Source organism: Cynocephalus volans, chromosome 7 (assembly GCF_027409185.1).
Source record: "Cynocephalus volans isolate mCynVol1 chromosome 7, mCynVol1.pri, whole genome shotgun sequence".
Taxonomy (NCBI): domain Eukaryota; kingdom Metazoa; phylum Chordata; class Mammalia; order Dermoptera; family Cynocephalidae; genus Cynocephalus; species Cynocephalus volans.
The window spans coordinates 67,832,179-67,904,267 of NC_084466.1; positions in this window are offsets into that span (position 1 = coordinate 67,832,179).

Sequence of the window (72,089 nt, forward strand, 5' to 3'; positions counted from 1 at the left end):
ATCACTTAGTGCTATGCACAGATAGATATGTGCTGCGGGTGAAATTGGGGAAGTGATTAGAGCCCCTGCAGCCAGGTGTAGTTCATCTGGGGAGCTTAACAGGAAAGGTGAGCTTTGAACAAAATTCTTAGAGAATAGAAGAATGTGTGAGGTGAGCGTTCAAATTTTTTTAAAAAAAATTAAGGTGTTCTCCAAATCATACTTTCTTTAAGAAATTTACTTTGATGAAATAAGAAATTTGCGTCTTGTTCTTACTACTGTGTGGACTCTCAATAGATGAAATGGATGTAGAAGTGTATTATCCCATGTAGCAGTTGGTTGCTGGTCCCCACCTCTTCCACATCCCTTTTACCTCTTCTTCCATAATAACATGAATTTCTAAGTGAGATCAGCTAACAAGTACATTTCTTAGCCACCCTTGCTAATTTTCTTGACCAAGGTATGGCCAATTGGATGTGATCAGAAGTAACAGTGTAACTCCTTGTCTTCCTTGCCTTCCCTCCTCCTCCCTGCTGCCTGGAATGCAGAGTAGTAATGGTGCATCATCTCAGACCATGACATTGAGAGCAATGTCCTAGGGATGGTAGAACAACAGTATAAGTGGAGTTTGGGTTCCTAACACTGAGGGGCTACCATACATAAGCCAGTGCTAATTTGAATTTATGTCAAGTGCTTGAGCCATATACTCATTGCTAGTAATAAGACTAACATAAAATTGCTTATTTTTTTTTTCAGGATTCATGTGCTTTATCAGTATTGTACTGATGTCTGAATTCTTTACCTCATTCAGTCCTATTTTAAAGACTTCCAGAGAAGTCTTCCCTGTGTATTTAAATTCCTTGACCTGAAACCTTGCTCAGAGTCACATCTAGGTACAAAAATACCAACCAGGAAGGGTGAGGCAGGCTCATCTCTGATCATCCTTGTCTACCATCTTTATTATTGGTTATGTGCAATACATATACATACATATTTTCTTCTTTACTTAGCTCATTTTTTTAGAAACCTGCTAAGGAACTGGTTTATCAATTAGCACTGCATTTAGCTGTGAATAACAGAAAACTTGACTAGATGGTGGCTTAAACAATTTAGGGTTTTATTTTTTTTTTGGTGGAAACAGAAGGCTGGAGGTAGGCAGTACAGACCCCCTAGACTACCTCTGTTTTTCTGCTCGTAATCTTTAGCACATGTTTCTTTTTCTCATGCTTGTCACCTCATGGTTCTACTACAGGCATCACATCTGTGTTCCAGGCAGAAAAAGGGTGAAGGGTGAAGGAAAAAGTGCAGCCAACTGAGTTGGCTCCCTCATTTTTATAAAAAATTTATAGTGATATATAATATAAGTACAGAAAAGTTCATAAATCATAAGTATACAGCTTGATGAATTTTTACAAAGTGAATACACCAATGTTATTGGCACCCAGAACAAACACCAGAACATTTTCAGCACCCAGAATACTCCTTATTCCTGCAGAAGTTCCTCTTATACACCCAAAGGAACACCATAGGTTAATTAATTTTGCCTGATTTTGAACTTTGTGAACTCATATGAGTACAACAGCTACCCTTTTGTGTCTGGCTACTTTTGCTTAATATAATGATTGTGAGATTCTCCCATATTATTGTATGTAATTGTAGAACATTTATTCTCACTGCTATATTTCTCCAATGTGTGAATATAAGTTTTTAAAAAATTCATTCCAATATTGGTGAGCATTCAGGTTGCTTGCAGGTTTTAGCTATTATAAATAGTGCTGCAATGACTACTCCAGTACAAGTTTTTTGGTGAACATATGTCCACATTTCTGTGGATATATATCTAGATAAAGAACCTCTGAGTTATAGATTGTGCTTCTGGTTAGCTGTAATATTGCCAAACAGTTTTCCAGAATATTTGTACCAATTATCATTCCATTAGTAGTGTATAAAAGTTTCAGTTGCTCCACATTCTTGGCAAAACTAGGTATTATCTGTCTCTTCAATTTTAACCATTCTGATGGATGTGTAGTAGTATAATATTGTGTTTTTAATTTTCATTTCCTTGATAACTAATAAATCAACAAAAGTTGAGTAACTTTTTATATTCATATGTTCATTAGCTATTTGGATATCCTCTTTTGTGAAGTACTTGCTTATATTTTTTGTACTGTCTCGTTGTGTTGTCTTTTTTTCATATTGTTTTGTAAAAGCTCTCTAAATCTTTTGGATGAGTCTTGTATTAGTTTATTAGGGCTGCCATAACAAAATACAACAGACTGGGTGGCTTAAACAACAGAAATTAATTTTCTTACAGTTATGGAGTCTGGAAGTTCAAGATCAACATGCCAACAGGGTTAGTTTCTCCCAAGGCCTCTCTCCTTGGATTGCAGATGCCTCCCTCTTGCCATGTCCTGACATGGCTGTCCCTTTGTGCATTCACACCCCTGCTGTCTCTGTGTATCCTAATCTTCCCTTCTTATGAGGACACCAGTTATGTTGGATTAGGGCCCATCCTAATGGCTTTATTTTAACTTAATTGCATCTTTAAAGGTACAGTCTCCAAGTACAGTCAAGTTCTTAGGTCTGGGCTTAAGGGCTTTGACATATAGATTTTAGGGGAACATAATTCAGTCTATAACAAGTCCTTTGTTGGAAGGATATATTGTAAACATCTTCCCCACTTTGTCAGTTGCATCATCCTCTTAATGATGGCTTTTGATGAACAGAAGTTCTTAATATTGTTTAATTTATTATTATTTTTCTTATGATTAGCACTTTTGGGGGTCTATTTAAAACTTTTGCCCACTCCAAAGTAATGAAGATATTTATTCTATTGTTTTCTTCTGAAAGCTTCACTGTTTTTCCTTTTTCATTTGGATATACAATATATCTGGAATTTTTTGTATATGGTGTGAGGTAGGGGTTAAGATTTATTTTTTTCCATGTGGACCCAACACAGTTTATTGAAAAGAACATTCTTTTTCTATAGCACTGCAGTATTACCTTTGTTGTAAATCAGGCATCATATTTGTGTGAATCTATTTTGGGACTCTATTCTGTTCCATCTGTCTATTTGTATATCCTTGAGACAATACTGCACCATCTTGTTTAATAAAATAGGTCTTGATAGCTAGTGGCTTAAGCCCTTCAGTTTTCTGCTCCTTTCCAAGATTGCCTTGGCTACACTTGGTCCTTTGCATTGCTATCTACATTTTATAATCAGTTTATTGTTTTCCATGTGCAAAAAACCCCTTTGACTCTGTTTCAAAGAGCTTTCCAGGAAGCTGGAAATAATGACTTCCTATTACATCTCATTGGCTAGAGCCATTTCACAAGACCATCCCTAGCTGGAAGAGTGACTGGAAAATGTAGTATTTTTAGCTAGACGTATTGCCACCGTGAACAAAATTGAAATTTTCTTAGTAAAAAATAAAGAGGGGAGAATGGACATTGAGTAGACAATTAGCAAGGTCTGGTTCAGTTTCTAATTCTTCCGAAACTAGTAGGGATGAAGGAAGAAGAGAGGAAACGGTACCCTCCCTTCTTATCAGATGAGCGGAATTCCGGGGCTTTGCTGTAACAGCTGAAATCACACAGGTGCAACTCAGGGGAATCAATGGCTCATGTTATTTATTTTCTGGCCTGCTAGGATGGGGCTGAGCAGGAATGGAGGTCCCAGCAACTCTTCTAGTAAGCCTATGGGGGGGTCCGTGATGGTTCCCATTGAAAGTGGATAGTCCAGGGCGGAGCCCGTGGTGCACTCGGGAGAGTGCGGTGCTGGGAGAGCAGCGACGCTCCCGCCGCGGGTTCGGATCCTATATAGGAATGGCCAGTGTGCTCACTGGCTGAGTGCCGGTCACAATAAAGACAAAAAAAAAAAAAAAAAAAAGTGGATAGTCCAGAGAAGGTTTCCCTCCTACAACCTCTCTTATGGTTTGCTGGACCTGGGAGTCCCAGAAAAGCATTCCATGACATTCCAGCTCAACGTATCCACTGGTAAGAGGAAGTTCTTATATTAGTTTTAGAACAAAGGATTGTAAAAATACTTCAGGAAGCGAGACCTGGTTCACATTGTCACATATAACCACATAAAATGCCTTAAAGCATTGAACTAACTAACTTATATTTTTAGTGGGATAATTTTTAGTAACCTTCATCAACCCTTCCCTTTCCCCTCAAACAGCATTAAGGCTGTTCGAAATTAGTGAACTTAGGAGCAAAGACTAGTATACAGAATAATCTGTACTGAAATAAAGCAGTCGTAACATCACCTGTTCTCTACTACATTGGTTTCATGTTTCCTCCAAACTGTGACCCAATCTAGCAGAAAGTAAGAAGCCTATGTTTGTAAACTAAGACCCCCCCACCCTCCCATATTTACTGAAAAGGACCAAGAATGAAAAATCAATTTGAGAAGCAGACACCAGAATGGTATTAAATGTGCAAGGATTTTGTTAGGGGAAATGCCCGTGTGAGAGAAAATGGGGAGGGAGCTGGGAGAGTCATTAGACTCTGAAACGAGTCTAACCACAGGGGAAGGAGAGAGGGAAGCAAGGTTGGGTGGAAGTGTCGAAGATCATTGTGTAGCCTAAGATAGGTTCAGCAAGGTTGTTGGGGAGTTCTTGAGCCAAAGTTGGCCAGCAGTGGAGTCCCCTGTTTTCCAGGAATAGGCCTGCCGGCCACACCTAGTCCTTGACAGGGAGCATCCTGTGGCAAGTGTGGACTTGATGCAAATATGCTGGTGGATATCAGATTGCAGCAGCTGGAGACCTTGGTCAATTACATTTCCCATAGTTGGAGATCTATAAGGCACAGTCTCATGGCAACCTCCAAAGCTTAGTTAGCTTTTGCTAGAAATAAAAGAGAATGATGGAATGCTCTTTACTTTTGTGAAATATGAAAATCCCACTTAGTTGACACCAGTTGACATGAATGACTTTAGAAAGGGAGTGTAATATAGTGAATCAGAAGAGAAGGGATACAGTAATTGGATGTCCCCAAAGTCTATAATATTAGAACTGAGTGAATTGTTTTTCTTTTTTAAGTTCTGTTGGCTCTTCTTGATTAGGTGCCATGAATAGTTTTCTTAAAAGTTTAAACAAATGCTTTTCAAATAGGTTGACTTTTCAGATCTGAAAACATCTGCATTGAACATTTGGTGTGTAGTGACATAGCAAAGCAAATGAAGGTCAGGATCTCTGACCTATGACTTGTTGACAGGTTCACAGATGAGGGTGTTCATGTTTTAAAATCAAGCAGCATAGGCATGAAAGCAAGATATCAGATATCCAGGAATCAACATTATGCTACTACTTTTATTTTTATATTTCATACTATCAAGTCCTAGAATGGGCAGACACAAGAAGGCACCAAAACTAAATTCTGAATCTGGCTCATGGACAATGTCACACTGACAGGCATGTATCATCCACAGTAGCTGGCCTACAAACCTGATTTATTCACTTATCATCTCTCCAAATCACAGCTCATGCTGATAAGGTGACCTAATTTGTTTAAAAGTGAAATGGAGAAGCTCAATGAAAATTGAGTGAATTCCAGGTTTGTGTGTTGAACACCTCCTTTAGCAGCAAGGCCATAGGCAAAAAGGGTGGGAGAAATACAGCCAGAAACAGGTTTCCACTAGAAGGCTCATGAGATAATCTCACTGAACTCCCTGTTTTGCTGCCTGAAAGGCTTGGGTGGGGAGGGGCATGTTCTGAGTAATCTATTTTCTGATTCTTTCTCCTTTAGCTGATGGCTTTCCAGCTAGTTTCCTCAGGGAGATAGGTCCTCAAAAAGAAAGAAAAAAAAAAAAAAAAAGAAAAGAAAAGAAAAGAAAAAAATGTCATCAGTATCAGGAAGTTTTGTTAGATGATTTTCATTTTTTTCAGAGGATTTAATTACATTAATCTTCTTTGAACAACCCTGAAATTCTTATCCTCGGGTTTCTCTCCTGAGAGACTCTGGATATTTACTTTATATTTTAGCCTTCCAGTCACCTGGTTAGGGCTCTTCTTTGTTTTCTGACATGTGGGCAGGTTGATTGTTGAGAGGATTTGCCACACGCACGATTTCATCAGAGGCTGTTGGTCTCCTCTGTTTTTCACTTAGCTTTTGAGGAGTCTCACAGCCTGTGACCAAATGACCCATTTTAGTGATCTCTTCCCAAAGGAACTTTTTCAAAAGCAACAGAATTTCCCTGCCTATTTGAATCTGTTTCTGCAGAAATTTGAAGCTGTGAGCCCTCATTCTGTGAAATGGAAGTTTAGATGTCACCATAGCCTACAAGGCTCAGAAATGTTGCAAAATATTGGTAAATAGGAAAGCAGCCTTGGGTGAACCTTCAGCATATGGGGGAAATTCTATTACATTTCACAAGAGGGAAAAGTCATGCAAGGAAAGGTAATTTCAGGCTTCTCTGTTGATTACTGCTCTCCCTGTCCTCCCTACAAGAAGGTTAGCAAGGGCAGCTGGTTGCGAGGCTGCAGCTGTTCTTAATTGTTGGTCCCTTGTGGGAGGAGATGCCATATTTGCACCCTGGAATGGACTTACAGGTGTTTGAAAAATGTTTTTTTTTTTTTTCCCTACGGGTTACATGAAACTAACAGACAAGCTATTATGACATACCAGGCTGATGGCCGGAGACATAGGCTAAAATAGCCCCCATCCTCCCCTTTTCCCCATTCTTCTCACATATAGACCTGCTGAAAAAGATCTGCTTTCTGCTAAACCAAAGAAGTGTGCATTTCCTAGACATTCTCTCTCCATGCTCTCTGAGAATGGGCTGGATACAGCAACAGCAAAAAGTAGTTGAACATCAGGTTCAACTACATTATGAATCTGCTCAAAGTAGGCCCAGATTAAAATGGGTCCCAAGTTGAAATGCCATATTGCCAGAGCAATCAGGCAGGAGGAAGAAATAAAAGGCACCCAGGTTGGAAAAGATAAAGTCAAACTGTCCCTTCTTGCAGATGACATGATCCTATATAAAGAAAAACCTAAAGACTCTACCAAAAAATTCTTAGAGCTGATAAACAATTTCAGCAAAGTTGCAGGATATGAAATCAACACACAAAAATCCAGTGGCGTTTTTATACTCTAATAACAAACTAGCAGAAAAAGAAATCAAGAAAGCAAGCCTATTTAAAATAGTCTCCAAAAAATAAAATACCTAGGAATCAGTTTAACTAAGGAGATGAAAGAGCTCTACAACAAGAACTATAAATCATTGCTGAAAGAAACTGAAGAGGACACAAGAAGATGGAGCATTCCATGCTCTTGGATTGGAAGAATAAACATTGTGAAAATGTCCATATTACCCAAAACGTGCTACAGGTTCAATGCAATCCCCATCAAAATACCAATGACATTCTTCACAGAAATAGAAAAACAATATTGACATTCATATGGAAGGACAAAAGACCCCAAATAACCAAAGCAATCTTGAGCAAAAAAAAAAAAAAAAAAAAAAAAAAAAAAAAAAGCCAGAGGCATAGTACTCCTTGACTACAAACTATACTAACCAAAACAACATGGTACTGGCATAAAAACAGACACTCAGACTAATGGAACAGAATAGAGAACCGAGAAATCAACCCACATACTTACAGCCAACTGATCTTTGACAAAGACAACAAGAACATACATTGGGGAAAAGACTGTCTCTTCAATAAATGGTGCTGGGAAAACTGGACATCCATATGCAGAAGAATGAAACTGCACCTGTACCTCTCACCATATACAAAAATCAACTCAAAATGGATTAAAGACTTAAATATTAGACCAGAAACTATGAAACTCCTAAAAGAAGACATAGGGGAAACACTTCAGGATACAGGACTGGGCAAAGACTTTATGGATACGACCACAAAGGCACAGGCAACAAAAGAAAAATAAACAAATGGGATTATATCAAACTAAAAAGCTTCTGCACAGCAAAAGAAACAATTACCAGACTGAAAAGACAACCTACAGAATGGGAAAAAATATTTGCAAACTATGCATCTGACAAGGGATTAATGTCTAGAATATACAAAGAACTGAAACAACTCAACAGTAAGAGAACAAGTAACCCAGTTAAAAAGTGGGCAAAGGAGCTGAATAGACATTTCTCATATTAAGACATACAGATGGCCGACAGACACATGAAAAAATGCTCAAGGAAATGCAAATCAAATCTACACTAAGATATCATCTCACCCCAGTTAGACTGGCTGGTATCAAAAGACAGAGAATAACAAATGCTGGTGAGGATGTGGAGAAAGGGGAACTCTTCTACACTGTTGGCAGGACTGTAAATTAGTGCAGCCATTATGGAAAAAGGTACGGAGATTCCTCAAACAACTACAGAAAGAACTGCCATACAACCCAGCAATCCCATTGCTGGGCATGTACCCAAAGGAATGGAAATCACCGTGTTGAAAGAATACCTGAACTCCCATGTTTACTGCAGCTCTATTTACAATAGCCAAGAGTAGGAAGCAACCAAATGTCCATTGGCAGATGACTGGATAAGGAACATGTGGTATATATACGCAATGGAAAACTACTCTGCCATAAGAAAGAATGAAATTCCGCCATTCACAGCAGCATGGATGGACTTAGAGAAAATTATGTTACGTGAAATAAGCCAGGCACAGAAAGATAAATACTGCATGTTCTCACTCATAAGTGGGAGCTACAATGAAGGAAGGAAGGAAGGAAGGAAGGTAGGAAGGAAGGAAGGAAGGAAGAGAAAGAATCACAATATTACATTAAACTTTCAAAAAAAAGAAAAGGGAGAACAGAACTGTGGTTATTTAGAGATAGGAAAGGGGGAGATGGAGGGTGGTTGGCGAAAAACTAGGTAAGGGTCACATAGATTACGTTTTGTAAACATAAATATACTAATTATCCTGATTTGATCACCACATATTGTGCACATGTAATGATATGTGATTCTGTACCCCACAAATATATATAATCAATAAAAAAAGAAATGCCATGTTAAAAACATGAATATATGAGACATATTAGCTTTTTCTTTAAAAAAAATAAAGAGGCTTCTTGAGTAAAAACAATGAGATCTGGTGTTATTTTTGTTTTGTTTTCTAAGAATGAAAATGCTAAAACTTGGGTTCTCTAATTAGGGTTGCGTATGCATTCTAGTTTGTTCTGTTGATGTAATGATTGGTATCTTTAGCTGGCTGTGGGTGTCACGTGTGCAGTTAGCAGCACATTGAATGCATTAATTTGAATGGATTAATGCTAGCACAGTACTCACCCCTCCCATCCCCCTCAGGCTTTAGGCAACTGTGGCTTCTTCCCTGGACACCATGCCTTCTCTGGCCCACCTCTGACCATGTGTCGCTCCTGCCCCGATAACTCATTTGTAGACTATTCTCTGAGACTAGTACCCAGACTTCCTGGCCTTGGGTTTACCCTGATGTGCACACACCCTGGTCTGAGGAGGGTGGGATGGGAGGGGAGACAGAATCTGGACACTGCATCTGCTGGCTGGAGTGTCCACATACATGTAATCAATGCTCCTTGAGGTGCAGCTCAGAGCTGGGTGAGAAGAGAAAGGGGTGGCCTGGGCCTCACCTCCAAATATTAGAGATGGTTCTGCACCAGCATGCTACGTCTTCTGCTGGCTAGTGCCGATACTTCAAATAAGGCAACTGAGCATGAGTTTTAATAAAAAAATTACAGGAAAATTTCTCACTCATTTTAGATCCTAAAGGCTGGTGCATAGGACATTAGCTTCAATGGGAACAGAAAGTGAAATGGCCAGTTTGGTTTCTCCCTTTTAAAGTTAAATGAATTGCCTGCCTCAGCAGACAACGCACTTATTCCAATGTTAATCTGAATGTTTGAAAGTTATTGATGTTTTAGTAAAGGACATCTAATGGATTAACAATGACATTTTGTGGCAGTACAACAAATGACGAGCAACATTATAAAAACTCACGAGATGTGCCAGGATCTTGAAGACCGTTCAGGTTCAAGTTTATGATAATAAGCATAACCACAATTCTGAATTCTACTAGTTCAATCAAACACCTGGACGATTTAGTTGAGTAAAAGGCTTGGCAAATTTATTACAGTGTACAAGTTAGTAAGGGCTTAGTAAATATTTGCTATATTTAAAAAATCAACCCAGCGTTTGGACAGGCTTGGTCACAGTAAATGATCCAATAGCCCAAGATAGAGTCAACCTCGATCTCTTGGTGCTTCGATGGCACTGAAAGCCAGCCCTAGCTTCCAAAGCCAACGTCTTTGATGATTTATCGTAGATACATGACATATGATAAAGTGGGGCTAATTTTCCATTTAATGTGTAAATAAATGCAAGAGTGCACTCACATCAATGTGATTTGACTCATAACCAGAAAACTGGTCCACTTCAGTCTCAGTATGCCTAGTGACTTCTGTCCATTCATTGGCCATTGTCCCTTTGATCTTTTGTTCGCTGCCTTCAGCTTAAGAATGCAGAATGGTTTTGTTAGGTTCTATCCAGGAGGGTATACTATCTTTCTGTGATTGTGAATGAGTTTGGGAAAGGGTGACTAGAGGAGGAGTTACGTAGTCAGAAGATTGATGGGCTCTGATGAGGGTCTCCAATGGCAGCCCAAGGTAATTCATGAAGTAGTGGAAGCTGATCTTTGCTCCCCCCAGCCTCCCACTTCCTAGCCTTAAAGAGTTGGGGGCTCCCCCCCCTCAGGATCCTATTCCCTCCCATGAAGGCCATAATTTGTATTTTTTCTGCTCTGTTCCTAAATGGTCTTAATTCTCAGTGGTTTTCAAATTGTTAAACTTGACCCATTAGTGGTTGTCAAATTAAATTAATGGGTTAAACCAGTAGTAGAAAATGAAATCACATGAGAGTAGAAAGTATCAGAGCACATCTTAGGCAGTAGGGAAAGTACTGGTTTTGCAAATCTCTTGTTTCAGTTATGCGTGCATGAGAGAGTACGGAATGGTGCTGTGACATGTATCCTTTACGTGGGCGTGATGAGACCAATTTGAAAAGCACTGACCTCAGGCACATTATTTGAGGTGGATTTCTAAGTGTGTGACAGGCATTAGGAGAGAAGTTCAGGGGCAAGAGACCTTCCCTGCCTACCTCCCACCACTCCACGTCGGCAGCCAGCCTCCCACTTTGCCTACTCATTAAGGTCATACCTGTTGATGTTGCTGCTTTATCCTTGCTTTGGAGAGGACCACCACGAAATCAAAATAATCTTCAATGAATAATACTCTCTAGCTTGTAAGGTGCTTTTATCCACATTATGCTTGATTGTGGATTCTAGATGCCAGGTGCTAGGCTCATCCCAGAGGAGAGGCTAGGTTCAACTCCCTGCCTTTAAGAATACTGGAGCCTTTTTATGATTCAGTGTTAATATGGCCACTGCCTATAAGGGGATGCATTTATCTGAAAGTATTTCCTATGTACAATTAACTTTTAACTTTTGAAGTTATGTTGCTCTTACTTGGCCTAGGGAAGGTGTGACATCTCCAGTAGCTAAGGACCGATATTACAGGGGGTGAAATAAGCAAGTGGCAATGGCTCTGAAGAACTGGTGACAAGTAGAAGATGGCTCCTTACTGCTGAGCAGCTCCTTGGAGCTAGGGAAAGCCAGCACCTATTGCTCACTGGTTCATGGAGTACTCCATTGAGAATCACAGACAGACCCAGGCAGCCAGCTGCTTTCAAGAGGACTGTTTTTTGTAGTGTTATTCCACCACCACTCTGTGGGATCAACTCTGGGGCTCTGCTACTGCTAACTGAATTCCATTCACTTCAATTCAATTGCTGTTTATTAAAAGCCTACTAGTACTATTCTCCTGAGAATCTATAGAGACAGGGTTGAACTCTTGGATGAAAAGGTAGGGGCTTACATCTTGGGCATTTAGTGAGTGGAACCTATTTATTTTCAGACCTCTTCAATTGAGTAGCACCAGTTTATGCCAAGGAGAGTGGGAGTTGTGCTGGCTTTGTTGTCCCCCGTTAAAAGCTCCTCGTATTCACCAAAAAATGCTTCTGAGAAATCCTAAACCCAGAAGGAGTTAAGCTGTGTGTCTGCACAGCGTGGCTTTGTTCTGGCAACGTCCCACCAGTTTAGGTCATTTCTGATGATTTCACTCTCCTGGTGACATCAGCCTCTAATCTCCTGAAGGTGAATTCATGTGCAATTGCTTCAAAGTACTGCCTGAGTTCCAAGCCGTTCCCGTTGATATATAGACAGAGCTGTCTTTCCCAGGCCACAGTCTGGTCTGTGCAGTGCATTTGTGCTGACCCTATCATATTACCATGAGGACATTATGTCACTCACTGGCACGGCACAGCTCCAAAATGAAATATGCTCGCTGCAAGCAAAAAGCCCAAAGCTAACATCAACTCTCTCCGCCCCCTACCCGAGGTAGAAAATAGAAGGGTTAGAGGGATGATGGCTGGACTATATTTTGGTTTGATATGTTTCTAACTGTTCTCTCCCTCCTCTTCTTTTCTGTGGCCTCAGGGTTGACAGTGTCTTTATCATAGTTTTCAGTCCATTATACCCACTAACTCCTGAAAATGTTTGGTCTCCGATGGTACAAATTAAACCTAAGACCTTGAAATAATTTAGTTTAGCCTTGTTCTAAAATATCAATCCTGTGAACTAAAGTAACCTGTTTACCTTCTAAAACCATTTATTTCTCTTTGCCTTTCAAATTTTATAAAAGAACAGAGAGTGGACATGAAAGCAGCCCAGGTTTATTGGGGGGGTGCCAGGAGTTGGCTTTGACAAAGATGGCATTGCTGTCTACTTGCCCAGGGCTGACGGGCATGCAGGTGCCTCTAGAAATTATGCGATATGAACTGGAAGGGTCCCCAGATTTGTCTAGTCTTAGGCCCATGTAAGTACATTTTATGCTCCTTATTGCGCTGCTCCTGTTCCCTGACATGCAGTAATGTCACCAGAGATTCAGAATAACACAGTGCCTCCTTGATCCCAACTGTCCTCCTGCAGGGGGAGGGTCCTGTGTCCTCAGCTGGGACCTGGCCAAAATGGGACAGAGGAGGGGCCACTGTCTGCAGAAAGCAGAGTCCCCAAACCACCTCCAGGACCCTGAGCATCCATTTCTTCTGACTCATGGCTCTTGGCACCCACAGAAACTTCTGATGTACAGAACTGGCTGGGCACACACTTGAGGTTTAAAATCACGTCAGGGATATTTCACACTAACGCAATGTTGTTAAGAGGAGAGACTGGTATTTAAACAAGCCAACAAAATAGTATTTTCACTGTTCATCTTCATTTCATATTGAAGGAAAGAAAGAAATGAATAGAGCTGTTCACCATTACAAGGGTATCAGCCCAGTTATCTGTCGTGACCGAGTACACTCAGTTTTGGGGTCAGCCTATAGACTATGGGGGTACTGAAAATATACTCTATTCTTTTCTCTGCCTCTTTACAAAATAAATGTTGAGGCTCTTGTTTTTCATTTTTTTTTTTTTTAGGAAGAAAATTAAGTCCCTAGATGACTTGCAAATATATTCTTAAATTCAAGGATGGCAAGGCTTTCTGAATTTCAGATCTGTTTTAGCTGGGGTTAGGGTGTAGGTCTGGCTACATCAGAGGAAACTGGTGGAATCTCAGTCCAGGATGCTGGCACTATTACAATTCACATCTGCTCAGGATATACAAAGATATCAGACTTTTATTTTTAAAGGTCTAGTATGAGGTAAACCAGCTTCCTTTTTCCTCCTGCTGCATCTCCAAGGAGGTGGAAATGTTAGAGAAGTCTCTTTACAAACACTTTCTCAATGCCATTCTCTTTCTTGGTTCAGGAAGATAAAAAAATAGAAGAACAAAGAAAAACTCCAAAAACCTAATTAAAATAAATGAAATAAAAAAATTCTTCTCTGATGCCCAAATTTTTAACGTCTGCTCTTGCTCAGTGTGGCTGCTGCACACACACACTCACTCCCTTCCCCCAACACAGAAACAGCCCTTACTTATTCCTGAGGAATTGGGATTCCCCACTTCCCTGTTCCCCACAAGGGTAGAACCTTCTTCTTTGGCTGGGAAGACAGGAGAACCCCACCTACCTAGCAATGAAATGCCTCATGTGGCCAGCTGGGCCATCATCACCTGTGGGGATGCAGGCAGTGATGGATTCTGCCTTCCAGGGGGGAGCTGACCACTGGATGAGCCCTGCATCTTTCCCACATGCCCTATTGAGATGGTCCCTGGAGAGGAAGTGCTTCCTTTCCATTTCTGCAATGGGAGTGCTGTTTGCTTTTGCAGCTGGATTGGAAAGGCTGGCAGCGTCTGCAACAAGCTAGGTAGTTTGGGCATAACATCATTACTTTGATGATGGCATAAATCACTTTCCTTAAATTGATTCCTGTTTTCTCCATACTGGGGGGCTCTTTGTTGAACATGCCTCACCCTCAATTTGCTGAGCACTTTTCCTCAGGGAGGGGTTGCTAAGCCACCCACGAGGCACACTTCCCTCCAATTTGGGGTCTGAGGTTGACTTCATAGTGTCCACTGTCACACCAACACTCCCTGGCCCCTAGCCTAACCTTCAAGGGCAGCACAGCCGTGAGAACTCCAGGTGGGGAAGGCGTCCCAGGCCCAACTCTACTGGAGTCCCCTGCTTATATTAAGCTCACACTAGGCTCAGGACCAGCAGTGCCATCAAGCCTGATGCAGCTTCGGGAAGGGCTCAGGGGCTGGAGGTGCAGGGGAGAGCAAGGCTGTCCTGTAAAGGCTGATGTGCACAGTACACCCAGCAAGGATGTGACAGGAGTGCTCGCAGCGGCAGATCTTTCATCCCAGCTCCGAGACCTCCTGCTGTGACCCTGAGTAAGGACTCTAACCCCACACAAGGTGGATATCATTTGTCCTGGTATACCAGCTTGGAGGGGAAACAGTTCTTGCTGGGGCCACCAGCTTCTGTAGCCACTGGGATGATAAACACTGATATAGTCACTGCTCAATTAATTGATGAAGGAACCGATGTGGCCAAAAAATTGTTTGAGGCATCTGTCCTCTCTAGAAGGCCAGCCAGGGGGCCCCTAAAATATGCTCACAGGCCTGTCCAGATCTGCCCTACCCTACCAAGTTTCTTTGAGTTTGTGATCTGGTCTGAGACCAGAGACATCATCTGATGTGATATTTCCACCCAGGGACAGTTGCTTCAAGAGGAGCTCATGTTAGCGCTGGTGGTCAGCCAAAGCCTGCAGGCTCCTGGAGTGCTGGGACAATCATGTCTCAGTAGGACACTGTCACCCTTGTGTCTCAGTGCCTAGAACAGAGCCTGGCATAGGCTGGCACTCAGGAACTACCTGATGAGTTGAATTGAGGAAGCCAACTAAAAGCATTCTGTCCAGAATAAACCCTGAGCATGAAAACAGAAGCTACGGATAAAACATTAAGTTTCAGTGATCCCAAGGATGTAAAACATATAGTTCTTTGAAAGGACTCATCTTGGTATACATTCACAAGTACACCTACTTTTCTTCCATTCAATGTGTTTTAATAGTGTGGTCATGGAGTGGGCTTCCAAAAAGGGCAAAATCTAAGGGAGGGGACACACAACGTTCTCCAAAATTGGGTGATCTTCATATAGCATGTGATCTATCTGCTATTTAACCTGTTGAGCAACTCAAGGAGTTACCTTCCATAGAGGTGGCTTCTCAGATGATTTTTTTCCTGTAATATCATCATCCAGCTGCTACTTGACAAAGAAGTAGTAGCACTTGTTCATTCACTCCACCCAAGTAAACACATTTGCTTGTTTACTGTCTCTCTCTAGACCCCCTCTCCTCTCCCGTACTACACTGGGAGAGCTCCCTGGGTGCAGTGGTTGTGCCTGACTTGTTCACCATTGAAACCTCAGCACCTTGCCCAGTGCCTGGAACATGAAAGATGCCTGACATTGGTGTGCTTAACCAGCTAATTGGTAGGAGTGAATAATGACTAGTGAAAACACAGAGGTTCCTGCCCTGGCTTGGTTTACTGCACGGAATCCTGACTACCATCAGCACATGTGAAAAAACCATTTAAAATCAATTCTCCAGTGAATCTAGTTTTGGCAATGGATTATGGGTGTTTGGCCAACTGCCTCTCCTTACAGATGTTACTCACACATGAGGCATAGAAGCCTGGCCAGAGAAGTCTGTTTTTGTTTTTATTTTTTAAAATTTGTTATTGCAAAAATTGTGAAATATTACATATATAAAAACTGTGCATAAAAATATGTACAGCTTGTTAATTTATCATAAAGCAAATAATTGTAGAATCAACCAAGATAAGAAATAGAGCATCATCAGACCCATCCCACCTTGTGGCACTGGGTCTCAGTGTAAGGCTCGGATGGAAGCTCACACAGCCCAGCAACCACTGAGGTGAGCCAAGACCAGACCCTTGCAGCACTGGGGCCCAGTCTAAGGCCCAGAGGGAAGTGCCCATACCCCAGCAGCTGCCAAGGTGAGCCAAGACCTGTGTGGCACCAGCAGCTGCCGAGGTGAGCCAAGACCTGTGTGGCACCAGCAGCTGCCGAGGTGAGCCAAGACCTGTGTGGCACTGGGGCTCAGTCTAAGGCCCTTGGGTGTGGGGGAGGGAAGCGCACACAGCCCAGCAGGCACCGAGGTGAGCTGAGACCTGCTCAGCACCAGGGGCTCAGGCTACAGCCATGGAAAGCTAGAACAGGAGCCAAGGTTGTGCAAAATAGATACCACCACACCTTCTGTCACCACAAGGACAGTTCACCACCACAGTAGCAGCTAGGGCCACTCTATAGGCAACCTGACACTCACTTCACTACACTAATATAAGAAGAGTCACCAGTAGAGCCTGCAAATAGAGGAGGAAATCTTTATCCTCATGGCCAACCCCAGAGTAAGAGAAGAAGCAAGTCCTCTACCAGATGACCAAACATCAACGAAAAAACACTGCAACTACAAATAAACAAGAAGTATGACACCACCAAAGGAATACAGTAATGCTCAAATTCCAGACCCCATATAACAGGCATTCTTTAAAATGTCTGAAAAAGAATTATGAGCAATGATCTTAAGAGAGATTCAATTAGAGAACACAAGGAAACAAGAAAAAATATCCAGAATATGAAGGAGGAAATTTTCAAAGAGATTAATACCTTAAAAAAGAATGTAGCAAAACTCCTCAAAGTGAAAGATTCACTCACTGATATGAAAAACACAACAGAGAGCTTAAGCAGTGGGCTAGGGAAAGCAGAAGAAAGAATTTCAGATCTTGAAGATGGTCTTTTCAAAATAACTCAGGCAGACAAAAAAAAAAAAAAAAAAAAAAAGGAAAAAAGAATTAAAAATAATGAGGAAAATCTGAGAGAGATAGCAGACAACCTCAAGCACTCTAACATCCAAATTGTGGGTATTCCAGAAAGGGAGGAGAAAGGAAAATGTATTGAAAATCTATTCAAGGAAATAATAACAGAAAACATCCTAGGGGTAAGGAGAGATGCAGACCTTCAGATCCAGGAAGCTCAAAAGTCCCCAAACAGATTCAATTAAAAAGATCCTCTCCAAGACACATTATAGTCAAATTTGTAAAGTTCAAAGACAAAGAGAGAATTCTAAAAGCAGTAAGAGAGAAGTGTCAAGTCACCTATAAGAGAACCACCATCAGACTAACAGCAGACTTCACAACTGAGACCCTACAGGCCAGAAGAAAGTGGAATGATATATTCAAAACGCTAAAAGAAAAAAATTGCCAGCCAAGAATTCTTTACCCAGTAAGGCTCTCCTTCAGAAATGAGGGAGAAACAGTGCATTTCCTGGACAAACAGAAATTGTGGGAGTTCACCACCACATGACCAGCCCTGCAAGAAATTCTCAAGGGAGTCCTACATCTGGAATCTGAATAATGAATGTCACTATCACAGATACACAAGAAAAAGTGAAACCTGCTGTTAAAACAAAAATGCCAGTGAGAAAGAGCAAGAAGCTAAATCATGCCGCCTCAAATATCCAACTAACACCGAAGAAGAGAAATAAAAGGGGAAGTAAGAATCAAAAGATATTTAAAGCATCTAAACAAAAAGCAATTAAATGACAGGAATTAAACAATACCTGTCAATAACTACCCTAGATGTGAATGGATTAAACTCCCCATTAAAAAGGCACAGATTGACTGATTGGATTAAAAAGCTAGACCCAAGTATATGCTGTCTTCAAGAGACCCATCTCACCTATAGAGATACCACAGACTAAAAGTGAAGGGATGGAAAAAGATATACCATGCAAATGGAAACTAAAAATGAGCAGGAGTAGCTATTCTTATATCGGATAAAATAGACTTTAAACCAAAAAACATAAAAAGAGACAAAGAAGGCAACTATATAATGATAAAAGGACCTATCCAGCTAGAAGACATAACAATCATAAATATATAGACACCCAGTACTGAAGCACCCATATATATAAAGCAAACACTCTAAGATCTAAAGAAAGAAATAGGCCCTAATATGTTAATAGTGGGTGACCTGAACACCCCTCTCTCAGTATGGAACAGATCTTCCAGTCAACAAATCAACAAAGCAACACAGGATTTAAACTACACATTAGACTAACTGTACCTGGAAGATATATACAGAACACTTCACCCAACAACTACAGAACATACTTTCTTCTCATCAGCACATGGAACACTCTCCAGGATAGACCACATATTAGGTCACAAATCTAGTCTCAGCAAATTTAAAAAATTGAAATCATTCCAAGTATCTTTTCAGACCACAATGGACTAAAACTGGAAATCAATAACAAGCAAAATCCTGAAAACTATACAAATACATGGAAACTAAACAATAGGCTCCTGAATGACCTATGGGTCCAAGAAGAAATTAAACAGGAAATCAAAAAATTTCTTGAAACTAATGAAAATAAAGATACATCATACCAAAACCTGTAGATACTGCAAAAACAGTACTAAGAGGCAAATTTAATGCAATAAATGCTTACATCAAAAGATTGGAAAGACTTCAAATAAACTACCTAATGCTATGCCTCAAAGAACTTGAAAACCAACAGAAATCCAATCCTAAAGGTAGTAGATGGAAAGAAATAATTAAGATCAGAGCAGAACTAAATGAAATAGAGACCCAAAAAACGATAGACAAGATCAACGAAACAAAAAATTGTTTCTTTGAGAAGATAAATTAAATAGACAAACCATTATCTAGGTTAACAAAAAGAAGAGAGAAGATCCAAATAACGAAAATCAGAAATGAAAAAGGAGACATTACAACTGATACCACAGAAATAAAAGAATCATTACAGACTATTATAAACAACCGTATGACAACAAATATTAAAACCTGGAAGATATGGATTAGTTTCTGGACACATACAAAATACCGATACTGAACCAAGAAGAGGTAGAAAACTTGAACAGACCAATAACAAGCAATGAGATTGAAGCTGTAATCAGCAATCTTCCAACCAAGAAAAGCCTGTGTCTGGATGGCTTTACAGCTGAATTCTACTAAACTTTTAAAGAGGAATAACTACCAATTCTCCTCAAACTATTCCAAAAAATTGAAGTAGAAGCCATTCTCCCAAACTCATTCTATGAGGCCAACATAACTCTGATGCCAAAACCAGATAAAGACACAACAAAAAAAGAAAATTACAGACCAATATCCTTGATGAACATAGATGCAAAAATCCTCAACAAAATATTAGCAATCAGCAAACAGCAACACATCAAAAAAATTATGTACCATGATCAAGTGGGATTCATCCCAGGGATGCAAGGATGGTTCAACATATGAAAGTCATTTAATGTGATACATCACATTGATAAGCCCAAGGTAAAAAAACATATGATTATCTCAATAGATGCTGAAAAAGCATTTGAGAAAATTCAACATCCCTTCATAATAAAGTCTCTCAACAAATTAGGTACAGAAGGAAAGCATCCCAACACAATAAAAGCCATCTATGACAAGCCAGTATTATTCTGAATGGGAAAAAACTGAAGGCTTTTTCCTTAAGATCAGGAACCAAACAAGGATACCCACTCTCACCACTTCTATTTAACATAGCACTGGAGGTACTAGCCAGAGCAATCAGGCAAGAGAGAGAAATAAAGGGCATCCAGATTGGAAAAGTTGAAGTCAAACTGTTTCTATTTGCTGAAGACAAGATACTATATATAGAAAAATCTAAAGACTCTATAAAAAAATTCCTAGAGCTGGTTAATAATTTCAGTAACATTGAAGGATACAAAATAAATGCCCCCAAATCAGTTGCATTTATATTTTCCAATAATGAGCTAACAGAATCAGAAATCAAGAAAGTAAGCCCATTTACAATAGTCACACACAAAAATAAAATACCTAGAAATCAATTTAACCAAGGAGGTGAAAGATCTCTACAATGAGAACTACAAACCACTATTGAAAGAAATTAAAGAAGACACAAAATGATGGAAAGACATTCCATGCTCTTGGATTAGAAGAATTAACATTTGGAAAATGTCTATACTACTCAAAGCAATCTATAGATTCAATGCAATCCCCATCAAAATACCAATGACATTCTTCACAGAAATGGAAAAAACAATCTCAACATTCATATGGAACAACAAAAGAACCCAAAGAGCCAAAGCAATCCTGAGCAAAAAACATAAAGCCAGAGGCATAATACTACCCGACTTCAAATTATACTACCAAGTTATAGTAACCAAAACGGCATGGTACTGGCATAAAGATAGACTCTCGGACAGTGCAACAGAACAGAGAACCCAGAAATCACCCCACAGGCTTATAGCCATCTGATATTTGACAAAGGGAATAAAAACATCCATTGAGGAAAAGACTGCCTTTTCAATAAATGGTGCTGGGAAACTTGGATATCCATATATAGAAGAATGAAACTAGAGATGAGCCTCTCACCATATACTAAAATCAACTCAAAATGGATTAAAGACTTAAGTATGAGACCTGAAACTGTAAAATTACTAAGGGCAGATACAGGTGAAACACTTCAGGAACTCGGTCTGGGCAGACTTTATGAACATGAGCCCGAACGCACAAGCAGCAAAAGAAAAAATAAACAAATGGGACTATATCAAACTAAAAAGCTTCTGCATAGCAAAGGAAACAATCAACAGAGTGAAACAATAACCTATGGAGTGGGAGAAAATTTTTGCTAACTATGCATCCAACAAGGGATTATTCCAGCATATACAAGAACCTCAAGCAATTATACAGTAAAATAACAAATAACCCAATTAAAAAATCAGCAAAGGAACTGAATAGTCATTTTCTCAAAGGAAGACATATAAATAGCCAATAGGTACATGAAAAAATGCTCAACATTACTAGTCATCAGGGAAATTCAAATTAAAACCACAATGAGATATCATCTCACCCCAGTTAGAATGGCTATAATCAAAAGAATGAGAATAACAAGTGCTGACAAGGATGTGGAGAGAAGGGAGCACTCCTACACTGTTGGTGGGACTGTAAACTAGTACAACCACTATGGAAAACAGTATGGAGGTTTCTCAAGCATCTACAGATATATCCTCCATATGATCCAGCAATCCCATTTCTGGGTATATACCCAAAGGAATGGAAATCATCATGTCGAAGGGATACCTGCACTCCCATGTTCATCGCAGCTCTGTTCACAATAGCAAAGATATGGAACCAACCTAAATGTCCATCGATGGAGGATTGAATAAGGAAACTGTGGTATATATACACCATGGAATACTACTCTGCCATAAAAAAGAATGAAATTCTCTCATTGGCAACAACATGGATGAGCTTGGAGAAAATTATGTTGAGTGAAATAAGCAAAGTATAGAGGGATAAATGCCATATGTACTCTCTCATAAGTGGGAGTTAAGAGATAAAGAAGAAAGGAAAGAAAGAGCACAGTGGTGCACTGGACTTGCAGAGGCAGAGAACATACGTAGGGATACAAAGTGGAGTGGGGAAGAGGGAATAGGGAGGAAGGTTGGGGATAACTGGATGGAGGACAGGGGTATAATGACAATGTGTGGTAATGGACATGCTGCCAGTATGGATCTGGCCATCACACCTTAGGCACGAGTGGTGACAATTTGTTCTGTACCTCATGAATATTCATAACCAATAAAAACAAAACAAAACAAACAAAACCATCACCAGCAGTCCAGAAGTCCCCTCCATGCCCCTTGCCAATCACCAACTCCTTTCTCCCTACAGAGATAACTGCTACCCTTAACTTGTAATAACATTCTTGCTTTTCATTATATTTTACTGCCTAAGTATGTATGTATCCCTAGATACTACGATTTAGATTATTTCCCAATGCAATTATTAAATTACTTAAAAATCAATTGACAAATAAAAATTATATATACTCAAGGTGTACAGCATGATGATTTGATATATGTATACATTATATAATGATTATCACAATGAAATTAATTAACACATCCATCACCACTCATGCAATATATTAGATCCCCAGAATCCAGATTTTTTATTATGATAGAATACATTTAACATAAAGTTTACTATTTTACCCATTTTTAAGAGTACAGTTCAGTGATATTAGGTACATTTATATTGTTTGGCAACCATCACCACCATCCCTCTCCAGAACTCTTTCATCTTGCAAAACTGAAACTCTGTGGCAATTAAACAATAGGCTCCCTTGTCCCTCTTCCCCCAGCCCCTAGCAACCACTTTCTACTTTCTCTCTCTCTGATTTTGACTACTCTAAGAACCTTGTATATGTGGAATCCTACAGAATTTGTCCTTTTGTGACCAGTGTATTTTACTGAGCATAATGTCTTCAAGGTTTATTCATATGATGAATGAATGAATGTCTTCAAGTTTCTGATGGTTCTGTTATATGTTGTAGCATATAACAGAATTTCTTTCCTTTTTAAGGCCAAACAATATGTCGTTATATACATACCATATTTTGCTTATACATTCATTTGTTAATGGGCACTCGGGTTGCTTCCATATTCTGGCTATTGTGAATAATGTTGCCATGAACATGGCGTACAAGTATCTTTTTGCTTTCAATTCCTTTGGGTATGTAAAGAGAAGTGGAATTGTTGGATCATATGGTAATTTTATTTTTATTTGTTTTAGGAACCATCATACTATTTTTCATAGCAGCAGCACCATTTGACATTCCTACCAACAGAGCATACAGGTTCTAATTTCTCCACATCCTCTCCAACATTTTTTATTTTCCGGTTTTCTTTTCTTTCCTCCTTTTTTGACAGCAGCCCTCTCAATGAGTGTGGGGTAGTATCTCGCCGTAGTTTTGATTTGCATTTCCCTCATGATTAGTAATGTTGAGCATCCTTTCATGTGTTTATTAGCCATTTATATATCTTCTTTGGAGAAATGTCTATTCGAGTTCTTTGCCCATTTTTGAATTTGTTTGTTTTTTTGTTGTTGAATTTTAGGAGTTCTCTATATATTCTGGGTATTATTCTTTTATCAGGTATATTATTTACAAATATTTTTCCCATTCTGTGGGTTGCCTTTTTACTTTGTTGATAGTGTCTTTTGATGAACAAAATTTCAAAATTTTTGTGAAGCCCAATTTGTCAATTTTTCTTTTGTTGCCTGTGCCATTGGTGTTACATCCAAGAAATCACTGCCAAATTCAATGTTGTGAAGATTTTGCTTTATGTTTTCTTCTAAGAGTTCTATGTTTTTTGGCCTTATATTTAAGTCATGGATTCATTTTAAGTTAATTTTTGTATATGGTGTCAGGTAAGGATCCAACTTAACTATTTTGCATGTGAATATCCACTTTTTCCAGCACCATTTGTTGAAAAGACAGTCTTTTCCCCATTGAATGGTGTTGGCACCATTGCCAAAAATCATTTGACCATCTATGGGAGGGTTTATTTCTGGAGTCTCTATTCTATTCCATTGGTCTATATTTCTGGCTATATGCCAGTACCACATTGCTTCTATTATTGTAGCTTTGTAGTCAGTTTTGAATCAATATCAAGTATGAGTCTCCATCTTTGTTTTTCTATTTCAGGATTGTTTTTACTATTTTGGTCCCTTGAGATTCCATATACATTTTAGGATAGGTTTTTCTATTTCTTCTAACATTTATTTTTACTTATTTTTTGGACATTATTATTATGCAAATAAAACCCTACAGTATGTATATCTTTTGTGTCTGCCTTTTCTGGCTCACCATTGTTTTTTTGAGAGTCATCCACATTGTTGTGTGTAGTTATAGTTCATTTTTTAATGCTGCATAGTATTCCATTGTATAAATATACCACAATTTATTTATCTATTCTACTGTTTGGACTTTTCCAGTTTGGGGTATTACAATTAATATTTCTATAAAATTCTTGCAGGTGTGTCTTGGTGCACATATACATGCATTTCTGTGAGATATATACCTAGGAAAGGAATTGTTAAGCTGTAGGACATAAGTATCTTTAATTTTAGTAGATAATGCCAGACCATTTTCCAAAATGGTTGTACAATATTTTTCTCCCACCAGGCATATAGAGAGTTCATCAATATCTTCACCAATATTGGTATTGTCAATCCTTTTCATAAGAATATCCTATCACACCATCTTGGACATAAGTCTATCTTTCTTTTTGGGCTTTGTATCTATTGTTAGTCTCTTTGTCTGTTCTTTGGCTAATTCTACCCTGTGTTATTTGCTGTAGCTGTTTTAGTTAGTCTTGATATTGAGTAAAGTCTTCTAAACTTTTTCTTTTAAAAAATACCTCGACTATTTGTGGTCCTTTGCATTTACATGTAAATATTGGAATCAGCTTATCAAGTCTCCCCCCTCATTTCTAAAGTTGATGGGGATTTCATAGAATCTATAGATCAGTTTATAGAGAATTACATGTTTCCTATATTGAGTCTTCAAATCTAGGGACAAGTTCTCTCCAGTTTTTTAGATCTTCATTTAAAAAAAAATAATATTTGGGTTTTCTGAGCTAACTTTTGTATATGGTGTAAGTTATATATCAAAGTTTATTATTCTTATTTTTTGCACATAGATATCCAATTGTCCCTGCAGCATTTGTTAAAAAGTCTGTTGTTTCTGTATTGAATTGATTTTGCACTTTTGTTGAAAATCAGGTATCCATATATGTTTGTATCTAATTCTGGACTTTCTACTCTATTCCAGTTATCTATTTGTCTTTCTTTATGCCTATATTATACCATGTTGGTTACTGCAATTTTATGTCTTGAAACCAGGCAGTGGAAATCCCCCAAATTTGTTTTTCTTTTTCAGAGTTGTTGGCTATGCCACGTCCTTCCCATTTCCATATGAATTTTAGAATCAGCTTGTCAATTTCTACAAAAGTCTGCTGAGATATTAATTGGGATTGTGTGTTGCATCTATAGATCACCTTAGCAAAAATACACATTTTAAAAATATTGAGTCCTCCAGTACATGAACAAGGTATTTCTATCTATTTCTTCTTTAAATATCTAGTTGAGTTTACCAGTAAAGCCATCTGGCTTTGAAGTTTTCTTTGCAGGAAGAGTTTTAATGACAAATTTAATTTCTTTAGAAAATATAGGACTATAAGGTAACCTATTTATTTTTGTGTGAATTTTGGTAATTTATGTCATTCAAGGAAATTGTCCATTTAGTCTAAATTGTCAGATTTATTGGCATAAGGTTTTACAATATTTCCTTCTTTTCCTTTTAGTATCTGTAGAATCTATAATGATGTTATTTCTATCCTTGATTATATTCATAATTTGTGTCTTTTCTCTTTTTTCCCTTATTAGTGTGGGTAGAAGTGATCAATTTTACTGAACTTCTCAGAACCAGCTTTTGGTTTTATTAATTTTCTCTATTGTTTTTCTTTTTACTATTTCATTGACTTCTTTTCTGATATTTTTTACTTGTTTACTTTGGCACTTTATTAAATCAGAAGCTTATGATTTGATTGCTTTTTTTTCTAATATAGGTGTTAGGGTTATAGATTCTCCTCTAAAATACTGTATTAGGCAAGATGGCGGCGGCTGCGGCAGCTGGCGCGGAGTAGCTGAGGTGGAAAAGGTGGCCACTGGGCCTCAGGCAGCCGGGAAACTTGTGGACCTTCCTCTGGCCATCTCTTAAGGGAGGACTGCTGCTGCTGGCCGGTCGTAGGGGCTCAACGCCACTTTGCCCCCGGCAGGAGAGGCTGCCTCATTTACAGGCAACAGCTTTGATGTGTGGAGCAGGAAAAGAACTGATTCTTAGCTGCAAAAGTGAGTCTTGAAACAGGGAACACGGCACCAGGGCTGCTGTGGATGCAGCCAGGTTCCCGGAGGCTGGGGCCGCGCTGAAGGCGGCCAGCTGCCCTATTCAGGATTCGAGGTTTCAGGCCGGCATTAAAGAAGATTCCTGGGAGCGCCCGAGCGGCGCCGCGACTGAACAGCCCGAGGCGGCAGCGCCGAGAACACGGAAGGCAACAAACCAGAGACAGAGCGAGCGCCCGACCTGGCACAGCACTGTGAGTGATCCCTGGCACAGCTCTGTTCGGGGGGTGGATGCCCACGCGGCTCCCGCCTGCACCACCAGGCCACTCACTGCCACGGTGCTGCCTCCATTTTCCCAGGTGCGGGCAGCTCCGCCCTGCTTGGGCATCACTGAGCCCATTTGCTTGGCCTGGCGCAGGGCTTTCTGGACCCTGCGGGCCGACCTCCTCTCCCACTCCCTCCGCGGTTCTCTGGCAGGGCTGGGGGTGTGGGGCGTCCCAACCAGTTTTGGGAGGGCTAGGAAGTACGGGCGGGCCGACTGTCACTCCACCACACCCTGGACTCCGGCCCCAGTAAACTTCCTGTTACTGGGAGGCAGATACCATCTCTGCGACCACCAGTTTGGAAAAAAGCCTAACGAATTTCTGGTTGGGAATAGTGTGGTAGGAGAGTTCCCAGGTCCGCTTGAACCTGCCGGAGAGCAGGCTGCAGGCGGGCACTAGACTCGGTTTATACCGGGGGGATACAAAGGTGAACAAGACCCGAGAAAGATCTACACAGTGCTACAAAGGCACCCAGAGAGACCGGTCGTCTGTGCCTAGCAGAAACCTGGTAGACTTCCTGGGCGAGGCGGTGCCGAGCAGGGTCTTGAAGGCCCAGCTGATAGACGAGGGGTGCAGAAGACACGCCCCAACCCAGCACAGTGTGCACAGAGGGGGGAGACGTGCGGCCAGGGAGGCGGAGACTCGACAGAAACCACACACCCGGTGGGGTCGCCACTGCACGATCTAACAGCCTGGGCCAGAGCACACGGAACGGGGAGAAGTCCTGTACAGAAAGTGAAAGCTCAACAGAGATCACACACCCTGTGGTACGTGATCCACCAGCCCAGCAGAGTACAAGCTGACTAGAAAGGTGGATCCCCGGAGAAGCCCAAGACCCGAGGCAACCACACACACAAGACACTAGAGGCCAACTGAGCAGTCACAGCGGGAGCCATACCAAATTGGCAACCACAGCAACATCCTAGTTAGTCATTAGTCTTAAACCGGTGGACTGTGAAAACCCCTGCCACAATGAATAAACACCAAAAAAAAGACACCAGAAATACAAAAAATCAAGAAAGTACACCACCAAAAGTTAATAAATCTCATACTCTAGATCCTATAGAACAAGAAGCCCTTGAAATAACTGACAAGGAATTTCGAGTGATAATTCTAAGGAAACTGAATGAGATACAAGAAAACTCAGCTAGACATCATGATGAAATGAGGAAAAGTATACAGGATCTGAAAGAGGAAATGTACAAGGAAATCAATGTCCTGAAAAAAAATGTAGCAGAACTTGCTGAACTGAAGAAGTTATTCAGCGAAATAAAAAACACAACGGAGAGTTTAACCAGCAGGCTTGTCGAAGTTGAAGACAGAACCTCTGAACTTGAAGATGGGCTGTTTGAAATAACACAAGCAGACAAAAAGAAAGAAAAAAGAATCAAGGACATGGAAGAAAATCTGAGAGAGATATCAGACAACCTCAAGCGCTCAAATATCTGAGTCATGGGTATTCCAGAAGGGGAGGAAAATGGAGATTCCATTGAAAACATATTCAACAAAATAGTGGCAGAAAACTTCCCAGGTATAGGAAAAATCACAGATCTTCAGATCCAGGAAGCTCAACGATCTCCAAACGTATTCAACCCAAAAAGGCCTTCTCCAAGACATGTCATAGTCAAATTGGCAAAACTCAGAGACAAAGAGAGAATCTTAAAAGCTGCAAGAGAGAAGCGTCAAATCACCTATAAGGGAGCCCCAATCAGGTTAACATCAGACTTTTCATCACAAACCCTAAAAGCTAGAAAGGAATGGGATGATATTTTCAAAATACTAAAAGACAAAGATTGCCAGCCAAAAATACTCTACCCTGCAAGGCTATCCTTCCGAAATGAGGGGCAAATAGTATATTTCTCAGACAAACAAAAACTGCGGGAGTTCACTACCACAAGACCACCCTTACAAGAAATCCTCAAGGGAGTACTGGGTTTGGTTCCTGAAAAATAACTACCACTGCCATAAAAACCTAAGAAAAATCTAAACCCGCTAGTACAATAAAAATGGCATTCGTGAAGAGAAAACAAGCTAACAAAAACACTATCTACAACCTAAGGAACCAACAAACAAAGAAACCAAACAGTAAATCAGAAAGCAAGGAACAAAAGACACCTAAGACAACCAAACAACCAATAAAATGCTAGGAATAAATCAACACCTTTCAATAACAACTCTTAATGTAAAAGGCTTAAATTCCCCAATTAAAAGACACAGACTGGCTGACTGGATCAAAAAGCAGGACCCAACTATATGCTGCCTACAAGAGACCCACCTCACCCATAAAGATTCACACCGACTAAGAGTGAAAGGATGGAAAAAGATTTACCATGCAAACAGAAAAGAAAAACGAGCTGGAGTGGCTATTCTTATATCTGACAAAATAGACTTTAAACTAAAAACCATAAAAAGAGACAATGAGGGACACTACTTAATGATAAAAGGACTGATCCATCAAGAAGACATAACAATCATAAATATGTACGCACCCAATGTTGGAGCAGCCAGATTTATAAAACAAACTCTATTAGTCCTAAAGAAGGAAATAGACACTAATACCATAATAGCAGGGGACCTGAACACTCCACTGTCAATATTAGACAGATCATCTAGGCAAAGAATCAGTAGAGAAACACAAGATCTAAACAAGACTCTAGACCAATTGGAATTGGCAGATATCTACAGAACATTCCACCCAACAACCTCAGAATATTCATTCTTCTCATCAGCACATGGATCATTCTCCAGGATAGATCACATATTAGGTCACAAATCAAGTCTCAATAAATTCAAAAAAATTGGAATTATCCCATGTATCTTCTCAGACCACAATGGATTAAAACTAGAAATTAATAACAAACAAAACTCTGGAAACTATACAAACACATGGAAATTAAACAGCATTCTACTTAATGACATATGGGTCCAAGAAGAAATCAAGCAGGATATCAAAAAGTTTATTGAAACTAATGAAAACAATGATACATCATACCAAAACCTGTGGGATACTGCAAAAGCAGTATTGAGGGGAAAATTTATTGCATTAAATGCTCACTTCAGAAGAATGGAAAGATGGCAAGTGAACAACCTAACACTTCACCTTAAAGAACTAGAAAAACAAGAACAATCCAATCCTAAAGTTAGCAGACGGAAAGAAATCATTAAGATCAGAGCAGAACTGAATGAAATTGAAAACCAAAAAACAATTCAAAAGATCAACGAATCAAAAAGTTGGTTTTTTGAAAAGATAAATAAAATTGACAAACCATTAGCATGGCTAACAAAAAAAAGAAGAGAGAAGACTCAAATAACAAAAATTAGAAATGAAAAAGGCGATATTACAACTGATTCATCTGAAATACAAGGAATCATTCGAGACTACTATAAACAACTATACGCCAACAAATTTGAAAATCTGGAGGAAATGGATAAATTTCTGGACACACACAAGCTCCCAAAACTGAACCGTGAAGACGTAGAAAATTTGAACAGACCAATAACAATAAAGGAGATTGAAGCTGTTATCAGAAGGCTCCCAACAAAGAAAAGCCCAGGACCAGATGGATTCACAGCAGAATTTTACCAAACATTCAAAGAGGAATTGACACCGATTCTTTACAAACTATTCCAAAAGATTGAAACGGACGCAAATCTCCCAAACTCATTCTATGAAGCAAACATCATCCTGATACCAAAACCAGGTAAAGATATAACCAAAAAAGAAAACTACAGGCCGATATCCTTGATGAATATAGATGAAAAAATCCTCACTAAAATACTAGCAAACAGAATACAGCAACACATACGAAAAATTATTCATCACGATCAAGTGGGATTCATCCCAGGGATGCAAGGTTGGTTCAACATATGCAAATCAATAAATGTGATACACCATATTAATAAACTCAAACACAAGGACCATATGATCATCTCTATAGATGCTGAAAAAGCATTTGATAAAGTTCAGCACTCATTCATGACAAAGACCCTCTATAAGTTAGGTATAGAGGGAAAGTATCTCAACATAATTAAAGCCATATATGACAAACCCACTGCCAATATCATCCTGAATGGGGAAAAGCTGAAAGCTTTTCGTTTAAGAACAGGCACTAGACAAGGATGCCCACTCTCACCACTCCTATTCAACATAGTGTTGGAAGTACTAGCCAGAGCAATCAGAGAAGAGAAGGAAATAAAGGGCATCCAGATTGGAAAAGATGAAGTCAAACTGTCCCTGTTTGCAGATGACATGATCCTATATATCGAACAGCCTAAAACCTCTACAAAAAAACTGTTGGAATTGATAAATGATTTCAGCACAGTAGCAGGATACAAAATCAACACACAAAAATCAGTAGCATTTCTTTTCTCCAATAGTGAACATGCAGAAGGAGAAATCAAGAAAGCCTGCCCATTTACAATAGCCACCAAAAAAATAAAATACTTAGGAATTGAGTTAACCAAGGAGGTGAAAAATCTCTATAATGAGAACTACAAACCACTGCTGAGAGAAATTAGAGAGGATACAAGAAGATGGAAAGATATTCCATGCTCTTGGATTGGAAGAATCAACATAGTGAAAATGTCCATACTACCCAAAGTGATATACAAATTCAATGCAATCCCCATCAAAATTCCAAAGACATTTTTCTCAGAAATGGAAAAAACTATTCAGACATTTATATGGAACAATAAAAGACCACGAATAGCCAAAGCAATGCTCAGCAAAAAAAATAAAGCTGGAGGCATAACACTACCTGACTTTAAGCTATACTACAAAGCTATAATAACCAAAACAGTATGGTACTGGCATAAAAACAGACACACTGACCAATGGAATAGAATAGAGAATCCAGAAATCAACCCACACACTTACTGCCATCTGATCTTTGACAAAGGCACCAAGCCTATTCACTGGGGAAGGGACTGCCTCTTCAGCAAGTGGTGCTGGGATAACTGGATATCGATATGCAGGAGAATGAAACTAGATCCATACCTCTCACCGTATACTAAAATCAACTCAAAATGGATTAAGGATTTAAATATACACCCTGAGACAATAAAACTTCTTAAAGAAAACATAGGGGAAACACTTCAGGAAATAGGACTGGGCACAGACTTCATGAATACGACCCCAAAAGCACGGGCAACCAAAGGAAAAATAAACAAATGGGATTATATCAAACTAAAAAGCTTCTGCACAGCAAAAGAAACAATTAAAAGAGTTAAAAGACAACCAACAGAGTGTGAGAAAATATTTGCAAAATATACATCTGACAAAGGATTAATATCCAGAATATATAAGGAACTCAAACAACTTTACAAGAAGAAAACAAGCAACCCAATTAAAAAATGGGCAAAAGAGCTAAGTAGGCATTTCTCTAAGGAAGATATCCAAATGGCCAACAGACATATGAAAAAATGCTCAACATCACTCAGCATCCGGGAAATGCAAATCAAAACCACATTGAGATACCATCTAACCCCAGTTAGGATGGCTAAAATCCAAAAGACTATGAACGATAAATGCTGGCGAGGCTGTGGAGAAAAAGGAACTCTCATACATTGTTGGTGGGACTGCAAAATGGTGCAGCCTCTATGGAAAATGGTATGGAGGTTCCTTAAACAATGCAAATAGATCTACCATACGACCCAGCCATCCCACTGTTGGGAATATACCCAGAGGAATGGAAATCATGAAGTCGAAGGTATACCTCTTCCCCAATGTTCATCGCAGCACTCTTTACAATAGCCAAGAGTTGGAACCAGCCCAAATGCCCATCATCAGATGAGTGGATACGGAAAATGTGGTACATCTACACAATGGAATACTACTCAGCTATAAAAATGAATGAAATACTGCCATTTGCAACAACATGGATGGACCTTGAGAGAATTATATTAAGTGAAACAAGTCAGGCACAGAAAGAGAAATACCACATGTTCTCACTTATTGGTGGGAGCTAAAAATTAATATATAAATTCACACACACACATACACATACACACACAAACCGGGGGGGGGGGAGGAAGAAGATATAACAACCACAATTATTTGAAGTTGATACAACAAACAAACAGAAAGGACATTGTTGGGGGGGAGGGGGGGAGGGAGAAGGGAGGGAGGTTTTGGTGATGGGGAGCATTAATCAGCTACAATGTATATTGACGAAATAAAATTAGAAAAAAAAATACTGTATTAGCAGAATCCCACACGTTTTGATATGTTATGTTTTCATTTTCATTCAGTTCAAAATATTTTCTAATTTCTCTTTTGTTTTCTTTTTTGACTTATGATTATTTGCAAGTGATTTATTTAGTTTATAAATATCTCGGGGATTTTTCCAGAGATAATTCTGTTATTTATATCTAATTTAATTCTGTGGTGGCCAGATAATGTATTTGTATGATTTGCATCCTTTTAAATTTATTAAGACTTATTTTATGGCCAAGAATATAGTCTATATTGGTAAAAAGTCTGTGTGAACCTGAACAAAATTAAGAATGTGTATTTGCTATTGTTGGGCAGAGTGTCCCATAAATATCAACTAGATCAATGTGGTTGGTTGTATTTTTCAAATTTTCTTAATCATTATGGATTTTCCGTGTACTTAATCAATTATTGAGAGAGAGATATGAGAGTACTTCTAAGAGCTCATGGAAAAATAGAATTAAAAGATAATATGAATCTTCCCATGAACTTTTAAAAGACCCTTTATATTGAAATCTCTAGATATAATTATGAATTGTATTTTTCCACTTTAAGTTTTCTTTATGCATTTTCAAGCTCTGTTATTGGGTGCACAAATGTTTAAAATTGCTATGTCCTTCTGATGAATTGACTACTTTATCATCTTTATCCCCAGAAATATTCTTTTCTCTAAAATTTATTTATTTATTTATTTTTAGCCTTTTACTTTTGCAGGAATGCTGATCAGAACTAATTCCATCTTCATGGCCTTTCAGAGCTCTGGCTTCAATAGTTACAATCTTTCCCCTGCACAGGTTGAGTAGCAACCAGGGCAGAGAAAGGAACAGGATACTATACTTGTGTAAGATAAGGAGATTGATGCCAGCAACCCCAGGGATAGGCAATGGGTGTCTGTGAAGCACCTGGGAATCTTCCACTTCAGCAGCCCTTCTCTCTCTGGCATAACTCCACTTTTGTCTATAAGTCCCTTGTAAGTGTAAACTTATTTCCCTGGGGGTTGTGGAGAAATCAGCTATGTAGCACCCAGACAGATGCTCCACCCAGTCCATTCCCTGTAAATACCTCACCCATCAATAATAACAACAACAATAATAATAATAAACAATGCCTTGTAAACCATTTGGAGTAGCTTGCTTCATTCTTCAGTCTCAGGATACCTTCTCAGTTTGGTGGGCATTATACACTTAGCTCACACTAGGACAACTTTTAATGTATTTGTGACTTTATGTATAAAATGTGTTTCTTTTTGGCAGCATGTAGTTGGATATTGCTTTTTATTAATCAAATCTGAAAATCTGTGGCTTTTAATTGGAATGCTTAGGTCATTTATATTGTGACTGTTGATATAGTTTAGTCTAAATCTATCACTTTGCTATTTCTCTTCTATTTGTTACGTCTTTTCTTTGTTCCCCTTCTTTCTCACTGTTTTTTTTTGTTGTTGTTGTTATTATTTTATATGATTCCATTTTATAACTTTTCTTTTAGTTTTGTTATTTTCATGTTTTTTTAAAAAAGATTTTTGGTAATTATACTTACCTTGTCACTGTCTACTTTTGAATGGTGTTAAACCACTTCACATGTAGTATATTCTTTCACTTCTCCACTCTCATATTATTGTTGTCAGACATTTTACTTAATCATATTTGATAAACCAGCAATATCTTATTATTTTTGTTTAAACCATGAATTATGTTTTACAGAGATTTAAATACTATAAGATACATCTTAAATATAATCACATATTTACCATTTATGATGTGCTTTATTCCTTTGTATAGATCCATATTTCCTTCTGCCTCAGGACTTCTCTAACATTTCTGTAGTGTGGGTTTGCTGGTGATGAAATCATTCACCTTTATGTGTCTGAAAATGTCTTTATTCTACCTTTATTGTTGAAAGATTTTTTACTGGGCATAGAACTCTAGGTTGGCAGTTGTTTTTTTATTTTATTTTAAAAATGTTGATTCATTGTCTTCTTGTTTGCATTGTTTCTAATGAGAAATTTTGTGTCATTCTTACCTTTGTTCTTCTGTACATAACGTATGTTTTTCTAATGGCTGCTCTTACATTTTTTGATCTATCACTGGTTTTGAGTTATTTGATTATTTTGGGTTTTGGAGTAGTTTTCTTTGTTTCTTGTCCTTGGTATTTGTTGAACTTCTTAGATATGTGGATTTATAGTTTTCATCAAACTTGGAAAACTTCTGGCCATATTTCTTTGTCATTATTTTGGCACTATTTTTCCTGCCTCCTTTTTCTGTTTTCATCTGGGAACTCTAATTACCTGTATACTAAACTGCTTGAAGTTGTTCCATAGTTCATTAATACATTGTTAATTTTTTATTCTTTTTTCTCTCTCTATTATTTCAGTGATATTTTCTTCTGTGATATCTTATCTGCTATTAAACTCTTCCAGTGTAGTTTTCGTCCCTAGGAGTTTTATTTAGGTCTTTAAAAATATCTTCCCTGTGACTATTTAACTTTTTGAGTATATGGAATACAGTTTTAATATCTTTTTCCATTCCCTTGTCTGTTAATTTTAACATCTGTGTTAGTTTTCAGTTGGTTTTGATTGGCTGATTATTCTCTTCAATATTTTCCCATTTCTTTGCATGCCTAATAATTTTGATTGAATGGCAGACATTGTGATTGTTATTTTTTTATTCCTATAAATTTCTTGGGTTTTGTTCTGGAGTGCAGTTAAGTTACTTAGAAATTGTTTGATCCTTTTAAGTCTTACTTTTAATATTTGGTAGGCAGGGCTAGAACATCATTTAGTCTAGGGCTAATTATTTCCCACTACTGAGGCAAGAACTTTCTGAGTACTTAATTCCATGTAAATTATGAGGTTCTCCAGTCTGGCTGGTGGGAACATACACTTTTCTTATCCTTGTGTGAGATCTAGGTGCTGTTCCTTGAAATCTTTCAGATGGTTCTTCCTACAGCCTCTACTAGTTCCCTTACCTGTATGTACTAATTACTACTCCACAGAATACTTAAGAGCTCTCTGCAGATGTCTTATTATCTTTCCCTGAAGCTCTCTCTTCTCCTTCTGTACTATCAACTTTAGCCACATTGGTCTTTCCACACCCTTAGCTCCATTTTGTCATCATAGGGAATTTACTGGGCTATATCTGTGTTTCCCCTCCCTGTGTCATGACCTGATAACTCTTTCAGGCAGTAAGCCGGGGGTTGTTTTATTCTTTTCCGGGGCTCTTTTCATTCTTTTTCTGCTCTAAGTCTTCTGTTGGGTTCTGTTCTGGTAATTATTCATGATCATGCACTTTTTTGTGTGTGTTATAAAACATGTTTTTAATATTTTGTCCAGTTTTTATAGTTTTCCATTGTAGAATGTTTAGTAGTAATTACCTAGTCTGCAATTATTGTAATAAGAAGCCTGAAACCTTTTAATTTCAACTAAGATTTTTTTTTTTTTTTGGTGGTGGTGGTTTGTTTTTTCAGAGGAGTGAGCAGTTATTTAAGGTCTAGTGGGGTCCTCAGGTAGTCAAAATGGAATTCAGGACTGGCTGTCTTATGGTCTAAAAGTTCTGGTGTAAGGAGCTACTGATGAGGACTGGGAGATGTGTGAGTGAGAGAGTGCCCATCCTGAGGGGAGAAGGAGCTAGGCGTGATGAGCTGACTGAGAAATGAACGCTGCTTGTTAGAGAGGAGGACAAGGGGTGATAATGACGCCAGCCACTCATACTTTCCTGTGTAGCTCCCGTTAGATTTATGAAGAGTTGCATCAAGAGAGAGTTCACTGTTGTTAAAACTGAAAGTGCACCTTTACTAAAAATTCTGCAGAATATGGAGCCAGAGGCCCTCCATCAGCAGGTGGGAGCAAGAGGCAGTGAAATTTGAGTTATTACTGTTAATGTGACTGTTTAAGCACACCCAAGCTGGTGAGGCCTGGGGAAAATCAGGTTACACAGGGGCCTAGTTAGCCCGGATCTAGCTCAGCCTTTATAGAGCTTCATTAATTGACAGGGTCCTTGGCACAAACTTGTTGCTTGTCATAAACTGGCCGGAGGCCAGACACTCATTTAACTTTGACCCCAGAATGTCCACCAGATAATGAGGTTCTTGCCTGGGACTGATTATTCTAGGTTGGTTCTCAGAGAGATTGACTTAAAGGTCCTTAAAATTTTGCGTTGAGTCATACATGGAGCCAGGTTTGCTGAAACTGAATGCATTAGAACTGCCTGGGGGCAATTTGTTGGTAACCCGTAGGCATTTGAGAAGATATAAAAAGGATTAATATAATGCATAAAGTGAAAGACAAGTAGTGGGAGTGGGGAAACTATTTCCAGTGAATACAGCTCTAGTTCAGAAGATGAAATCTATATTTCACTCAGCAGAAGGTACAAATCTGTATTGCATTAACTCAGCAATTCTAACCAAAACAAAGTCAGGATGGCAAATATTTAAACAGTGATTAAAACATTGCCCAGGCAATAGGAAATGTCTGCTCTTGCCAACTGTTTGTTAGGACAAAATGAACTAAATGAGAGGCACACAAACCATGCCTTCCTGGTTGTTTTCAGGGATCCTTCTCTGGCACAGGAGCAGCTCTCTCTATTATGAACTTGAGTCCTATGGGTCCCACTGGAAGTAGCCTATTGAGAAAGAACTCTGAAAACTGTTAATAGCTAAAAGGGTACAGAATATATATTTTCCTTTTAACATACTTTACATATGTAAATGGCAGGGTGCAATCAGAGCAGATGTTCCTACCAGAAGGTTGGATGCTTAATTTAAAACAAACCCATATTTGATTTGGTAATATACCTCTCCCCTGAACCCTTCATTTGGGCCTTTGCCAGCTGTTAGTCTAATTGCAGGGGTGGCAGCCTGAGATTCTATAGCCTTCTAGGGCAACTTGAAGAAAATATTGTCATTACTAATTATAGTGATGCTATGATTAAAAGCATCACTGTCCTTTGAAAGACCTAAAGTGATATTACAGCACAGAAGCACCCGAGTATGCCCTGTGAACCTATATTCTATTTGGTATGATGTTAAACTTTGACATTGCCATTATGCTGCAAGTGACACTGAAAAATTCTCACTCCAGCTTTTAGTCAGGATGACCACAACTCTGATAGAACCTCACTCAGCCTTTTTTCCATTCATCTTGAAAGTGAAGCTGCTCGGTGTGGGGGTGCAAGGTAATGATGGTGCTACTGTGCTCTTTTGCAGATGGGCAGTAGGCAGCTGGCCAGGTGACCTAATTCACATGGGCAAATAGCATTTACTGTCACATTCACAGCACTGGACTAAATACTGCAGGTGAGTAGCAAGAGAAGAGGCAGTGTCAAGGACTGAATTGTGTCCTCCTCAAAAAAGATATGTTGAAGTCCTAACCCCCAGTACCTTAGAATGTGACCTTTTATGTAAATAGGGTCACTGCAGATGTAATTAGTTCAGATGAAGTCATACTGGAATGGGGTGGGCCCCAAACCAATATCACTGGTGTCTTTACAGAAAATTTGGACACAAACATGTACACAAAGAGAATGCCATGTGAACATGAGGCAGAAATGGGGTGATGCATCTGCAATGCAAGGAACGCCCACAATTGCCAGCAGAACACCAGAAGCTATGAGAGTGGCATGGGATGGATTCTTCCTCATAGTAGAGTGGGTCTGTTTATTAGTCTGTTCAGGCTGCTATAACAAAATACCATAAACTGGGCGGCTTATAAACAACAGAAATTTATTTCTCACACTTCTGGAGGCTGGGAAGTACAAGATCAAGGCACTGGCAGATTCAGCGTCTGCTTTGATTCACTGATGGTGCCTTCTTGCGGTGTCCTCATATGGTGGAGGGAGGTGAACTAGTTGTCTGGGGCCTCTTTGATAAGGACACTAATCCCATTCATGAAGGCTCCTCCCTCATCAGCTCCCCAAAGGCCCCACCTCCTAATACCATCACCTTGGAGGTCAGGACTTCAACATTTGAATTTCAGGAGTACGCAAACATTCAGACCATGGCAGCACCTAAGCCAATAGTACTGGTATCTTTCTTTGTAGAAGGCGGCCATATGAGGACAGAGACATGCAAGGAGAATGCCATGTGACAACAGAGGCAGAGATTGATGTTAATGCAGTTACAAGCCAAAGAACATCAAAGATTGCCTGCAAACCACGAGGAGCTAGAGGAGGGGCAAGGAACAATTCTTACCTGCAGGTTTGGAGGGAGCATGGCCCTGCCGACACCTCAATTTTTCACTTCTAGCCTCCAGAACTGAGAGAATAAATTTGTTTTAAGCCACTGGATTGGTGGTACTTTGTTATGGCAGCCCTAGGAAGCTAATACAGTCAGGAATGTCTCTTGTCCTACAGTGATGGATCTGTCACATACACAGTGTGTAGTGAGGATGAAATGTGGAATGAAGTGGGGGACTAGTGGAGACAGTTACTTAGAGGAGGTAGATTTTAAGCTGGTTTCACACTGTTGTAATGAGAGTCCTCAGAGACATTTTTTTTGGAGGGGAGGTGGCTTAAAACAATAATAAACACTTATTATCCTCGTAGTTTCTTTGGGCTAATCATTACAGAGCAGCTTAGCTGGTGGTTCTGGCTGGGAGTCTCTCGTGAGGTTGCAGTCACTTGCTGGTTGATGCTCAGCCAGGGCTGGGGGATCCCTTCCAAGGTGGCGCATTCACATTGCTGACTAATTAGTGCTGGTTGCTCTTCACACGGGTCTCTCTACGGGCTGCTTGAGTGTCCTCATAACACAGCAGCTGGGTTGCTCCAGAGCCAGCGATTCAAGAGAGAAAGAAACCCAGGCAGAAGCAGTCCTTTTTATGATCTAACCTCTGAAGTTCCACAGCATCACTTACACCACATTCTATTAGATTCATCCTGGCCTGACTCTAAGTATGGCCTGCATTCAAGGGAAGGGAATTAGTTTTCACGCTTTGAACTGAGGAAAGTAAACAAGTTTGCAGATATAATTTTTATTTTATTGTATTTAATTAATTAATTTTTATTTTAACCTCTCAATATACATTGTAGTTGCTTTTCATGTCCCTTTACCTGTTTCTCTTTCCCCCGTACCTGCCTCCCCATCCCTCCGACTACATCATATCTGTTCACTTGTCTTAACAAGTTTAAGGAATCGTTGTGATTGTTGTGTCTTCTTCTCCCCCACCCTTTATTTGTTTGTATATTTATTTATTTTTAGCTCCCACAAATAAGTGAGAACATGTGCTGTTTCTCTTTCTGTGCCTGACTTGTTTCACTTAATATAATTTTCTCTAAGTCCATCCATGTTGTTGTGAATGGTAGTATTTCATTCTTTCTTATAGCAGAGTAGAATTCCATTGTGTAGATACACTACAGTTTCCTTATCCACTCATCTGATGATGGACATTTGGGCTGGTTCCAACTCTTTGTTATTGTAAATAGTGCTGCAATAAACATGGGAGTACAGGTATCCCTTTACCATGATGATTTCCATTCCTCTGGGTTTATTCCTAGCAATGGAATAGCTGGGTCATATGGTAGATCTATCTGTAATTGTTTGAGGAACCTCCATACCATGTTCCATAAAGGCTGCACCATTTTGCAGTCCCACCAACAGTGTATGAGAGTTCCTTTTTCTCTGCAACCTCGCCAGCATTTATCATTCTCAGTCTTTTGGATATTATCCATTCTAACTGGAGTGAGATAGTATGTCAAAGTGGTTTTGATTTGCATTTCCCAAATGCTGAGCGAAGTTGAGCATTTTTTCATGTGTCTCTTGGCCATTCATATATCTACCTTTGAGAAATGACTATTCAGCTTCTTTGCCCATTTTTTAATTGGGTTATTTGTTTTTTTGATGTAAAGTTGTTTGAGTTCCTTGTATTTATGGTTTCTAATCCTTTGTCAGATGTATATTTTGCAAATATTTTCTCCCATTCTGTTGGTTGTCTTTTCACTCCATTGATTGTTTCTTTTGCTGTGCAGAAGCTTTTTAGTTTGATATAATCCCATTTGTCTATTTTTCCTTTGGTTGCCTGTGCTTTTGGGGTCCTATTCATGAAGTCTGTGCCCACTCCTACTTCCTGGAGTGTTTCCCCTATGTTTTCTTTAAGGAGTTTTATTGTTTCAGGATGTATATTTAATTCTTTAATCCATTTTGAGTGGATTTTAGTTCATGGTGAGAGGTACGGGTCTAGTTTCATTCTTCTACATATGGATGTCCAGTTTTCTCAGCACCATTTGCTGAAGAGGCAGTCTCTTCCCCAGTGTGTAGACTTGGTGCCTTTGTCAAAGATCAGATAGTTGTAGGTGTATGGGTTGATTTCTGGGTTCTCTATTCTATTCCATTGGTCTGAGTGTCTATTTTTATGCCAGTACCATGCTGTTTTGGTTATTATAACTTTGGAGTATAGTTTAAAGTCAGGTAGTGTTATGCCTCCAGCTTTATTTTTTTTTGCTCAGGATTGCTTTCACTATGTGTGGTCTTCTGTTATTCCATATAAATGTCTGGATAGTTTTTTCCATTTCTGAGAAAAATATCATTGGAATTTTGATGGGGATTACATTGAATCTGTAGATCACTTTGTTTAATACGGACATTTTCACAATGTTAATTCTCCTGATCCAAGAGCATGGGATATCTTTCCATCTTCTTGTGTCTTCTTTAATTTCTCTCAACAGTGGTCTGTAGTTCTCTTCATAGAGATTTTTCACATCATTGGCTAACTTTATTCCTAAGTATTTTATTTTTCTGGTGGCTATTGTAAATGGAGTAGCTTTCTTGATTTCTTTTTCTGCATGTTCACTGTTGGAGTATAGAAATGCTATTGAATTATGTGTGTTGATTTTGTATCCTGCATCTTTGCTGAAATCATTTATCAACTCTAAGAGTTTTTTTGTAGAGGCTTTAGGCTGTTCAATATATAGGATCAGATCATCTTCAAACAGGGACAGTTTGACTTTATCTTTTCCAATCTGGATGCCCTTTATTTCCTTCTCTTCTCTGATTGCTCTAGCTAGTACTTCCAACACTATGTTGATTAGAAGTGGTTAGAGTGTCTAGTTTCTGTCCTTAAGGATATTCAGGATGATATTGACAGTGGGCTTATCATATATGGTTTTAATTGTGTTGAGATACTTCCCACCCATACTTAACTTGTAGAGAGTCTTTCTCATTAATGAATGTTGAATTTTATCAAATGCTTTTTCAGCATCTATAGAAATGATTATATGGTTTTTGTCTTTGCTCTTATTGATGTGGTGTATCACATTTACTGATATGCATATGTTGAACCAACCTTGCATCCCTGGGTTGAATCCCCCTTGATCATGGTGTACAATTTTGTGTATGTGTTGCTTTATTCTGTTATGTAGCATTTTATTGAGGGTTTTTGCATCTATATTCTTCAAGGATATTGGCCTGTAGTTTTCTATTTTTGATGTGTGTTTGTCTGATTTTGGTATTAGTGTGATGTTTGCCTCATAGAATGAGTTTGGGAGCATGGCCTCTGTTCAATCTTTTGGAATAGTTTGTAGAGAATTGGCATCAATTCCTCTTCAAAGGTTTGGTAGAACTCTGCAGTGAACCCATCTGGTTCTGGGCTTTTCTTTGTTGGGAACCTTCTGATAACAGCTTCAATCTCTTTTATTGTTATTGGTCTGTTCAAATTTTCTATATCTTCTTGGCTCAGTTTTGGTAGTTTGTATGTGTTCAGAAATTTATCCATTTCTTCCAGATTTTCAAATTTGTTGGTATATAATTGTTTGTAGTAGTCTTTAATGATTCCTCGTATTTCTGAGGCATCAGTTGTAATATCACCTTTTCATTTCTAAGTTTTATTATTTGGATCTTCTCTCTTCTTTTCTTACTTAGCCTAGCTAAAGGTTTGTCAATTTTATTTATCTTTTCAAAAACCAACTTTTTGTTTCATTGATCTTTTGTATCATTTTTTGGGTTTGTACTTCATTTAGCTCTACCTTGATCTTAATTATTTCTTTCTGTCTACTAACTTCGGGTTTGGATTGTTCTTGTTTTTCTAGTTCTTTAAGGTGAAGTGTTAAGTTGTTTATTTGCCATCTTTCCATTCTTCTGAAGTAAGCATTTAATGCAATAAATTTCCCCCTTAGTTCTGCTTTTGCAGTATCCCACAGGTTTTGATATGATGTGTCATTATTTTCATTAGTTTCAAAAATTTTTTTGATTTCCTGTTTAATTTCTTCTTGGACCCATATGTCATTAAGTAGAATGTTGTTTAATTTCCAAGTGTTTGTATAGTTTCCAGAGTTTCATTTGTTATTGATTTCTAATTTTAATCCATTGTGGTCTGAAAAAAATACATGGAATAATTCCAATCTTTTTGAATTTGTTGAGACTTGATTTGTGACCTAACATGTGATCTATCCTGAAGAATGTTCCATGTACTGATAAGAAGAATGAATATTCTGAGGTTGTTAGATGGAATGTTCTTTAGATATCTGCCAAGTCCAATTGTTCTAAAGTGTTGTTTAGATCTTATGTTTCTCTATTGATTTTTTCCCTAGATGATCTGTCCAATATCGAAAATGGGGTGTTCACATCCCCTGCTATTATGGTGTTAGTGTCTATCTCATTCTTTAGATCTAATAGCATTTGCTTTATAAATTTGGCTGCTCTGACAGTGGGTGCATATAAATTTATGATTGTTCTGTATTCTTGGTGGATAGATACTTTTATCATTATATAGTGGCCTTCTTTATCTCTTTTTACGGTTTTTAGTTTAAAGTCTATTTTATCTGATATAAGAATGGCTACTCCAGCTTGTTTTTCTTTTCTATTTGCATGGTATATCTTTTTCCATCCTTTCACTCTTAGTCTATGTGTGTCTTTACAGGTGAGGTGAGTCTCCTGAAGGCAGTATATTGTTGGGTCCATCTTTTTAATCCAGTCAGTCAGTCTGTGTCTTTTGAGTGGGGAATTTAATCCTTTTACATTTAGAGTTATTATTGAAAGGTGTTGATTTACTCCTAGCATTTTACTTATTTTTGTTTAGATGTCTTAAGTATCTTTTGTTCGTTTCCTTCTGATTTTCTGTTTGTCTTCTGTGTTTGTTGGTTTCTTGGGGTGGTAGATAAACTATTTTTTGTCTTTATTGTTAGCATTTTTGTTTTACTGGTAGGTTTTGTTCTTTCTTGAGTATTCATGGCAGTGATAGTTGTTTTTCAGGTATCAAACCCAGTACTCCCTTGAGAATGTCTTGTAAGGCTGGTGGTGTGGTAGTGAACTCCCACAGTTTTTGTCTGTCTGAGAAATATACTATTTTTCCTTCATTTTTGAAGGATAGCCTTGCTGGGTAAAGTATTCTTGGCTGGCAATCTTTGTCCTTTAGTATTTTGAATATATCATCCCATTCTTTTCTGGCTTTTGGGGTTTCTGATGAAAAGTCTGATGTTAGTCTAATTGGGGCTCCCTTATAGGTGACTTGCTGCTTCTCTCTTGCAGCTTTTAAGATTCTCTCTTTGTCTTTGAATTTTGCCGGTTTGACTATAACTTGTCTTGGAGAGGACCTTTTTGGTTTGAATATGTTTGAATATCTTTGGGCCTCCTGAATCTGAAGATCTGTGATTTTCCCTATACCTGGGAAGTTTTCAGCTATTATTTCATTGAATATGTTTTCAATGCCATTTTCTTTTTCCTCCTCTTCTGGAATGCCAGTGATTTGGATATTTGAGTGCTTAAGGTTGTCTGTTATCTCTCTTAGATTTTCTTCAATATTTTAAATTCTTTTTTCTTTTTTCTGGTCTACCTGTGTTAATTCAAACAGCCTGTCTTCAAGGTCAGAAATTCTCTCTTCTGCTTGTTCTTGCCTGCTAGTTAGACTATCTGTTGTGTTTTTTATTTCATTGAATGGATCCTTCAGCTCTACAAGCTCTGCTACATTTTTTTTCAGGGAATTGATTTCTTTGTACATTTCTTCTTTCAGGTCCTGTATATTTTTTCTCATTTAGTTGTGTTGTCTAACTGAGTTTTCTTGTATCTCATTTAGTTTCCCTAGAATAGTTGCTTGAAATTCCTCGTTAGTCATTTCAAAGACTTCCTGTTCTATAGGATCTAGAGCTTGAGGTTATTACTTTCCTTTGGTGGTGATATACTTTCTTGATTTTTCATACTTTTGGTATCTTTCCTTTAGTGTTTTGTGGCAGGGTGTATTATGGTCCACTTGTTCCACTCTGAAGTCTGGCCTGGATCTTGAAGGGACTGTCAATTCTGGGCAGTGGGGACTAGCCTTGGCTGGGGGTCCCATGGCATCTGCCTGTTCTGGCATAGCTGGCTTGGCATGTTGTGGGCCTGGAGGCTCTCAGGATCTCTGAGATTGATTTCCTGTTTAATTTCTTCTTGGACCCATATGTCCATGTGGTGGGGACCGACTAGGGCTGGAGGTCCTGTGGCTCCTGCCTGTTTTGGTGTGGCTGACTCAGGGCATGTGGGCCTGGCGGTTCTCAGTCCTCTCTGGGCAGCCGGCAGTAGCCTGGGCTGGGGGTCCTCAGCACCTGACTGTTCTGGTGCAGCTGACTTGGGCCATGTTCTCAGAGACATTTGAAGTGGTTTTTTCCCCTCTGTGAAGTCTGGACCAAAGAAAGGGCAATCTGTAATCTGGCCTATATAGCCAAATCTTTCTCCTCCTACCACAGAGAACACACTCATTCAGATAATATGAGCTAGCCACAGCTTAACAGACGCCCTCTGTATTACTAGTGGGTCAACAAAAGTATAGACTGGGTTAGTTACATAGATAAAAAGGAATTTGAGGGCAAGCCCCATGGCTCACTCAGGAGAGTGCGGTGCTGGTGACACCGAGGCCGTGGGTTCGGATCCTATATAGGGATGGCCAGTGCGCTCACTGGCTGAGCATGGTGCAGACCAAACCATGCTGAGGGTTGCGATCCCCTTACTGGTCAAAAAAAAAAAAAAAAAAAGAAAGGATTTGAAATGTGGATTGTTAAAGCCAAGTGTCCAATGGCTGTTTATTCCACATCCAATATAACTATCCTAATCCAAGTAGCTGTTCTAAAACCAAAATTACTAGAACCCTGATAAACTTTCTTTTAAAGTGCTGGAACAGACATTCAGACTCTCTGAATCTGCTGCTTTAGTGCAAATTTGAATCCAGCACCTAGCTGCTAGCTTAGCAGCCCATTGCAGCCTTCCTGCATTGAAACAGTAATGCCTGTTCCATGCCCATGCAGGGTGCTCTCCAGGAAGCTCTAGTGTTCCCAACCAGCTTCCAGCCACAACAGGTCTACATTGATTCTCTAAAATGAGTATCTCATCATGTCAGTTCCTGTGTACAACCTTTTGGTGGCTCTGACTACCTAAGAATCAAGTCTAAGCATAATGTTTGAACAAGCTTCTAAGATCTAGCCCCTTTTTGGGCTCCTGTCCTGCCATACCCCTCCTTTAATTTGATTTTTAGCTACACAAAATTACTTGTTTCCACAATACATCTTTATGTGTTCTGCCCCTATGGGCTTTAACTTATCATCCCCTAAACTTACAATACCCTTTCCTTCTTTTTCTACTGGGAAAACTCTAGTTAGTCTTCAAAACTTGGTAGGGACACTTTTCAGTGAAAGCCTTCCTTGACCACAGCCTCTGAATAGACTTAATAATAATTTCTTTCTTTGTATTATTTTGATGTATGCCTCTACTGTGCATCTCACATTATTTTTAATCATTTGTTTATAAATCTTCTCCTAATTAGACTGTGGGCTCTTTGAGGGCAGGAACAATGTCTTATTTATGTCTGGATGCCTAATAGTAAGTACAGTGCCTATACCAGATGATTAGTAATTACTTAAACAAATTTTTTTACTCAACAAATATTTCTTGAGGCTTTTTATGTGCCAGGCATTGTTCTGGGCCTTGTAGAGATGACAATAAACAAGACAGATGAGAACTTTGCCCACATGGAGCTTATGTTCTAATGGCAAAGGATAAACAAATAAAAAAAAGATATGGCATATACTTCCAGGTGATGATACATGCCATGAAGAAGAACAAAGCAACATAAGAGATTGTTGGTCAACAGGGATTCTCTTAGATTCACAAGTCAAGAGGTAGTCAAATGAAACTTACCAAAAACGGCAGAGACTAATCTAACCAGCCTGATCACCGGTAGCCTTCTTATCCAAGTCAGCTTCAAGTGTTGTTTGGGAGAATCAAGGTGGAAGGAAGGGAACAAGTGAAAGAGTCTTGTCAGACACACTGGGCTGGGAGCTTTACATCTACATTGTATTGGATTTTTATAGCACCCCTTGAGATAAGTGCTATTGCAGATAAGTGATAACCTGAACTTCAGGGAGGCCAAATAATGTGTTCATGGTGTAGTATCTGAATGTGTGATTCAAACCCAGGTACTGCTGGGCCACTTGGTCAATACCAGTTCTACAGTTGAATTCAATAAATACTTATCAAGTGCTGACCTCCTGCCAAGCCCTGCTCTACATGCTTGACAGATACAGGTGGATAGAATAGACAAAAATCCCTAGCCATTCAGAAAATAGCAAGTATTGGCAGGGATGTGCAGAATTGGAAACCTTATGAACTGTTGGTGGAACTGTAAAATGGGGTAGCCGCTATGAAAAACAGTATGGCAGCTCCTCAAAAATTATATGATCCAGCAATTTTACTTGTGCGCATAAACCCAAAGGAACTGAAAGCAGAGTCTTGAAGAGATATTTTACACCCATATTCATAGCAGCATTAGCCAAAAGAGGAAACAATGCAGGTGTCCATCAACAGATGAATGGATAAACAAAATGTGGTGTGCATGCACGTACTACATGTGGAATATTATTCAGTCTTTAAAAGGAAGGAAATTATGACAGATGCTATAGCATGGATGAACCTTGAAGATATTAGGCTAAGTGAAATAAACCAGTCGCAAAAAGACAAGTACCCTATGATCCCACTTATATGAGGTTCTTGGAGTAGTTAAATTCATAGAAACAGAAAGCAGAATGGCAGGGTTTGGGGGAAATGGGGAACGGGAGTTAGTGTTTCAGGGTACAGAGTTCTCAGTTTTGCAAGATGATGAAAGTTCTGGAAGTGGAGGGTGGTGATGGTTGCACAATAGTGTGAATGTACTTAAAACCACTGAACTGTAAACTTAAAAACAGCTAAAATGGTAAATTTTATGTTATATGTATTTAACCACACACACACACACACACACACACACACACACAAAACTCTTGCTCTTGTGCGGCTCATGTTCTAGTTAGGGGAAACAGACAGTGAATAATAAACAGATTAAATATGTAAGTTATAAGCTGTTAGAAAGAGATAAGTGATAGAAAAAACCAGAGCAGGTCAAAGAGGACTGGGAGGGTTGGGAGCAGGGAGGGCGTATTTTCAGTTTTAAGCAGGGCTGTTAGCTCCATGGTCGTCTTCGGCTGAAGTTAAAATACGTTGTCCATAAAGCAGTCACCTGTGACATGGTGATAACTGCCTTAGCATTCACTTTTTCCCAGAAATCTCTGGCTTGTTGGACTCTTGAGTGGGAATTTAAAATCTCTCAGAAATAACTTTCGAGAATCCAGCATAGGAAGTCCAGAGCACTAGGGGGAGGAGGGAATGTCACATGCAGCGGGGCTTTTTGTAAGCATGTGAAGGAGATAGCCAGGAGGGGCTAGTGGTGATAACGATGAAAATAATAACAGAAAGAAGAAGCAGTAGGAGGGAGACGAAGGAGCAGAGAGGAAGCGACTTTGGGGGTGCTCTAAGGCAAGGCAGGGGGCTTTAAAATCTGGATGATGGTAAGTGCAGGATTTTAATTTTTATTGTCAATTATTTACTTATTCCATCCATTGACTCCTTTGGCCATTGTTGGAGGGGCCAGCTCTGCAGTTGCCTTGGGGCTAGTTCCTGGGGGTTGAGATAGAAGAGTGGCTGCCCTCAGGGAATGAATCATAATCTAGAAGGAAAGTCAAAACAAGTGCACACTGGGAATACTTAAGTAACAAGGCCATGTGGTTTATACCCAGGTGAGATGGAGACATATGCTATAGACAAGGATGACAGTCGAAATCACCGACTGATACTGCACAGGCATCAGACTGGATTATAATGGGAGGCGATCCCATCAGAATGCTCTTGGAGAGTAGACAATCTGTACCCCATGACCAGGAATATCAGCCCTGGTTGTGGCAGCTTTGAAAAGCAAAGGTCCCCGGGGTCTGGGGCCACTGCAGGACAGTTCAGAGGGAGGTGGAACTCTGATCCTGGAGTAATTCGATTAGTTTCATGATGTAAGTGGGATTCTTGGAAGATGATTCTGACAGCTGTGTGTGGGATGGAGTCAAGTGAGAGGAATGAAGGTAGGAAATTGGTGAGGAGGCTGTTCTGGGAACTGAGGTGTGAGGTGAGGAGAGTGGAGGACTCGATATCGGAGAGAAAAGCTAACCCGGGAGAGAGGGTGAGAGGGAGACCTGAGAGGGGCAGAGTAACTCCCCACCGTACCACAGGGACCAAAGCATCTCTTTCTTACTATAGATCAGTGAGATGTGACTATGACGAGTGCAAAAAGCATAATAAGGTGTGAACTTAAGCTGCTGACACGCCTTCCTCTCCTTTCCCTGAAATTCCTCTCTTATGACCCAGCAGGGGAGTTGGAAAAAAAAAAATACAGTGAAGATGGCGTGTGGGACAGAGCTGGATCCCTCTCAGGAAGAGCCTTGTTAGCAGGAACCGTGCCAAGGCTGCAGTATTCCAGAGCACAGAGGTCGGCAGATCAACCTCAGCCTCTGGCTTGGATTTGGGAGAATGTATAAATTCTTTGATGCACCCAAGTCCTAGGAATTCTATTCCATGGAAATCTTACCTTAGAAGTTACATCATGGGACGTTTTCTGACCTGTTGTTCCAAGAAAGCCAAAGCATACCTTCCTGTTAAAACTGGACCCTGAGCATTCTGCTCTTCAGCTCTCCACCAAGTCAAGCTTTCTGTAGAATTCAAGAGGCTCTGAGACTTGTAGGGCTTCCCTTCTGCAGTTTCAGTTTGAGTGCTGTTGAAAAGCTCTTCAGGTGAATAACGATGTTTGTACAAAGAGAGGAAGTGGAAGATATATGACTGAATGCCTTTAAACTTCCACAAGAGCTACTCGAAGAGGATGAGGATGAAGGGTAAAAATAAGTCATAGGTGTGGCAGGCCAGTTGAGTACTGTAGTTTATCCTACAAATGACGATGAGATAATTGGGCAGCCATTTGTAAACACACACACCCACACACCACAATTGCAACTTTATTTCACTTTGTGCACCGAATGCATCAAAGACTTAAATTTAAGACAGCTGAAACCATAGCAGTACTAGAGGAAAACATGGTAGAATGTTTTTATAATTTACTATAAAAAGGTGGTTCTAAGCCTAGCATAAAGCTCTGGAGGTGTTAAAGAGAAGATTAATGAAGTGTACAAGATAAAAAAAATTTTTTTTTTGTCATTAAAAATGCCATACGCAAAGTCAAAAGACAAGCAGCATACTGAAAGACGTATTTGCAATGTGTGATTCAGAGAAACCACTACTGGTTTGTATTCTTACATTATATTATGAAATATCTATGTGTTTAAATTCACAGGGTTTTTAAAAATTAAACTTTTAATTTTGAGATAATTGTAGATTCATATGCAGTTGTAAGAAATAATACAGAGATCTCATGTAAACTTTACCTAGTTCCCCCACCTTATGAATTCAGAAGGTGCAGGAGTTATCCATGTGGACATCTGAGGGAAAAGCATTTCTGGTAGAGGACATGTAGTAAAATATTATAACTATGACATGGACATTGATACAACCCACTGACCTATTTCAGCTTTTCTCAGTTTTATTTGTACTCATCTGTCTGTGGTGTGTGTAGTTCTATATGGTATCACCACACATGTAGGTTTGTGCATGCACCAGCGCAGCCAAGATAGAGGGTAATTCCATTGCCACAAGGGCCTTTCATGTTGCCCTTTTACAATCACACCCACCTCCCTCTTGCCCCATCTGCCCCATGGCTGACCCCTGGCATTAACAATCTGTTACTTCTATAATTTTGTCATTTCAAGAATGTTATATACAAGGAATCATACAGCATATATTCTTTTGGGATTGGCTTTTTTTTTCACTCCACATAATTCTCTGGAGATTCATTCAGGTTGTTGTATGTGTCGATAGTTTGTTCCTTTTTATAGCTGAGCAGTAGTCCATGGTATAGGTGCACCACATTTTTGCTTTTTTAAACCATTCACGCATTGAAAGATATCTAGGTTGTTTTCAGTTTTTGACTATTACATATGAAGCTGCTATGAACATTCATGTGCAGATTTTTGTGTGAACATAAGTTCATCCCTCTGGGTAAAATGCCCAGGTGTGGTGCAGTTGTTTTGGGGTCATATGGTAACAGCATGTTTAGTTTTATAAGAAATTGCCAAACTGTTTTACAGAGATGTTGTATGATTTTATATATAATATATATATTTGTATTATAATTTTTTACAAATAATAAGAAAAGTTTTTTTTTCTTTAAAAACATAACATCTTATAATTTTGTTTTGACATCAGTATGTAGAGAAAAATGGATATCTAATAAGTTAAGAATAGATATTATGTCTACTATGTATTTTTTTCTTAAATTAAAAAAAAATTATAAATAGATTTATTTAGTCAGTTTGGGCTGCTATAACAAAATACCATAGACTGGGTAGCTTATAAACAACAGAAACTTATTTTTCACAGTTCTAGAGGCTGCAAGTCTGAAATCAAGGTGCCAGCATGGTAAAATTCTTGTGAGGACCCTCTTCCAGGATGCAGACTGCTGTCTTATTGTATCCTCACAGGGTGGAAAGAGGGCTTACGAGCTCTTTGAGCCTCTTTTATAATTCCATTCATGAGAACTCTACCCTCATAAACTAATTACCCCCCAAAGGCCCACCTCCTAATGTAATCACATTGGGGGTTAGGATCGTATGAATTTTTGAGGGGGACACAAACATTCAGATTGAGTCTATTACATATTTATATCTATATATATCTAGAGAGATATATGAGGATATTCAAAAAGTTTTTGGAAAAATGGAATTAAAAGAAAATATGAATCTTTCCATGAACTTTTTGAAGACCACTCATAGATATAATCTCCTACAAATCAATAATAAAAAAGATTGATAACCCAACAGAATTATCAAACAAGAATACATATTTCATAGAATAATAGGTAAATGATTCTTTAACATGAAGATATACTCAGTTTTGCTCTTAATATGAAATATACAAACTAAAATTATATTAGATACATTTTTTTTCACCTGGCAAACTGCCAAAGAACAAAAAAATTTGAGAACACATTCAGTGAGTATTTGGGGAAACAGCCAACCTCATACATCGTTAGTGGGGATATGAGTTCGTAAAGCTACATGGAGAACAGTTTAATAATCTTTATGAAAAATGTTAATGCTAATACCCCTTGACTCAACAATTCCAACTCTAGGAAATATCCAAAAGATACACTCATATAGGTATGAAATTTATTGGTTCATTCAACAAATATTTATGTGCCAGTACCTGATCTAGATGGTTGGGATACATTGGTGAGTAAAACAGACAAGCTCCCTGCCTTTGTGGAGGTTATAGGTTGTATTCTAGTTAAGGGCAAAGAGACAATAAATAATAAGCATAACAAATAAGCGATAAGATACATCACATGACAAAATGACAAGTGCTCTGGGAAAACAGCAGGATCAGGGAGATTGGATGTGCTGGGAGGAGGTGTAGGTTGTAATTTTAAGTGGATGGTTGGGGTTGGCTTCATTGAGATGACTTTTGAACCATAACCTGAAGGAGATCCAGCAAAGATATTTAATGCTTACTAAATATAGTGTTCCTCCATATTTTCCAGACCCCTAGTAATGAGGCATGCCCTGTGAGTGGTTTCGATCAACAGGCTGTGAGTGGAAATGGCTTGGGCTGGAGTATTTACGAGTTGGTTCATAAGCCCAGCTTTCTCCCCGGCTATGGCAGAGGCCTCATCTATTTGGCCATCACGTGAAAGAAAGCTGTCCTTTTGAACCGCCTGAATAGGATGTTTACATGTTTAAGCCACTGAGGTTTCGAGGTTCGTTTGTAACCTTAACCTAGCCAAGCCTTACGAACTGAGGAGGAGAGGGAGTTAGTTATCCATTTAGACATTGGGGGAAGGGCACTTGAGGTAGAGTAAACAGCCAGGGATGTTCCAGTGATTTATGTACAAGGTTATGTATGAAACACTGTTTTAGTAGCAGGAGATTGGAAACTAACTACTGTTCTTTGACAGGGGACTTTAAAAAAATTATGGCACATCCATTCAAGGAATGGATACTAGGTAGCCATACAAATAATTAAGCAGACTTTTATTAAGTGAATGGAATGATCTCTAAGATATATGATTAAGTAAAGCATACAAGACATAAAAGGTGTTAACAGCATGATTTGGTTTTATATAAATGCTCCATTCACTTATAAAAATAAGGGTACACACCTATGTATGTGTAAGAAGAAGGTTATGAATATTAGAAAGTCAGCTCTATGGAAATTTTAATGTGTGTCATTAGCAAGGAGTAGAAGAATGTCAAGGTTCTCCACTGGGGGTGATTTTGCCTCCCCAGGGACATTTGGCAATGTCTGGATGCATGTTTTGTTGTCATGACTGGTGAGGAGGATGCTACTGGCATCTAGTGGGTAATGAGTGGCCAGGGATGCTGCGAAACATCCTACAGTGCACAAGACAGACCCACAACAAAGTGTTATCTACCCCAAAAGTTAATAGTGCTGAGGCTGAGAAATCCTGGTTCAGGGTGTTTGATTAAAAGGTTTCAACTGAGCTACTCTGAAATGGTGAAATGACTAGTGTGTTTTGCTTCACAGCATCAACTTCACTCTCACCTGTATGTAGCATGTGAGCTCCAACCTTCACAGGAGCCAGTTGCGGGGGAAGGAGAGATCAAACAAGAAATTCTCATTAGCTGCCTTTGACCAAATGCTGCTTTTTGCTGGTTAGAAAATTTTGACTTTCTGTCTTTTACCAAGATTCCCATCTGTATTCAAATATACGTTTTGATTTTAACAAATACTGTGCTTCAACAAATGGAAAAAGTATCATAAATGGCAACAGATGTAGTTTAGTGATGAGTTCGGATGGTGGCAAGGCCTCTTATAGGACAAGCAATGCTACACACTTTCTGTCAAAATGCTCACAAATTAGAAAGTAATAGCCATTGCTTCGCTTCTTATGATGAACCAGAAAAACAGGCTTTGGCTTATTGAATCCATTATCGAACCCTAATTAGCAGTGGTGTTTAGACATTCTGAGGCCCATGGTAAGATAAGTAATATTTATGGTTTCTTCAGTCTATCAAATCATTGTTTACCAAAAGCAGCGTAGTATGAAATGCTCTTCTCTCTCAGAGTTTAGACCACAGAGTGACCAGGCACTCATTCTGGGGTTGCGATGGAAACGTTGGAGCCCGCCATGGGTAATGTTCACGTAGACGTTCTCACCGCAGATGTCAAAGTGCTTAGCAATGTCTCAGGCTCACGCAGACTCCTCGCCGGGCTCTTAACCAACGCCCTTAACATTGCTCTGTGAGCTTTGGGTGGGATCGAGGAAGGGTAGCATTTAAATATACTGAGTAATCTGAAAATGAAGGCTGGGGGGAATTAAAAACGAGTTCACTTGGGTCCAAGGATAATTTCTGAGGATGTCAGCATTTTCCATTTTGGGGAAAAAAAAGATGTCTTTTAAAAATTTTTCCGTAAGAAAACTTGCTAAAATCTCATCCTGTGTAAACTAACTGAAAGAGTGCAAAGAAAAGATTTTAAACTATCACCAAAAAGTAAAGTCCTAAAGATACAAACTAAGTTACTATATATTGCATATATATTATATACAGGGTAATATATAAATGAAGACAAACAGAACTAGCCTCAATTTCTCTCTAAAACAGGGGGAACAATCCCTTATCCTAAACTACTGGATGAGTTTCAGAATTCAGAATTTTTAATATTTTAAGAAGGTAATATAGTGCATGTATCATTTATTGTACAGAACCCTAAGAGGGGTTTGAGGGCAGTATCCCCTAATGAAACACATTAATATTTCTGTAGGGAAATGCTCACTAAATGGGTTAAAAAAAGACTGTAAGTAGCCACATGTTTGCTGCTGAGTGAGTTTGCTCTAGACTTATGAAAAATTTTTGGTGTTCAGAGCTTCTGAGTTTTTGAATGCAAATGAGGGATTGTATACCTGCATCTATCTCAAAGAGGTGTACTAAGAATAAAATCCTGCAACAGATAAACTGTGCATAGTGCTGGCATGTAGTAAGCATGTGATAACAGTGCCTTTTATTATTAGATTTTTGTTTTGTTTTCATAGGTAAAAAATAATCAGATATTATAATTATCTGATTATTATTATGGGTATGGAATTCTTTGGATTGATGTATATATTCTTTTCTTTTCTTTTCTTCCTTTCTTCTTTCCTTCCTTCCTTCTTCCTCCTCTCTGCTTTCCTCCCTCCCTCACACAGGGCTTTGACCTTAAAATTCTTGCACCTATGAGATGATGTGAGAGGTCATCTTTAACCTGGTTTGGTTACTGGACAGACTGTTAAACTTCACCTACTTGTGTATGAGCAGAAGGCCTTTTCTTAAGAAGATAAAAACCAAAACCAAAATAGTAGAACAAGCAGCAAGCATCTTACTTGTCTTAGATTTCCGTGCCTTTCTTTCTCAGCAAGACCTAAGTGTTCTAACCGCAATGATTCTGACGACCAGGAATTCCAGAGCTGGCAGTCTGGGCTGAGTCAGAGGGATTTGAGTTGGATCAGCACAGAGTCCAGGCCAAAGTCATGGTGAACTGGCATGAGAAAACAACAACAACAACAACAAGAAACACAGACACACAAAACACAAATCAGCCAGCCACCAGCCACCTCAGAATTGTACCTAAATGACCCGCTACTCACTAGTCTTTTTCCTGGGCCCAGTTTCTCTGATTTCTTTCTGATTGCAGACCTCTCAGCCACTCTGTCAGATTGCTCTAGATTCCTACATTCTCTCTTTCCTTCTCTTAGTCTCTCTCTTTCTTTTTTAAAAAAAGTTTCAACTGCCCAATGGCCTCCTCTTAAATAATGTTATGAATCATCCATTGGGGGAGAAAAGCCAACAAAGCCATGAACTACATTCTGTTTACAAGCCCATTTCTAAGTCTGATTATTTATTTTCTTAATTACTTAGTTCTATATCACCAAGAGGACCATAATAATTGAAAGATGCTTTTTTTTTTTTTTTTTTTTTTTTTTTTACTAATATGTTTAATAACTCCTGATTCTTATGGTAAGAATAAATCTAGGCTTGTCAGATATTTTCATGGTAAAATATTTTAATTCCTCTGGTGAAGATGGAAGACCTTAATTAACCAAATGATTTATTTTGAGAATACAGGCATTAAAAAAATGGAAAAAATATTATTGCTAATTATTTCTTCTTTCTGTGATGACAGTTGACTCTGTACTAGCAATACCTAAGCTGGGTTCTGCGGTTTACTGGTGTTAATAGGAGTTCTGGAAAAGGAAAAAGGATTCTGTGCTCAAATAATTTTGTGAAACTTCTGCTTTGAACAAAATCAAGCAGGTTTCATTAAGGAACCCCTCATACCTTTTAAGATACTAATTTGCATTTTGAACCTCCAAGAAGGGACTGAGTTTATAGGAACTTTGAAGACGATTTGAACATGGAAAACCTTCCTTTTGCCAACAAACTTGGTATCTCATGGGACACCAGTGTTCCAGGGATACAATGCTTGAAATATTGGCTCTGGCTTGCTGGCAGGCCAGTTGTGATGTCTTGACACCCTAGTTTTCTTCCAAGGAAAACTACTCAGTTAATAAGCCATTGCTCCTAGGCGGCCATAATTTGACTTTTCCCTTCCTCACGGCAGTTTGAGCAGAAGCGGGCACTGGATCCCAGGATGGCCAAGCTCATGAGCTGGCCAGAATTGAGAAGCATAGACAGGGCTAGTCTATTTGCAGACAAATAATGAGGCTGCTGTGAGGCAGCAGGGTCCCTGGATAAATCAATCATGGGTAGGCATAAGTCTCGAGAATGAGGGAGGAAAGGTAAGCAGAGTGGAGGTCAAGGTGGGCGATGGGCCGCATCAAGAGCTGTGGATGCAGAGACAAGGTATATGTCACCAAGGGGAGGTGAATTGACTGCTTGCTCCAGAAGGGCAAAGAGGTAACCTCATCCCTAGATCAACTCTGGGAGCTTCCAATTGGCTTTTGCCAGACTGGGCTGTGCAACTCCATGACGTTCTTGTTCTTATTTCCAGTGAATTCTCATTATAACCTCCCTCATAATATGAGGTAAGCTGACAACTCTGTATCTTGCAGCTAAAAAAGTCTAACAAATGCTTTGATTTGTTCTGAAGATTTTTTTTCTCTTAAAAATAAATTTTTTTCTTGCAAAATTGATATGTAGAAAAATTAAAAGCCCAATTAAGTTCAAAGCAGACAATCAAAATTACCTATAATTATCTCCACTCAGATAATCACTGTTAAATTTTGGTTTATATCTGTGTAGCATTCTCTAGTTACAAAAATGGAAACATGCCACATATGGTGTTTTATATATTTTTTTACTTAACTACTATAAATATCTTTTCCTTTTTACCACAACATAATCAATGATTATATCATATTCCATTGTATGTCCAAAGTTTAATTAATTCCCAATGTTGGGCATTTTGGTTGATAATTTTTTGCTACTATAATCAATTCTGTGACAAAATCCTTGCAGGTAAATGTTTGCATACATCTGTGATTATCTCCCAGGATAAAATCCTGGAAGGGGAATTACTGGATCAAAGTGAATGCACTGTTTTAAGGATTTTGATGCTTATGGAAATTGCCCTTCAAAAAGTCTGTCCTAATTTACATGTCAATCCAGTAGTCTCTCAAAGACATGCTGCTGCTTTCTTTTTCATGTCTTCTCTCTGGGGCTCTCCTGTAGAAACTTCTGGACTTTTACTGTTGATTGTCCCACCCTTTTGCTTTCAGAGCACTAGCCCTCTCTCCAAGCTTTTTACTGCTTTGGCAACAAAATGACTAGTCCTGTGCTTTTCAGTGCTGGCTCTGGCCGCTTTGTTTCAGAACACCACTGCATTTTCTATTTCCTTTTCTGCCGCTGGATCTACTGGGCAGTAGGGTAGGAGAAAAATGAACCCAGTTTTATTTGCATCCAGCCTTGGAGAGGCAGCAGTAGCAGCAAATTAAACTGGAGCCACAGAAGAGTAGCTTCCACTGGGAAATACAAGACCCACAAAGTTCAAGAGGCCCATTGGTGGCAAGTAAATTAAGAGCATAAACCCAAAGAATGTCTGCAGCTGGCAGTTTGGTATTACACGGTTGCTTATGATTTGTGTAATCTCTCATTGCTGAAATGTGTTTAAAGATGACAACTCATGTTATGTTTCTTATATACTGGCTAGGGCTAACCCCCTGTGGTCCTTGTCAACGATCAGAGGTAGTTGGCACAAATGCTACGTGCGGCAATAGTAGCTTAGAGAGGAATAAAAGAACTTCAGTGCTGCTTTTATTGTGTAACTTTTCCTCTCAGGTGTTTAGGGGAACAGGGCATGAGACTCCTATTTATGGGATGTAAGACTTTTGTTTTGCCCTTGTTGATCAAAAGGGCATTTGTGGAACTTTGCTAATAGTTGGCAGTTCCAATGCACCAAGCAAAGACAGGCTGAAAAGAGGAAGCTTGAGCCCATCATTTTTACTGCCTGCTTGCCTCTCTGGTGAGAACTTCTGGGAAAAGTTTGAGGCCATCTATTGACATGTGCAGGTTGGGTTTTTGTGGATTACCTATTTTAGTTTTTAATGTTCTCCTTAATAAACTAAGCCTATGCCATTGAGAATAAATGGTATTTATACATTTATTTGTTTACTCACTTTTCCCTTGTTCAAAAACATTAATTGAATATTTATTATGCTCCATGCTTTGCATGTGTTTTAAAAATATTTGTGTGTATTTCATTTAAGAATTTAAGATCCATCAAAGCAAGAATTTTAGAGTTTTTTGGTATTATTATGCCTGGTTTTATTACAACCTGATAACCTACTTCCTGGAAGCCTTCAAGTCCTCCACTCTAATAGGGAGTGGGGTGAGAAGATGGGGGGATTGCACTTTAATTAAATAAGAAGGCATGAGTTGTACTCTTATGCATGACAAAAAGATTAGAGTCTCACCCAGTATTTACAAGAAATTTATTTGTGGGGATGCAGCTTTGGGGACTTCTGCAGCAACCTGTGGTCTCTCACTTCCTGAGGCAGCCTGTGGTGGATATTGCCTCTTTTCCTTTATTTCCTCCAAGTATAACTAATATACGATGGTGGTCTAAAGCTGACTTTTCTGAGGGTTTTAGGCTGATGCAGGGCAATTACAGTGGAATTTGCCAAACTGCAAGGTCCCCTCACTTTTGACACCAACTACAAGTTCAGGGGGTTCCTGAAACCAACCTCTAGTTGGGTAATTTGCTAGAGGGAGTCACAGAACTCACGGTTTATTACAGGGACAAGATATAGATCAATGTTAGCCAAAGAAGAGACACCTGGGGTAGAGTCCAGGAAGGGTCTGAATGCTGAGCTCCCATTCATCCTCATGGCCAGTATTATCGCTTCCTGACAGTGATGTGTGATATTTGACAGAGGATTGCCAGCCAGGGAAGCTCACCCATGCCTTTGGGGTCCAGAGTTTTTATTGTGGTTTGATCACACACTGTGTGCATGGCTGACCTTTAGTCTCTAGACTTTCTGGGAGGTTTGGCAAATACTTTTCATCTCCAGTTTTTCTGAAAGCGGGAACTGAAGTAATGTTGCCCAAAGCCTTTATCATAAATCACATTGTAGACTGTCTGGTGGCCAAAGCCCCCAGGCAAACAAAGACAATCCCATCAGGCAGACACTCCAAGGGTTTTACTGAAGAAACTTACTGGTCATTCTAAATCTCACTGACTGTGTCTGCACACATACCCCTACCATATTCCATTGCATATTTTGAGGTTCTTTCTTTATCTAGACCCTCTTAATGTCTCCCTTGCACCTCAATCATGGGTGCATATTCTTTCTTTTTCAGGCTTCCCTTAGAAATGCAAAATTACATTTATTTTTCTATGCAGTGCAATTCATTTCTCTTGGGTTTGCCTTGGTACAACCAGGATGAGCTCAGGAGGCCTCCCATTTCTTGTCTTAAAAAGACCATCCAAACTCATGAAATTATTTTCCTCAACAAAAGAATCACCTATTTCTTTTCTATTTTTTTTTTTGTGTGTGTGACTGGTAAGGGGATTTCAACCCTTGGCTTGGTGTTGCCCACACCACACTCAGCCAGTGAGCGCACCGGCCATCCCTATATAGGATCCGAACCCGCGGCGGGAGCGTCGCTGCGCTCCCAGCGCCGCACTCGCCTGAGTGAGCCATGGCGCCGGCCCAGGAATCACCTATTTCTGATTTATACCACTACTTTGGAAGGTTAGTACTGAACAAAAGTAAGCATCCAACATAAATTTCTATACCCAGTAAAACTATCTTCATAAATGAAGGTAAAATAAAGAAAATTTCAAGCAAACAAAAGCTCAGAGACTTTACTACCAAAATTTCCTTACTAAAGGAACTTCCAGAAGATGTATTTTAAGCAGAAGGGAAATGGTCCTAGAAAGAACATCTAAGATATAGGAGAAAAGTTGAGCACACATGCAAATAACAAACAAAAGGATAAACATGTGGGTAAATTTTTTTAAATGTTTGCTTCAACTGGTTTTTGTTTAAAATAAGAATATTTTTCCCCCAAAGTATGTGCTACTTTTATGATCATATTGCAGGGAAATCTCGATTTAAATATTATTCATGGCCTTTTCTCATTATTGCCTCATAAACTATGTCCTTGAATCCAACCCTATTAAGTCATCAAGTGTATCTTATTTTTCAACAGGGTAAAAAGAGTATCAGTTCATTTATTGATTATTAGGGTAAGGAGGATTTAGTAGCAATGATAAAAGTGTAAATCAGAGATTATTTATGTTGAACAGAAATGCTTTACAAAATCTCTATATAGCTGGGGCATTGTGTTAAATATTTCTGGTCCATGGATTCCTACTGTGACTGATTAAACTTTAAGTTCAAGAAAACTAGTAGGGGGCCGAGCCCGTGGTGCACCCGCCGCCACGGGTTCGGATCCTATATGGGAATGGCTGGTGCACTCACTGGCTGAGTGCCGGTCAAAAAAAAAAAAAAAAGAGAGAACTAGTAGGGATGCTAAAATAAACCATGTAGTGCAGTTTAGTAAATGAACATGAGATTAGGTTCTATTTAGAATCCAGTGATTTGGAGCTGGATGGGCCTCTGGAGCTCTTCTATCCCAAGCAGAAAAATGGAGAATCAGAAAAGCACCACTGAACAGTTGTGATCTAAAACAGATGAGGCCAATTAAGAGCTCTGACCAGACCCCCTGGCAGGCAGAGCACCACAGAGCATTTCAAACTGGCAAAGCTGACCTGTCCTTCTCCAACTTGTGCTTCTCCTCACAACTTTTGTGAAGCCCTCTTTCCTTTCAATGCACATTTCCATTGCCGCCAGCGACAGCTGTACAGCTGTTATCATTCTAGCTAGAACACTTTCTTCCTCCAGAAAGTTTTGTGATCAAGCAACGATCATGTTTGGACAAAAGCATTTGGAGAAAACTGGAAGCCAGGACAAATTCTTCTAAGATAATTGTTTTTAGACAAGTGGCCAGCCTTGCATGTTTATGGATTGGTCCCCAAAGTTTGTGCTCTGTGATTGTCCTCTCTTAACAGGTTAGCAGTGGGGAAGAAGAGAGACAAAGGTCACACTCCTGGAAGAAAGAGCCACAGGGGCGATGAGGGGTTGAGACACGTGTGTGTGTGCGTGCGTGCGTGTGTGTGTGTGTGTGTGTGTGTGTGTGTGTGTGTGGTGTGGGGTGAGTGGGTGTTGTTGGAGAAAGATGATCAAGTGTAGGAGAGAAGGGAATGGCTGCCACACTTTTATATCTGGAAGCAATTCCAAAATCTCTGTGTGGAAATTTTCTTTTGCTATGCATGGACATGCCTGGGAAAAGCCTCAAAAAGTAAATGCCTTACACCTCCAGATTCTGTTTCTTCCAAGGGAATGCCTGTTTGGCTATGGTAAGCAGCCTGGGGTGTGCAGGAATGCAGTTGTATGTCTCTCTTCTCTTCTAGGGTCTGGAACTCACCCTGAGTGTGGGCGTGGTGGCAACTGAAGGTGGGTGGTGCAGGGATGGTGCCCATGTGGGAGATTTTCACAAGTGACCCAATCTCTGTCATTGCCAAAATGTTCACTCGTGTCCTTTGCTCTAAAATGATTACTGTCATTTGTCAGCAGTGGTGTATCTACATAGGTGCAAAGTCCCAGACCCTCGCTTGTCATTACCTGCTTGGGGGGCTTGTCCAGGGCACATGCCCTATCTCCCTCTCCTGGGTGACAATGCTGTGAATTCTGTGGGGCTCAACTGAGGTGTTTTGCTAGATCAAAGATTTTTATTGGGTTAGTTTCTATTTGGAAATGGGGATTGTAGAGGTCTGTTCTTACTGTTTGGTTTATAAGTATATGTGGGTGAGGAAGAGCAGAGGAAAACAGTCCTTGGAACATAAACTGTGTGCACGCATTCTTAAAATTTTACATCCATGGTTCTGCCTCTTAATCCAAGAGAACACTAGGAAATTTAATTAGAAAAATGAGTAAATGAATAAATAAATGAATGAATAATATAACCCAAACCTCAGAATATTTATGGACTCCTGGAATTGAAAAAAATCTTAAAATAGTTTTGTCTGGCTTCCTATTTTACAGATGAGAAAACAGAATGAAAGTGTCCCCACACAAACAGCCTGCTTCCTATGTTAGGGCACATAGCTGGGAAACCGACCTGCATCTGGGAGCCCTGACTCTAAGAGATCTGGGGTTTGCACAAGAGTCTCCAGCTGTGTGCACCAGCCTTGGGGTCTTTGTTCTGCATCATCAGTGATGTTGTTCTCCTCATGGAGGAGCTGTCCCAGCTTCTTGGCCCAGGTGATCCTCTTTCTGTTGCTTTTTTTTAAATCACTATGATATCTTATTTATATAATTAAAGCCTTTTTAGTTGTGTTTTTGCATTAAGAATTTTTTTGTTCATAATGATTTAATTCCTCCTAATCTTCTTTCTTTTGAATTCTTACCCACTATAATATTATCTTCTTTTTTTCCCTCATGAATCCTTTAGGTTTCCTGTTTTAACTTTTACTTTTCTATATCCATTTCATTTGGTAGTGATGATGATGATGACAATGATAGAAAACATTACATAGTTATGTAGCCATCACTATGACCAGGCCCTCTTCTAAGCACTCACATATATGAACACATGTAGGACTATTATTATTTCCTTTTTAAAATGCACATGTATGCAACTCTTTTCTTTTTATTAAATTAGATGTTAATTCTGATTTTATCCAGCTTTACATCCTAAGTTTTAGTTCTTTTCAAATTTATCTTCTTAAATTTCTATTGCTAAAAATTTTGTCTATGTTGAGCTTTATTGTCCAATATTTTCAGTTCTTTCTTTTATTTTTGTACTCTTCTTGCTTAATTACATTTAATAATTTCTTTTATGGTGACTTAGTTTAACTTTTCTGTATATTTTTAATCCATCTTTTAAGAATTTTTTTTTCTGTATAGGGGATAGAGAGAAAGTTAAACAATAGCATGATGGGCCGGCCCGTGGCTCACTCGGGAGAGTGTGGTGCTGATAACACCAAGGCCACGGGTTCGGAACCCATATAGGGATGGCCGGTTAGCTCATTGGGTGAGCGTGGTGCTGACAACACCATGTCAAGGGTTAAGATCCCCTTACCGGTCATCTTAAAAAAAAAAATAACATGAAGACAGATTCAGACAAATCCAGAAAAAGCCAATATTATGGGGGGAAAAAGACAGAGATGAGACTGTCTCAAATGAGAAGAGACAAAGAGAACTAATCACATTCAACTTTTGAATCTTGATTAGATGCTGGTTCTAAAACAAAACAAAACAAAACAAAAAACAAAACACAACTATCAAACACTTCTTAGGACAATAGTAGAATTTGAATATGCACTGGGATAATTGTTCATTTTCTTAGGTGTGGTAATGGTATAAGGGTTATGTAGGAGAATATCCTTATTCTTAGGCCATGCATGAGAGAGATGGAAAAAGCAAATGCTCGGGGAAAAAAATCAACAGTTTTTGAATCTAAATGAAAGATACACTTGTATAGACATTGACTTGACTGTTCTCCAACTTTTCTGTAGGTTTGAAAATTTTTATGGTAAAAGTTGGAAATTACAAACAAAACCAAACACAAATAACAAAAAAAATCTACTTTTTAAATCTGGTTTTCTTTTTGTTTGTAACTTGAGTATTGAAAGTTATATCATTATCTGTTTTTATGTATTTTTAACATAATATTTTTAGTTTTTATTTTACATTTTAATAATTTACTATTTTATATGATTTATTTATTTACTGTTTTTTAAAATCAGGTAATGACTTTGATCTTGGATGGTGTGAGGGAAAGCACCAGCATGCATATACTCATTCCCCAAGATGATCATATTGAGGATGGAGATCATGTGCTGTTTCTCGTCTTCTGTCTAACCTCCTTATCAGATCACCTGCCCCTTCACTGTTGGTTCACCAAAGAACTCATATGTAACTAGGGAACCACAGGTTGACATCCAGCTCAGAAATTTACCAACAGCCTAAAATGGAGACATTGCCTTCCCCATTTTCCCATTGAAATATCATGAAAACAACCATAATAGAAATGCAACGTGCAATGGCAGGAAAACTGCGCGAGGAATCTCTAATGCCCTGGGACAGAGTGCGGCTCTGCGGCAGCAAGACAACAGGATAATCCCTCCCGCCACTCCTGCTGCTGAGGGGGAACTGGGCTCAATGCTTACCCATGGGCCTGTATGTGGTTTGTTAAAGGGAGGACAAAGCCACAGGCAGAGTATAATGCAATTTCCTAAAGAGTGAATTTCACTGTAAGATTTGAGGGAAATTACCTTTATATTAAAATAAACATGGATATATTATGGAATAGCATGCAAAATGGAGACTCCAAAGGAATTTCATGCTTCTTAAAGACCATTTTGAGATATCCTCTGAGACTCCCAGGACTCTAAGTTGAAGGGTTTGTGAAGCTCTGTGTTATGATTTGAAATGAGAGGGCTTGGCTAAAGAAGGTTTTATAGGGAGAAAGATTTTGTGGGCTAATTTTGAATATACATATAGTATAGACAACATCTCTTTCTTCTTTAACCTAATGATCATTTGTTGTGGATTGAATTGTGTCCCCCTGCCAGCCCCCAATTCATATGTTGAAGACCTAACTCCCAGTACCCCAGAATGTGACTGTCTTTGGAGATAGGGCCTTTAAAGAGGTAACTAAGGTAAAATGAGGTCATATGGGTGGGCCCTAATCCAATGTGACCAAGGTCCTTATAAGAAGAGGTTAGGACACAGACATGCACATACAAGGGAAGACCATGTGAAGACATGGGGAGAGAAGACAGCCACCTGCAAGCCAAGGAGAGAGGCCTCAGAAGAAACCAACCCTGCCAACACCTTGATCTTGGAATTTTAGCCTCCACAATTGTGAGAAAATACATTTCTGTTTAAGCCACCTAGTCTGTGGTACTTTGGTATGGCAGCCCCAACAAGCTACCTATCAATTGTGTGATTTCATTAATTTGTTTCACTTATTTTCCATCATAGTTGTCTCACTCACCAACATTATTTTAACTTTTGACTTTCTGATCAGAAATTGAAGGGAAAGGGTTGGACAGCAGGTGTTGGAAACTCAAATGTCTTAGTGAGCAGGCCTGTGGATGTGTGAATCTCGGGTGTAAGATAACAGGGTGTGGTGGTTATTGAGGCATTCACATTCAAATGATCTAAAACTCTGTGCCAACCCAAATGAACACATCTTTGCCAGGACTGTCTTGCAGTTGCAGTTCCTGGTGCAGGACAACATGGGCCTTATCTCCACGTTCCCTTGATTTGTTACAAAAGGTCTACAAATCCATGTACCAACCAAGCCTGCTCTACAGGCTCCATAAAACCACTCATATATTCACCTCCTAGTAAACTGCAAACTCATTTGGTAAATTCCAAATTGATTGGAAAACTTACTTCTCATGTAGTTGCTTCATCATGATAATATATGGTGTTTATTCAGATTTTAAAAAAAAACATTCACTTTTGAATTTATAAAAATAATAAATGAATACAGTTTATTGCAAAAAAAAAATTCTTTTCTTTACCTCCTGTGAACTGTGCACTTGGAATTCTGGTTCCAATGCTGCTACTTGTGTGAGCCCCCGGAACATGCGCTATGCTCTCTGATTCTTCTGCGTCCCTCAGAGTAGCTCTATTATCTTCAGCTAAATAGATGGAAAGAAAGATGGGACCCATCACAGAATATTTGAAGTGGTTACTCACCAGGTCTGTACATACATATTAAAATTCTCTGAGTTGTTATAGCAGCTGTTGCAATTGAAAATAATTTAGCAAACAGGATCATTTTCTATGTAGTTTATGGGCCAGGAACAGTCCAGAAACATTGGAATTTGAGTTACCGTTAGCCCACAGCTCAGCCAATCTCCACATGTCACAAGCTGGTAATTTGATCTACAGCTCCCTTGAAGTGAGTTTGCACCAAACACAGAAAGTTCTTTCCCCCACTTTTGCCAAACATTAAATGGACTTTTATATGTGTCTTTTTTTCCCCTTACAAAATCACGATTTGATTCAACAAAAATATTACACACCTTCTTCCTGAGGGTTTCGTATGCCTTTCTTGGACTCACATCCACACATTTTAGGCAGCATGTTCCCTTGTCCCCTCGGCAGCTGCCTGCTCTCTGCTCTGCAGAGAGACCTGCCTTGAATATAGCTGGGCCTAAGAAAACACAGGTGGGGCAGTGAGAAAAATGCCTTTCAGTGACCTTTCCTTTCAAGACTCAGGAAATCTGCTGCTTCTCAGCACTCTTATCGTTGCTGTGAAGTTTTGATTTTTCCAATCTCCAGTGGTGGTTTAAAAGGCATGTTACAGTAGAAGCTGAAAGAGCCTGCTGTATTTAGAGAGCTGGAACCCCATCTGCTCTCTCTGGGATACCTCCCAGTGGCCAGGGCCAGGGGGTGTGTCTGATGATGAAGACAGTTGGAGCCCCTTCAGCAATGGAAGCTGGTGCCGTGTTTATTCCATCTGCTGATATTTGGATTAGGGTGGGTAGGGCAGGATGCCCGATGATGCTGTCAACTCACTGCCATGCAACAGGTAGCCTGCTTTCCAGCTACTTTGCATGACATCCAGACTTCCTGGCATCAAAGCTGGACCAATCGCAGAGCCTGAGGCTTCCATTTTTTTCACTTACTTCCATTTTTTTCATGATACTCTAAACTGTGGTGGAAATATCTAATAGTGGCCACAATCATGCTATTTTGGGTTACTGAAAGCTCAGATTTGTTTTTCACTGAAGACAGTTTGTCGAACAGATTAGTAACATTTATCCCAGAAATACCAAGAGTTCTGGCTGTCTTATCAGCCAGGGGTACTATTAAGGAAGATTAAATATCTGTCTTCAGAGTCACTGAAGTTACTTGTAATATTTTAAATTAAAATCCAATATTTTTGTCCCCAGAGACATCTAAATCTATTTGATCCAAGTCTTGGAATGCCTGACGTCATTGTGGTTTAGACTATACCTGTTTATGAGTGGTAAAAATTGTCACAAGTGTACAGACTCTAACATTTTGGGGTCCATCTGGGAGATGATCTACAGAAAATCACAACTGCTGCAATTCCATTCTTTTCCTTTTTTTGGCCTTGCACCTGGCTCTGCATGACAGTGTCCCCAGAAAGGCCTTGCTTGTGCCCTGACACCAGTGCCTGCGGCGGAGGTTGGCCTGAAAGGAAGCTTTCCGCAGCCAAGTCTTGGAGGGCAGGCTTAGTTATCCTGGCCTTGAGCATGCTCTTACCAAAAGGAGGAGGATAGATTGGAGGTTCCCCAAAGGACTTCATGGAATTTTGGGAAAAAATATTTAAAAGGTTAAAAAAGTCTTTAAAAGGGGGAACTCTGGTCTCCCTGTGGAAGATGGCTAAATACTATCAAAATATTCCCATTTCTGGTAAATCAATCAATCCTCAAATATTTATAGAATGCCTTCCATGGTCAAAAGCTGGATCCAAAATTGCTTGTTAGAGCAATTTTATCTTCAGAAGGAAGTCACCTACATCGAATGGCAAGGTTAGAACCACGTTCAAGAGCAAAGTGCACAGCTCCAGCTTAGCAACACGCCAGTATGTAGCTTACTGGGGGATGGAGTATCCTCCAGTCCAGACTCTATACTAAGAAATTAGGTAATTCAATCACAACAATAATTTCAGCTGCAGTTGAGGGGACATTTACAGCTTTTAAACAGGAAATGGAAAACAATAAGTAAGAAACTATAAAATAAATTGAGCGTGTAGCTTTCTGTTACATTTTATACCCACTGGTACGTAGACTTTACTTTAGGAAATGACAGGCTTATTTAGAGGGCCAGCAACTTCTGGAATCTCTCTCTTTTTTATTGAAATGGAGGAATGTTGGATACACTTAGGGCTTAGTTTTTTATTTCTTTTTAAATGTCTAATAGGGGAACTTTAATATGTGTTTAAAGGGGATTTTTAAATTTTTTCTTTTAATGCTTACCTGCCATCTTATAGCAAGGTGAAACTTGGCTGTGAATTTGAATCTGGGTATTAATATTAGCCACACTTTATTGAGTGATTATAGTGATCCAGGCCCTGTATTAAACACTTAAAAAGCATTAGCTTATTTAATTTATTTAACATTTGATGTAGATACTATTATTATCCCCATTTTACAGATGAGAAAACTGAGGATCAGAAGAGTTACGCAGCTTGCCTAGGACACAGGTACTAACAAGTACTGTAGGAGGAAATCAGGCCTGCCTGTCTCCAGATCCTGAGGTCTTAATCTATTCTGCCAGCTTCTATCCTATATCACAAGTTCACAAATGGAAGCTTGGGAACTTGTGGGGAGATGTGGGGTGATGTTTAAGGAATATCTAAGTGAGCTGTACACACTACAACTGCATATTATATTGTAGTTTCTTTAAAATAGTTTCTTTAAAATAAATACAAGAGGGGTATTTGATCAATAAACTCAGGTCTCTAAACTGGTTGAATTTGCTATGAGCTATTTCCCCACATTTGGGTTTTAACAGCAAACCTGGAATGACCACTCCCTTCCCTGGGCTTCAAGGACTTTAACAATGTCCTGGCTGCCCCAGAAGTTGGAGAGCTGTGCATTTCACCATTGGTTGAAATGCACATTGGTTGTGTTGTCTGAATGGAACGGGTCAGGGCGTAGTGGGAAACTCACAGGATTCATAGCCTAAAGAAGGCCAGGGAATCCCGGTGGCCCCACCCTGCCTTAGAGTCTCAGTTTTCTCACCTTTACAATAGAAATGATATCAATGCCTACTCAATTGAGTATTCTTAGTATGAAATTAACCAATACATGTGAATGAAATTTGGGAGTTATTATTTTGGGGAGTATTTAAGGTCTCTTTCACTGCTTGACAGTGGGCTGGTTCTTTACCATCCTCTGTTTCTGAGGACCTATTAAAGTTATTTTTCTGGGAGTGTTCTATCCATCAGGATCCTGGCAGGAAACAGATGGTGACTAATGCTGGGAAGAGTTTAATAAAGGGACTGTTTACAAAGGAGTGTGCAGGATTTAGGAAAAAATGACAAGGGATGTTGCAGTACCCCAGAGGGGAGCCATTACCAGCATTAAGCCAGAGTGGGTAAGGGAGGGAGCGTTTACCAGAGCCTAGAGAGTTTTTGGAGGGGCCTGCCTGATAGCAACTGTGGCCTTTGGTTGAGGGATGTAGTCAAATGACACAAACCTACCAGGGACAGATCTTGGGAGAAAAATACCCTGACCTCACTTTCCACTCTCCCTTTAATCTCTTGCAGGTATTCACCACTAGTCGAATGCATATGCAAGCCAGCAGGAAAGGGAGCTCTTGAGGCAGTTCATGCAGATCAACCTCCAGGGCAGAGAGCAGGTGGAAAAGAGAGGAACGTGGATATGGGAGGGCAAACAGAAGGTACGAGCACAACCATGTGGATCTCCATATATGGTCACAAATAACCTTCTTCACTTTGGTTGGATTTGGCCCAGAGTCAACTCAATGCAAAATTACGTTGTCTTTGGTGGCTCCACTTTCCCTTCTGTATTTTCTCCATTTCCAGAAACTTTCACTCTCCACTTCCAAGCTGTCTTGTGTTCTTTTGGTCCTCTAAGTCTTCTTTTTGTGAAAAAAATTAATACAAGAAATTAATTCACACACTTAAATGTCTTATACCTAGTTATTATTTTAAAATATGCATACCTATTTTTGCTCCTGGGATGGCTAAATTGCTACCAGTCTGACCACAGATGAACGATTCAAAGAACAACTACCTAAGGCACCAGAAAGTGAATAAATGCAAGCAGATTATGGGGGCTAGTTGGCATGTGGCTGAAAAGACACAACAAGGTGTGTTTCCCCTGATTTATGGTTCATAGTATAAGAGCAGGTCATAGGTAATGTCTACAGTCCTTCTGGCCCGAACAGCTTGAGGCAGGAGTGGATAGCAACCACAGCCAGAGGAAAGAGAGGGGGAACCTCTAAAAGGAGGAAAACAGAAGGGAGCCCCAAATTCTGTGCATAAAGTGCCCAAGTTTCTGGCTGACCTCTGAATTATGTATGCATGTGGCAGACTGTGAGCACCTCAGTAAAGAGTAAATGACCTGACCTGAGATATGAACTATTGCCCAAAAGGCAGAGTTTGCAGTTTCACCAAAACTAAAATATGATACTTTTTGGGAGAAGTATAATAGACTCCAGTCTTCGCAACAGAACATTTCCAGTGTTCAGGATACCACCCAGAATTACTTGACTTATAAAGAACAAAATTGAATTCTTCACCTATTCTCAAGAGAAAATATAATCAATCCTGAGATGACTCAGATACTAGAATTAACAGATATGGATTTTAAAGCAACTATCATAACAGTAACTAGGGGAGATATTATATCTTTAAGTGCTTATATTAGAAAAGAAGAAAAGTCTAAATCTGTGACCTCAGGTGCTGCCTTAGAAGGCTAAAATAATTAGAGCAAATTAAATCCCAATTCAGTAAAAAGATGGAACTAATTAAGATAAGAACAGAAATCAACAAAATAGAAAACAAACATTAGAGAAACTATGCTAATTACCAGACATGTACTTTAACTATAAAGACACAGATAGATGTAAAGTTGATTTTTGAAAAGATCAGGAAAACTGACAGACCCATAGCTAGACCGACTGAGAAAAAATAACAAAAATTGCCAGCATCAGGAATGAAAAAGAAGACATAACAGACATATAATAAGGCAATGTGTTGACTACTCTTTTTGCCTGCTGATTCCCCAGGCACTAGGAATACAATGTGCCTTGCCAGCAGTTACAGCTTATAGTTCAGTGAGACTCTTGCTGCGTCCTCTGGTAAAAATGTGCCCTTCTAGGGCCAAGGCCTCCAACTCTGCAGAACCCAGAGTCGTAGGGACAGGTGGCACAAAATCCTCCAGTGAGCCACTGAAAGTGATGGCAAGTGAGCTCCTCCCTGTTTCCACCCATTGATTGCACATTTAGTACACTGGAGCATATTCAGAGCTTTTTGGTTGTGAATATTTGGGTACAGAAATACAGTCATCAAGAACGCTTCTCCAAAAGTCCTTCCATAAATACTGAGCAGTCTCCCTCATTACCATGGCCTGATTTCCATCTTTTTTCATCTTTGCCCATGTAACACACCTTGAAGCAGACACTTTGCTTAAACAGTTTATCTGTCTGCTCCCCTGCCACTTCTGGAGGGGAGAAAGGGAGTAGAGAGGGGGAAAGAGCTAGCTTTGTCTGCAGAAGAGATAGATGATGACCATACGTGCTTGCTCCCCTGTATTTCCCAGTCACCCTTGTAGTTAGTGACTACAAGGCCAACGGACTGTGAGTTGATCTTCTGAGCTGAGGCAGTGAAAGCCAGTGTGTTTCCTCTGTGGCTCTCTTTCCCCGGTGTGGCAATGCCGGAGGCCGTGTGTTCCAGACGGTGTAGCTCTGACTTGCAGGAGTGCTGCCCAACTCTCAACTTTATGTAATATCAAATTA